At 42.9% G+C, this 56,472-nt stretch overlaps 1 protein-coding gene across 2 annotated transcripts; it reads left to right on the plus strand.

The window, feature by feature from the left end:
* Window positions 1-3,666: 3,666 nt before the first annotated feature.
* On the plus strand, window positions 3,667-26,992 carry LOC127412116 (SERTA domain-containing protein 4-like). 2 transcript variants are annotated; one of them, XM_051648203.1, is made up of 4 exons: window positions 3,667-4,162; window positions 21,760-21,930; window positions 22,144-22,271; window positions 23,755-26,992. In XM_051648203.1, exons 2-4 carry the CDS (start codon window positions 21,777-21,779, stop codon window positions 24,430-24,432), a joined length of 960 nt encoding a protein of 319 aa, XP_051504163.1. In that variant the 5' UTR covers window positions 3,667-4,162; window positions 21,760-21,776; the 3' UTR covers window positions 24,433-26,992. The 2 variants fall into 2 exon arrangements, with proteins under 2 accessions (XP_051504163.1, XP_051504164.1); XM_051648204.1 differs by having other exon boundaries at window positions 23,758-26,992.
* The last annotated feature ends 29,480 nt before the right edge of the window (window positions 26,993-56,472 follow it).

The raw sequence follows: 56,472 nt of genomic DNA on the forward strand, positions 1-56,472 counted from the left end.
GAAGTGGATGGGTGGATATAACCTTGATCTAAAGCTTCCTCGATGTATCCCTCCATAGCCTTCCATTCTGGGAGCAACAAGGGGTAGATCCTTCCTCTGGGCAGTGGCGCACCCTGTAGTAGCTCGATGGCACAGTCCCATGGTCGGTGCGGGGGGAGTTGGGAAGCTTTCTTGGGGCAGAAAATGTCAAGATACTGCTGGTAACAAATTGGTATGTTCTGGGGGCTGTCACTGGCTGGGCTTTCGATGATGGTGGTGAAGACATTTACGGGCTTGAAGGTAGACAAGGTCTCTCCTCTTCTCCCTTGATGGAGTACTGGGCGAAGACAGGTCTTGAAGCAGTTCTCCCCCATCGTAGGATTTCACCAGTCTTCCAGGAAAGGATGGGGGAGTGATCACACAGCCATGGATGGCCCAGAATGATATCCGCGGTTGAGCCCTCCAGAACCATAAACTCAATATCCTCAAAATGCAGGAAGCCAACCTGTAGGGTCACCGGGGTGGTATGATGACGGATGTATCCTTTGCCCAGTGGATTACCAGTCACGGAGTGAATGGGGAGGTCGGTGTCGTTAGGGATCTTTGGGAGCCAGAGCTTGTGGCAGAGGCTGCTTGTGATGAAGTTCCCCACAGTCCCGGAGTCAAGGAGCACGGTGACTGTCAAAGACATATAAGCAGAGGGCACATTTACTCTTGTGCATAGAGGAGCATTGCTAGAAAACACTGATTTGATAGAACTCACCACAGGGCGTGTGGGCTTCAAGGGGCAGGTAGCTACAAAGTGTCCATTATTGCCACAGTATAGACATAACTTGTTGGTAAACCGCCAGTTTCTTTCTACTGAGATGAGAGTTGAGTCTAGCCTTTTTATAATGATACACTGACAGAGAAACTTGAGATGAACCCAGATGTGGGAGTTTATTATACAGGACTCTGGAAAAGCAGGGAAGCAAGCGGGGTAAGTATTCAGGAGTTGTATGCAGTCTTAGGAAACAGTCTTTGACAGAACTGAGAACCAAGGCAGAAGGCACTAATCCATGAGTGGTAACTTCCAGATCAAAATAGGTCCAAACAGGAAACTTCAGCATTAAATAAGATCACAGGTGAGTTAGGTACGTAAACTGAAGGGCAGGATACTACATAGAACAACAAAGTATTTTCAAGGATCTCAAAGTCACGTTCCCTTAGTATTCAGAGTGGTTCGTGGTATACCATGTAGGTTCAAACAGGTAAGTTGATAGGCTGTAAGCTCGGAATACATAAAGTCATTTATCTTACACGTCAGGAGTGGATCGTGGATAAACAGGTGAGATTAGTCCAGGTGAGTTGAGACGCCGTAATAAACTGTGTCACTTGATGTGTATATTCAAAACAATATGTGAACAAACAGGAGAGGTAAAAACACAAGAGAATAGGTATGCCGTAAACATGGAAGACTCAATAAACTTATTTCTCCAGAACAGATCGCTGACAAAGTTTTAAGAGGGGAAGCAGTATTCTACTGCGGCTGGGCGAGAGGGAAGTCCAGAGAACCTTACAATAAGGCTAGACGCTGACAGAGTGTGCGAGTGAGGTTTAAGTGCAAGTCTTAACGAGGTGATAATAAGCTGCAGGTGTGTGTGATTAAAACTCGTGTGAGTGAGAGCGGGTGACTGACAGTGAGGGAGAGCCCGATGCGTTCGTTACAATAGCATTGGTTCCTGCTCCAGGTCGCAAGTACCTCAAGTAATTTTGGTAATGTATTGTAAGAGGATAAATTGCAGGAAGAAAAAGGAAAAACCTACTCCACCATGTGGCTGTTATGATACATGCAGTAAGCAAGCCAAAATCCAATATGACAGTGTAATTTCTCCAAGGCCGCTCTGCTGAATGCCAAACTATTGAAAATACTGTATAAGTGTCAAATCCTAATACACAAATGTTTTATTCCCTACCAAAGATGATATACTGTGGGCTTAGTTTTGAGATGGATAGAACTGGTCTTTCTGAGCTTCAACAGATCAGTTTGGCTTTGATTTGAGAGGCCAACTTGCACATCTGTTTTACCCCACACATACTGACCCATTTTACAAAAATGCATTTACTATCATACCAATCTAATACAGACATTCACACACATCTCTCATTTTGTATGCAATTTAAATGCTCATAAATACCAAAATGTCATTTTTTTTTTCATTCAACCCACCTTAGTATGTGTCTGTGTTTTCCTGTTTGTGACGACAAAAGTGTTTTGAAGGAAAAGGGTCTGTGCCAGAAGGTCCATTAAACTTTCAGTGTTATCCTGGGGGAAAGAGCTCTCTTCAGAGTGCATAAGCACGAGCAGCAGCACCATTTAGGTCAATATTTATTTTCCACTTCTTGTCCAGAGCAAATAAAAGAATGATGGAGAATTGAACCCTGGTACAATACATTAATAGAAAAAGAAACATGGTGTCAGATCAAGAGTTCTATTATTTCTCAACAAAATTTGTGTCTAAAAATATTCCTAATTAAAATACCCATTTTACTACTGAAATGACAGTAGGGATGCCACACTGACCCTTGATGTGCTTATTCGTAACCAATAGATTGTACTATTGTTGATGGTCATTCTAATTCACAGTTTCCCAAGGAAGCATATTTGAAGTCCAAAGTTGTAACACAGGATACAGCAGTAGCTAAATGTTACCAGTTTAAAATTATACAAAAAATAGGTTATACAACATGAACTGGAGTAGGCAAAATTTTTTATAAAAAGTACGGTTATAAGAATGTAATTAGTAGTGTAAAAGACCAGATAGGAAAAGTAAAACTTAGAAAAGATAATCAATTAGATATTATCTGGGGAAGGATTCAGACTAGAAACATCCATTTAATAATGATGTTTTGTAAAATGTGGATGGTGCTATTTCCATACTACATATAGCCCTATAGACTGCATGGTTCACATCAATTTTGTTTACATAATTTCTGTACAATCTTTATAGCTATGCCTTGTTAACAGTTTATAAAACTGTAATGATAACATAATAATAAGTGTATAACAATGTAATACGATGTTAATAGTATTAATTACTAACACTTTTTTTATTAATAGTTTCCATTTATTTAAGAGACACTCAGCCTCAATTCACCTGGAAAAGTACTTCAACACAGGGCTGCTTTTCACACAAGAAAATAAATTACAGACTTTGGCAGAGTAGTGGATGTCTGCTTCTAACTAGAAACAGGGTGTGTTTTTTGGAACCTGGAGTCAGAGAGGGAAAGTGAGCAAGAAAAAAGCCTTTGTGTGTGTTTTTTCACTGACTTGTGGGGGTCAAATAACTGAAAATGCCCTCACAGATACAGTAAAACCTCTTAAAACAGATTTGTAATAGTCCTCACTAAATAAATAAATAAAAATAAAATCACAAATGGGACATAATATAGGTCTAAAACATGCCAACATGTTCTAAACATGCCAACATGAGTCTGAGTGTGTTAGAGAACAGAGAGATGAGGGAGCAAGGGAAAATAATCCAAAATCAGCAGGGCTGGGCTTTCATTCTATACCTCATCTATAGGAAACACTAAAGAAAAGCGCTCAGGAGCGCGGCTGGAAAATACGAAGCCCCGCTCCCGAAATGAGAAATGTCTAACAGATGATTGGCCGCGTGCCCGCCCCGCTCCTCTTCTTCTGCTCGCTCCCGGGCATAAGTTAAACGCATCTCCTCTGACCAAAACCAGACACCCAAACCACAGGGGAAGCGCTGCTGCTAGGACGGGACGCGACGGATCCTGAGCTGAAAGGTGCTGCTGTTTATTCTGAGGAATGGGGCAAAGCTGGTCGTGTTCACAGACGTTAACGAGCCTAGTTCAAAGCGAACACTGCAACGTTGCACCGTCTGCCGTTGAGGTCACTGTGGCACAAAGCAAGGCGACCTGCGCGGTCACAGCGGAGATTCCGTGACATTACAGCGGCTTTGTTCGGGCGCTAATTGATGCGAAGGCACACTGCTTTGTCGTCGAATGTGATCATTTATCGGGAGGCTTGCGCTAATGGATCGTGGACAAGTAGAATGAACGCAGCTGAACAACAGCACCGCAACCCACCGGAGGAAAACTAGACTGTGTGCATAACGATATACCTGATTACCTATTTAGAACAAGACGTCAAGTCCAGACATCAACACAGTTAAAGGTAACGAATAGCAACATCTATTCAGATTCAGACAGAGTTATGAGACACCAGCCTCCGGAGGTAGACGGGACTTTAACGGTCCAGTGGGGCATGGCACAGTGCCAGTATAGATTAACTAACCTTTTATGATTTTTAAGTGTTAAAACTAATTTTGTTGCAACGCACTTAAGTACACACATTGACTATGAGACTGTATGTTGTAATAAACATCAAAGATAGATAGATAGATAGATAGATAGATAGATAGATAGATAGATAGATAATGTATGCATTCTGTGTGCGAGGTGAGATGTATGAAAAGAGGTGTTTATCCCCCCATGTTATTATCATGATATTATGGCTTGTAATAATAAAATAATAGTGTGTGTGTGTGTGTGTGTGTGAGAGAGAGAGAGAGAGAGAGAGAGAGAGAGAGAGAGAGATGTGCGTGCCAGAATTCTGTTACTGCTTAATTCCCATACAAGGAGATGGAGTGTACAGGATTAAAGCACCTTAACTTTATAGATGTCCTCATGAATGAGCAATTACTGTTTACAGAAAGAAAGAAAAAACTGTGCTTCAGTGTTTGTGTAGTGTAATGCACGAAAGAGCTGCATGCACAAGTATTGTGCATGTGAATGAGTGTTTGTTTATGTGAGGCTATTGTTATTGTTGTGTAAGAGAGAGGTGTTGTTATGCATAGCTGAGGTAAAGTGTGCGTTTGTGTGTGTGTGTGTGTGAGAGAGAGAGAGAGAGAGAGAGAGAGAGATTATTTCTTGGTTCATTATCAGTGAGGGTTTCACTGCGCTGGCTGTGGCATCTGTTCCTGGTGCCGGGGGGCAGAAGTGTTTGTGTGTGTGTGTGTGTGTGTGTGTGTGTGTGGGTATTCCCCTTGAGAACACTGTGCCAGTTTAAGAGTGTCTGGCATGCCGCCACACATTGATCCCTCAATCTACAGCAGGCACAAAGGAAAACCCACGCAATCATTTACTGCCTGTGGTTCACATCAGTCCGTTCTGGTGATTTGTGTCTGGGCACAGTGAGGATTTACTTCAAGAGACCGTGGAGTCTGTGGTTTGTTAAGGGAGTGCTCATAATCATCTAGTCTAAAAGTTAAAAACCTGGAATATAACCCATTCCAGCCTGCAGTCTGGTCAGTTTAACAAAACTGTGGTTTGGGACTTGACATGGCTTTCTGCATATCTTGTATAGATCATCTTCCTTGTATAGATCATCAAACCTTCAATAACATTCAGTATTAAAAGTCATAAAAAGTTTCTTAAAAGTGTCATTGCATGCAAATGGACATATGTAACAGGACTGGTCGGTATGGTGAATGAGGAAGCGTGGTTCAGGTAACTTTAAACTCTTTAATCACACAATAACACTCAAAGTCAGGGTCAATACTCTAATGAGTCACACACCTGTGTATCACTCTCTCTCTCTCTCTCTCTCTCTCTCTCTCTCTCTCTCTCTGGGCTCTGGCGTGGGCTCCTCTTATCACTCTTCACAAATTACCGCAACAAGAAACAGCTGTTAGACCTAATTGTCACCCAAGGATGAATCCTTACTGCTTCCCCTCTCCCTGGTCAGACACTAAACCATACCCTCGCCACACACCCCCACTACTTGACTCAGGCCAAGGAGCCATCCGGCCTGCCCACCACTCCTTCTCCACAGTGCTGTACTTAGTCTCTCTCAAAGAGAGATTCTGACTAATGTACAGCACTGGCCATTCCTCCCCCTCCCCCACCTGTGAGAGCACTGCCTCCAACCCCCTGTCTGAAGCGTCCATCTTTAAAATGAAAGGAAGAGAAAAGTCAGGTGTATGTAAAAGCAGCCTGCCACAAAGTACAGCTTTCACCTGCATAAATGCCTGTTAACACTGCTCCATCCATTGGACCGGATCTGGTGCTGCCTTTTTAGTAAGATCAGTCAGTGAGCCGGTGACAGCCGAATAATTAGATACAAACCTACAATAGTAGCCAGCCAGCCCCAGGAACTGTCTTACCTCCTTTTTTGGTCTTAGGTCTCGGGGAGGCTGCAATCGCTGCGGTTTTATCAATTTGGGGCCGCACCTGCCCATGGCCCAAGTGGAAGCCCAGATACCGTACCTCCACCTGCCCAATTGCGCACTTTTTCGGGTTTGCCGTGAGCCCTGCTCACCTCAGTGACCTCAGGACAGCCCTCAGATGTGGCATAAGCAACGTGCGGTCTTAGGATTCGGTCCATAAGCTGCTGGAACGTAGCCAGAGCCCCAAACAAACCGAATGGAAGCGTGACGAATTGCTAAACGGTGAGGAGAAGGCCATTTTATCACAGGATATTGGGGTTAAGGGGATTTGCCAATAGCCCTTTGTCAAATCCAGTGTCAAATAAAAACGAGCTGTACCTAACTGATCGAACAGTTCATCAATACGAGGCATTGGATATGCGTTTACATTCTGATAATCCACACAGAAATGGACCGACCTGTCACTCTTAGGAACCAGCACTACCGGACTGGACCAGTCACTGTGGAATTCTTCTTTAACTCCCATCTCAAGCATTGCATCCAATTCTTCTCGTACCACTTTTTTCTTGTGCTCGGGAAATCGGTAGGGATGAGTACATACCTCTACCCAGGACGTAGTCTCGATGTGGTGCTGTATGAGGTTTGTACGACCAGGTAGAGGCGAGAACACGTCTGCAAATTCTTTCTGCAATTTAGCAACATCTGTGAGTTGAGACGTGAGAGGTGGTCTCCACAAGTGAACGGGGTGAGATGATTAAGTTCACCTCTGGCCCGAGCTCCACCCTCTCCGGAACCACCATCACCAACATCACAGGGACCACCTCTCTCCATAATTTCAAGAGGTTGAGATGGTATTTTTCATGTGCATCACCTCTATCTGTTTGTTTTACCTCAAAATCGAGATCTCCCACTAGTCGTGTGACCTCAAAGGGCCCTTGCCACTTGGTGAGTAATTTGGAGCTTGAAGTTTGGAGTAATACAAACAATTTGCCTCCTGGTGCAAATTCCTGTAGCCGAGCTCCCCTATCACACAGCCGGCTTTCTTTGGCTTTCTTGAGCTTGGAGCAAATTCTCCTGTGTTAGTTGACCCAAAGTGTGGAGTTTTGCTCTAAGATCAAGAATGCAGTGAATTTCATTTTTACTGTTAGAAGGTCTCTCCTCCCAAGCTTCCCGCATGGCGTTGAGCACGCCACTGGCCGACACCCATATAGCAGCTCGAATGGGGAAAACACTGTGAAGACTTGGGGGACCTCTCAGACTGCAAATAACAGGGGTTCGAACCACTTATCCTAATTTCTAGCGTCCTCGTGCACAAACTTACAAATCATATTTTTCAGGGTTTTATTAAATCGTCCAACCAACCCATTTGTTTGTGGATGATAAACACTGGTGCGAATCAATTTAATACCCAATAATTCATACAGTTCACATAGTGTACGTTACATAAAAGTAGTGCCTCGATTGGGAGATTATTCTGAAGAGTGCCTCCGCAACACTATGTGCTGAAATGTTGCGCAGAGGCACTGCTTCCGGATATCGTGTTGCATAATCCACCAGAAAAAACACAAAGCAATGTCCACGTGGCGTCCGTTCTAATGGCCTGACGAGGTCCATGCCAATTCTCTCGAACATGTCCTTGATTAACGGCAGAGGGCGCAATGGCACTTTTGGGGTGGCCGGTGGATTCACCAACTGACATTCATGGCAGCTGCACACCACCTGTGAACATCCCTGTGAATGCCCAGCCAATAGGAATGGGACATTAGATGGTTTAGTGATTTTTCTTGCCCTAAGTGACCCACCATTGGATTATTATGAGCCATCTGAATAGCATTTCCCAACGGTTCTTCTGTATCAACAAATGGTTGTATCTTCTTTTGTTTGAGGGTCCTGTGTCACTTGATACAACCTATCTTTAATAATTGAAAAATACTGATGTGTGAGTGCAACATCTGGCCAGAGACACTGACCATCAATCACTTTCACTTGATCAAAGGCGTGCCTAAAGGTCTCGTCTCATGACTGCTCCAGAGGGAAATCCCCAGCAGGGAATCCTCTAAGGGCTGGGGAAGCCGAGACTTCCCCCTCCCTTACGTCATCCTGACATGGAGCTGATGTATTCAGCCCTGGCTCCGCCTCCCCAGCTAGCAAGTCACACACCACACACCAATACGCTTTGTCGCAGGACCCATCCACACACATGCCCCTCAATAAAGAAGTAAATGCCGGCCAATTAATTCCCAAAATTTGTGGATTGGTGAGGCGGGAATTAACTGCAGCCTTGATACTATGTTTTGTCCCCAAAACTGAATAGTGACTGTCACTATAGGGTAGCTTTGAATATTCCCATGCACACACCTCACCTTCACCCTCCACCCCATACCCAAAGCCTCGGCCCGTGGTGTGTCGGGGACCCGGACCAATACTCCCAGCTCCATCACTGGGCATTGGTCCAGAAAGTGCCCTAGCTCCTCGCAACTCCAGCAAGCCAGCCCAGACACTATGCCCGCACCCACGGCAGCGGATTCACCAACCTGTGGGGGGGGGGGGAGAAGAGTGAGAAGGGGGGGGGGGAGAAGAGTGAGAAGAGACAGGGGGAACCACCAGCTGAACAAACCCCCAGGACCGGGGAGCGGGTTTGGGAGAAAACGTGGGGCGGTGACCAGACACGGGGGGGTGGAGTAGAGAAAACGAGGGCTGTCCTCCTCTAGGTATGCCGCCATATGGTCCTCAGCCAGCTGGACGGCCTTGTCCAGTGACGCCGGGTGGTGGCACTGGACTCATTCTGCTGTTCCGGTCGGCAGATGAAGGACGAACTGCTCCAACACCACCAGATCAATGACTCCTTCGGCGTCACACTCCTCCACCAGCAACCACTTCCAGCAGGCGTCACGGAGCTGTTGGGTGAACGCAAACAGGCGGCTGCGCTCACTCAGCATCAGCGAACGGAAGTGCCGTCGTTGTTGCTCGGGGTTGCTGCTGACCTGTTGCATGATGGCTTTCTTTAAGTCCTCATATACCAGGAGGTTTGCAGCAGGCAGATGTTGGGCTGCGAGCTGGGCTTCCCCGGACAACAGCGGCAGGAGGCAGGCCGCCCACTGTGATTTCAGCCATTTCCACAGCTCCGCCATTCACTCGAACAACTTGAGGAATGTTCATCATGTGGGCCCATTTTCATCAGGGTGAGAGTGGGCATGGAAGGTGTTGAGTCCGGGGTCACGGCTAAGCCTGGCTCCTGGTGTATGAAGCTCTGGAGCACCTGCCGGTCCTCTGCTTGAGCCTGGTGAATCGCCTGGAAACACTGGTCTTGGTCTCGATGCAGCTCTAGCAGGGCCTGGTGTTACGCCTGGTGTATACTGGCGAGGGACTTAATGACTTCGGCCAGCGGTGAGGACTCCATGACATTGTATTATCTTCCTCAAGGTTCCCGGGTTTCGGCACCACTATAACAGGACTGGTCGGTATAGGGAATGAGAAAGTGTGGTTCTGGTAACTTTAAACTCTTTATTTACACAATAACACTCAAAGTCGGGGTCAATACTCGAATGCGTCACACTCCTGTGTATCTCTCTCTCTCTCTCTCTCTCTCTCTCTCTCTCTGGGCTCTGGTGTGGGCTCTTATCACTCTTTCCGGATTATTGCAACAAGAAACAGCTGTTAGACCTAACTGTCACCCAGGGATGAATCCTTACCGCTTGGACGGACACTCAACTACGCCCTCGCCACAACATAATATAAATTGTAAGTGGGAAGTTGACATGTATACTGCGTTGTGAAAAGCTATACTCTTACTATTTTAAACATAGTTTTGCTATATATATTTTTAATTATCATGCATGTGTCTTTTATGATCTAACATTAATTTAGAGAGTACATGGAATATTTGTACCTAAAAATGTATTTGTCACACCACAGGAACATTTCAAATGAACCAGTAAAGGCAAAAAATGCAACTTGGTCTCAGAATCACTTTACTATACCTACATTTTTGCAAAATTATATTTACATGGCTTGTTATCCGTAATGCTGCAACAATGGCTTTTTGTCCCTTTCACACAAATAGCTAGTAAAACAGCAGATTATCAGTTAATAAAAACGTATTTTCGCCCTGTTCCTAACACAATGCTATCTTATGACATCAAAACACTTTTACTGTAGTGCGTGACTTGTAAGTCAATTTTAATGTTTGCGTTACATAACCAACTACATTTACAAGTTTGTTCAGGGTCAATTAAATTGTGTTGCAGCTTAACTGACAGAGCATTGCACTTTTGATGCAATGGACTGGGGTACGAGTCCTGAAGAGCACACAAGTCGTCACATGAGCCGAAAGTGCAAAATGACATTTTTGCTTCAGCAATTGCATTTTTCATGTCACATCTGCTTTTTATCACACTATTGGTTAGGTTTAGGCTTAAGGTGTAGGTAGGGAGGTATGTTTTATTGATTTAAAACTTGATAGAGCATTAATCTTAAAAACCTCATCTGTTTGGAAGAAAATGTAAGTCTCTTTTAGCGCACACAGTGGACATTTCACCTCTGCTAAAGTAACATAATTTTCATGAGATCAGGCTGCAAAAATGTCATTAAAAATGGGAAGCATTTTTTTAAATGGTAACCCGTTACACGACTAAAGATGTACACTTCCATATAAATTTTATTTTTTTTCATTAAACACATTATGCATCAACTACTCAAATCCACAATATAGTATATGTTGTAAACTGTTCTGTCATTAAATTAGGTACAAGCACACTCTCCCCAATCTGTATATTATCTAACGCTTTTCGATTGGACGCACACACTCAGATAACAGTGTGGCTGTCTGAAAACCAGTGTTAAATCACAACGTTATTGCTAGCGAGCCCATAATAATGTGAATATCACACTCATATGAGCAATAGCACAGTGATTTCACTTCCCTTTTGAGTTTACACAGAGCACGTGCTGCACTCTTTCTGTCTCAAACACATACACACACTTTCACATGCAATGCCTCAGGCGCTGACTCCTAACAGTTGCGTCAACACGATCATGTTACAGCACAACCTCTCACACATACTGTATACTCACACTCAGTGAGGCTGGACTAAATGATGGAACAGAGTTGACCACACTTTTTTCTCTCTCCTCTCAGGTTGTTGATACACTTGGTTTGAATCAGAGTTCGATTCTACTCTCTGAAACCAAATCATTCAGAGACAAGCAGCTATGTACTATTATAGAAGAAGTGAATACGCAAATTATACATCATCAATAGCGGTGCACTTCTACAAGTTAGCAGATTGCTTTCAATCTGTACACCAGACCTGCTTTTCAACTGGACTTGAGTGCAATTCACTGGTGCACCCTTGAGTTCAAAAAACACTCATACATCAACCAAACAAACCGAACTCTGATGTCAAATGGACTCGGATATGCACAATAAGCAAATGTATTATTATTCTCTAACTTGCAGTGTAGACATGGTGTAACTCTTTTACCCCTCTTCCCTCTTTTCTTTTATTCCCTCTCTCTCTGTCTCTGATGTGGAAATAACCTAGACAAGCTGAGCAGCCACAGATCTTTTGGCAGGCGGGAAGGGTGTTCCTGTTTTTCTTTATTCTCTTACTTTCATTCTTTTTCTGTCGAGTGTGTATGTGCGAAAGAGAATGAAAGAGACAATGACCTAGATTACTGTCTGCAGGATATGCATAGATCCCCAATGCGACATTTTGATTCTTAAATAAACCTCCTCTGTCTCGCTGATAGATTCAGGTCACGGAAAGCTTTACCCCAAACTGTTGAATGGAAGTCCTGCACCCAGAGGACACGCATGGTTTAAATGCTTCCAGAAGCCAGACAGAACGCAGTTTCTGAGCAGATGGATTGTAGATCCTGCAGAGGTGTGTGGAACCTTTTTTACCTTATGGTACACTGGTGCTTCACTGCTGCAAGGTGTGTTTCGCACATGTTACTGTGTTAGTACTCTTTGTAGTCACTCTGGGTTCTCAATATGTGTTCATTAAAGTAGAATTGTCCCAACAAGGAAAATTCTGTCATAATTTTCTCACCCTCATGTTGTTCTAATCCCACATGATTTTCCATGTAACACAAAAGGTGAAATATACAGAATGTACTGGCTTCTTTTTTCCATATAGCTAATAGAAGTGAATGGCGATGGGTGCTGTCAGGCTCTGAAATGACAAAAAAGCACCATAACATTATCATTAAAGTGGTCAATACAACTTGTGTGCTATATTCCAAGTCTTCTGAAGCCATATGCTCTTTGTGGTGAACAGACTGAAATTTAAGTATTATTCACTGAAAATCTTGCCCTCTACAATAGCTCTTATCAAATCAGGCACCTTTGGACACAACACATCATGTTTGACATCAGTGACAAGTGATTGGTCACGAATAATGCGGGAGCTCCAAACTGCCAGCAAAGATATAGGGAGCCCCTAACCTAATCCTTACCCTAACCCTAATCGAAATCAAAAGGTGGCATATTTGACAGACTGATCTCACTCTTAATTTTGCAACAGTAGGTTGAAATTTCTTTAGCTGACATCGGTCTGTTCTTACTGAAATTAAAAGCACTACCCCCAGTTGCCAAAGCTGGAAGTGTTGTTGAACACATGGGCATGTGTGAGCTCCAGTGAAATGTCCACAGAGTGGCGCTAAAAAAAATAGTTGTAAAGAGAGTTTTTTTGTTGTAAATTATATACTACAATCAACAGGAATGCATATTTTATTAACCATACGTCTTAACCCAAACCCCAACCCTAAACCTAACCATCAGTTGAGTAAAAATGTAATATCAGAGGGAAAATGCAACCTCTGAATCAGGATAATCAATGATTATGTCAAAGCGATTACTTCCTGGTTTCTATGGGACCAGAACCCGTGTCTTTGGGGCTGCCGATAACGGCACAAAAAAAGGTAAACCCATTTGGATTTGTGTATAGATGTCTGACTGTAGATGGCACTTGTCAGTTACTCTGCAGAATGGGGGGGGGGTTAAGGTAATGGAACATTCGGTAGCAACATGTCGAGTTCATGTGTGATCATTTTGTATTTGAATGGATGTGGACACAAATGAGAAATGCAAGATATTCAGTGAATAACAAATTTCTGTCTGTTCATCACACAAAGGTATTGTATCTTCGGTTTTAAATGACTTTTTATAAAAGAAAGTCATATGGGTTTGGAACAACATTATGGTGAGTGAATATAGTTGTTTGGGTGAACTATTCTGTGAGATAAACTTGCTGTGTATTTATATTGGCTGATGATACTGTCAGTATTCTCACAAGAAAGTCATAAATTCAGACCAGGTTTTGTTGCCCCTCTGTAAACGTCTTACACAGTCTCACCTCTACATGACATGCCGATTAATTAATAACAATTAATTGCATATAATCAATATTTGCTGAGAAAGGACCCCAAATAACATTGATTAGACAAAAAGTGGCAAATCAGGAAAATCTGCACTTCCCTATCTGTCACTCACTCAAGGTTGTGTCGATGTAGTGACACTAGGGTTCACTCTTGGGAGTCCGAGACACCTCTGGTCTTTGATAAAAGGCCAATGAAAATTGGCGAGTGGTATTTGCATGCCACTCCCCCAGACATACGGGTATAAAAGGAGCTGGTATGCAACCACTCATTCAGATTATCTCTTCAGAGCCGAACGGTCATGCTCTTTGAGCTGAATTCTACTGTTCATTTACCTCTGCTGGATCTGACGGCGCATTTCAGCGGCTTCTCCCTCCTCTACATCTGTGGTTTGTCATCACGACCACCGTCCACAGGTTTTTCCTTGCAGGATTGGTGCTCCAGCGGTGGTCTTTCCGCCCCTGAGCGCCCAGCTGTGGCACACAGCTGCCCCCGATGTGGCAGTCTCCACGGGTTACGAGGACAGGCCTCTTCCTCCCCAGTCCCAGGCTGTTCCAGGGGTGGTCACAAGGAGCCAGGTAAGTGCTTCGATGTCCCTAGACTCAGCACGGCCACGACGTGATGTGGCACATCTGGCTACGCCTCGCCGCGAGGCCCCACCTGCCGGTACGTCCGACGACGTTGTCCCCTTGGTCCCCCTTGCGCGGAACTTGGATACGTGGCTTGCGCTTTTCAATCTGTCGCGATGGCTGATCCGGACCGTCCGACTCGGCTATGCGATTCAGTTCGTCAGGCGCCCGCCCAGGTTCAGCGGTATTCAAGAACGAAAAAGCTGCCACCTTGCACGCAGAGATCGCTACCCTCCTACGGAAGGGCACGATAGTACCTGTCCCTCCAGTCGAGATGAAGAAGGGGTTTTACAGCCCTTACTTCATCATACTGAAAAAAGGCGGTGTTGGATCTTGGATCTGCGAGTACTGAACTGGGCCTTACACAGACTCCCGTTCAAGATGCTGACGCAAAAATGCATTCTGGCGAGCATCCAGCATCAAGATTGGTTAGCGGCGGTAGACCTGAAGGACGCGTACTTCCACGTCTCGATCCTTCCTCGACACAAACCCTTCCTGCGGTTTGCATTCGAGGGTCAGGCGTATCAGTACAAAGTCCTCCCTTTTGGCCTGTCCCTGTCTCCTCGCGTCTTCACGAAGGTCGCAGAGGCTGCCCTTGCCCCGTTAAGGGGGGTGGGCATTCACATTCTCAACTATCTCGGCGACTGGCTAATCCTAGCTCATTCTCGAGACATGTTGTGCGCACACAGGGACTTGGTGCTCTCACACCTCAGCCGACTAGGGCTTCGGGTCAACTGGGAAAAGAGCAAGCTCCTCCCGGTTCAGAGCATCTCTTTTCTTGGTTTGGAGCTGGACTCAGTCTCTTTGACGGCGCACCTTACGAATGAGTGCGCCCAGTCGGTGCTGGCCTGTTTGAAGGCATTCAAACAGAAAACAGCGGTTCCACTGAAACTTTTTCAGAGGCTTTTTGGGCATATGGCATCCTCGGCAGTAGCCACCCCACTCGGGTTGATGAATATGAGACTGCTTCAGCACTGGCTTCAGACTCGAGTCCCGAGATGGGCATGGCACCACGGAACACATTGTGTGGTCATCACGCCGGTCTGTCACTGTCTTTTCAGCCCTTGGACCGACCTCTCGTTTCTTTGGGCAGGTGTTCCTCTAGAACTGGTCTCGAGGCGCGTCGTGGTCATGACAGACACCTCCAAAACGGGCTGGGGCACTGTTTGCAATGGCAATGCAGCCGCCAGCCTGTGGACGGGCCCGTGACTGCATTGGCACATCAACTGCCTCGAGTTGTTGGCACTTCTGCTCGCCCTGCAGAGGTTTCGGCCGTTGATCCAGGGCAAGCACGTGTTTGTTCAGACAGACAACATGGCAACGGTAGCATATGTCAAACGCCAAGGCGGACTGCACTCTCATTGTATGTCACAACTCGCCCACCTTCAAGTCACTGCGAGCCACTCACATCCCGGGCAACCTCAACACTACAGCGGATGTGCTGTCACGGCAGATTACCCTCAGGGGAGAGTGGAGACTCCACCCTCAGGTGGTCCAGCTGATTTGGAGTCGATTCGGACGGGCACAGGTGGACCTTTTCGCCTCCTGAGAATCCTCCCACTGCCCACTCTGGTACGCCCTCACCGAGGCTCCCCTTGGCATAGACCTGCGGTGGTAGACACGATCACTCAGGCTAGGGCCCCTCTACGAGGCGCCTGTATGCCTTTAAGTGCCGTCTGTTCGCTAAGTGGTGTTCTTCCCAACGGGAAGACCCCCAGAGATGCGCAGTCAGATCAGTGCTTTCCTTCCTGCAGGAGAGGTTGGAAGGGAGGCTGTCCCCTTCCACCTTGAAGGTGTATGTTGCCGCCATAGCAACACACCATGACGCAGACAAAGGTAAGTCCTTAGGGAAGCACGACCTGATCATCAGGTTCCTAAGAGGCACCAGGAGGCTGAATCCCTCCAGACCGTGCCTCGTTCCCTCATGGGACCTCTCTGTAGTTCTTAAGGGTCTACAGAGAGCCCCCTTTGAGCCTTTGCAGTCAGCCGAGCTTAAGGCACTCTCCTTCAAGACTGCCCTCCTGACTGCGCTCACTTCCATCAAAAGGGTAGGAGACCTGCAAGCGTTCTCTGTCAGCGAAACGTGCCTGGAGTTTGGAGTTTCGGAGAGACTCGCTGCCGGCCCAGTACACGTGCTAACTAAGAGTCCTGTTCTGGGGTAGGATGCTCCGCATGTGGTGGTTCCCTGTAAGGCTAACCCCATGTGATACATATCTTCCGCTAATTCGTTTCCCTGTTGGTAAACTGCATCTTCCTTGGGCAGAGTCCTTCTGCCCCAGTCTCCATGTTTGTAGTAACTCCTCCCCCGTTGGGTAGGATCTACCTTGAAGACTCTCCACATGGTTGGAAAGACCATGTGATGTATTCTTCCACTTAAATATCCCCCCCTCTCTTTGGGTGAGGTGTGGTCTCCGCTGTGTCTTCCCCTTGGGAGGGACACCCCCAGACTAGACCTGGCGGCCCAGTCGGATAATCCCCCTTCTTTTTAGGGAGTGGAAAAAGAGAAGGGGAAAAGAGGCCACGACTGGGTTAAGCCTGTCTCTATCTCTTGAGTAGTCGACTTGTCCCCAAAGGGCCGTTCGACACTCATAACTATGTTGGGGGAGGTTACGTGTCGACCTGGTGTGCTGGCTATGAGGCACACAGTAGTCTGCCCACCACACACCGCCAGTTCATGTAACACAGTTCAGCCAGTTGTGGCGTTTCGTATAGGGACCCCTAGTGTCACTACATCGACACAACGTCGAGTGAGTGACAGATAGGGAACGTCATGGTTACTTGTGTCCCTCCTGCCACAACACTGAACTACCCGCTGAAATGGCCGGACCTTATATCGGCTCCTCAGCATAAAACCTGAATGAGTGGTTGCATACCAGCTCCTTTTATACCCGTATGTCCGGGGGAGTGGCATGCAAATACCACTCGCCAATTTTCATTGGCCTTTTATCAAAGACCAGAGGTGTCTCGGGCTCCCAAGAGTGAACCCTAGTGTCACTACATCGACACAACATCTCGTTCCCTCCATCAGGGAACGGAGGTTACACAAGTAACCATGACGTTTTATTGTGGAATTTATGTACAGGTTAGGTGGCTTGATAAATTGTGTTTTTTTTTTTTGTTTTTTTTTTAACACATAATAATTTTTTATAATTAATCGCACTAAATTAACGTGTTAAACTGACAGCACTATATAAAAAACAATTAAAGTATATGGTATGTCTCCATTTAAAAAGCTAAATAACATGTATGGGTCTGCATGTGTATGTGTGTGTGTGTGTGTGTGTGTGTGTGTGTGTGAGAGAGAGAGAGAGAGAGAGAGAGAGAGAGATTTTTTTTTAACAGCTTTTATGATCCAGTGAAGAGCATCATGAGCATTGGATGTTTTGGTTTTAGTGAGTTAAGCCAAAAACTACATTACCTCAATGGAAACCTGCAATTGTGGTTTTTGCATTGGAAAAAACACAACTGCACAATTAAAACCTTATTCCTAACATGATTCCAGAGTTTGACTTATTTTTTCTCTCCCTTTCTCTGGTTTCTAAATCAACTCTGTTGTATAATTTGTAGTTTTAGCATCTAGTGAGCTTCACAGTCCTCACACACTACAACCTGTGATATTTGTGTGCACGTATGTGTGTATGACTGATGAGGTGCAAATTCAAGGGATCCACCACCTTTTTATGTTTTCTTCACATGAAAAGAGTGAAAGAGATGGAGAGGGAGTGCATAAAAGCACAAAATGAGCAAAGACACGAAGACAGACATACAGCTTATGTGTGTGTGTGTGTGTGTGTGTGTGTGTGTGTGTGTGTGTGTGTGTGTGTGTGTGTGTACACGCTCTCCTTCGTGTCAACTCTCTGTCTTCTAAAGAGTAAATTCAAAGCAGAGTTGTGGGCGGAATGAGAAACAGGTAACGACAGAATGAGAGAGAGGAGGAGAGCAGGATCCGCTCTGATTAAACATGTCTTGCTCACATGAGCTCAGTGTGATCCAAACCCTGCGGACACAGACTAAAAAGAGGACGGGTTATTACAGGAGAATTATGCTTACTGCAGGAGGAACATTATTTGCGTCTGTGTGTGTGCAAATGTGTGGCATTTTTACAGTTCTAGATAAATGTCTTTTTATTTATTTATTTGTAGTTCATAATAAATATTGTTTTATTGTCATGTGAGAATCGGGCTTGGTGATACAGAACAGCCTGGCATAGCTGAGCAGTTCAATGTGTGCCAGAAGGAAGCCACTACATTAGAGAAATAGTGTGTGTGTGTGTGTGTGTGTGTGTGTGTGTGTGTGTGTGTGTGAAATTTTCAGTGAAGATTAATGACATTTGTAGAGGCAGTCATCCTGAACTCTCCCTCTCTTGCTCCTGTCACTGTGTGTGTGGTAGAACAGAGAACAAAATTATTAAAGAGAGATCACAGTAACAGATACTCTCCCTTTCTGTGCAGCTTCTATTGAATCTCTTTCTCTGTCTAGTTACCTGAGTGTTTGAGTGTGTGTTTGTGTGGTTGAGCTATATTAGCTGTTTTAAAGGGCCTTGATGTGTTTTTTTAAATGTCTTGTTAGTGTAATATTCACAGCAAGAGGAAATAACAATAGAACTGTGCTATGGATATGTTGCTTTCTTGAAAGGGGTCATATCATGAGGAATCACATTTTCCTTGATAGTTTGAGATGAGATAAGAGAGACCATTGTACTATGAAAACATACTGTAACTTTTAGAACTTAGAACTGCCTCCCCAGTGAAAGTATATATTTTAAAACGAAGTTGCAAAAATGGCTTATTCCAACTTTCTGATGTGAAACAGATGAATACATTTGAACACATTGTAACACACATGACCACCTACATTTACACGTCATCAATGCCTATTCAGTGTTCGGAAACTTGTTGTCACATTGAGGTAATATGGAGGAAGTAGGATAAATAATATGTTTTTCCTAACACTAGAGGAACTAATGATAAGTGTAAATGTAAGTCAAACATTTTTCTTGATTGTGTGTAAAGCAACTAAAGCAACACAATTCTAGAACATTTTGATTTTATTGCATTCTATCCATTTAAATTGGAAAAATTGAGGTTTACTTAACAGTGTTGGGGGTAACATGATAAAAGTAACGTGTGATACGTAATCAGATTACTTCCGAGTAATGAGTAAAGTAACGCAATATTTTTTATTTTAGACCATAATATCAGAGTTACTTTTTAAATAAAGTAACATGTTGCTTTTGTACACCTCTACTGTCCCTGCATTGCGAGAAATCAGTAGTAAAAGTGTCCAAACTTCGGGGAGGAGACGTAGTGAATGATGGGCATTGTAGTTCTATAGAGTGTGAGGCCTTGCAGGTAAAAGAGTCAATCACCTTTTAGATACAGACATCACCTGTCAATCAACTCACTAATGTGCATGCGCATTTCATGTTTTAGCGTAATATGAGGTCAACATTCGATTGAGTGAAACACGAATGATTAATGGGTTAATATACACTGCATTAAAAAATCAGTAAATGCATTTAGGCAGGGGGATTATAAGACTAGTCTTCCAATGGCCACGACATGATACACAGGGTGAAAAACTCACTCAATTCACTGACTTATGCAGCCGAGCTGCTCCGTGTTAGAGCTCCCTGTAACTGGGAGAATGGGATGAGAAAAGACTCTGGATCAGTGGCTCCAAGCAACGTTCTACATCGATTGTGTATGCAGAGAAAATGACTTAGTTTCTAAAAATATTCTAAATTTTTGTTTTATAATAAACAAGCAGTTTGATTAATGTAACAAACCGTTTTTATGACATTTTGGTCGATTTCATTCAAGTTGTATCAACATGCGCCTTTGAAGTTGTGGCGTCTGCATGCATTGTGGATCAACTCAAAACAAGTGTGTACTGAGATGACTTAAGTGAAAAATATTCATTTATTCATGATACTTATTCCTTGAACATGTTAGGCTAGCATTCCCTACTGAATTTTATCCTGACTTTTGAAAAACATCTTAAGTTGACTCTGACATTGTCGATGGGCAGCACATGATGACATGAATCATATAAATGTTGGACTTTGCTGCTTTATGTAAGACAGTGGTTATTCTTCATTATTCATATTGGTTGCCATGTTGATGGAAAAACATATCATGCATATTCATGTTATTGATTCTTTATTATAAATACGTGAAGACCTACTTTCTAAATATCTGTTTGTTTACTATGTTGTTTTGACATGAGTGTTGTACAATAGCTAGCATGACCTGTAATGTCTCTTGTATGCAATGCATGGCTTATTTGTATGGAATACATAGCACTGCAGAAGAGAAAGTGGCTGTGAGAAAAAAGTAATGCAAAAATAACGCAAAAGTAATGTAACGTTTTACTTTCCATAAAAAATAACTTTATAATTAAGTTACTTTTTTTTAAGGAGTAACGCAATGGTATAAAGAGTTAATTTTAAAAGTAACTTTACCCAACACTGTTACTTAATACATTTGAGTTGGGATTACATTAATTCTTTTGTGGTGATAATTGATAAAACTGGGCAGGGGATTTCCATTTTCCAGGATGTTTTGCATGGGCTGGATAGGGAGAACAAGTGTTGAAATTAAATATATAAAGTCTATTATGCTGAAATTTTGGGGGTTACAATTGTGGTGAAGAATGGTCCTTGTGCTTTGATTGAGGATGGACATTCACTTTCAAGTGATGCTTTATTTGAGTGCTGCTTAGCTCTGTAAGCAGTTGCAATTAAATTGACAGAGCAGCAGTTTCACTGTCCTTACACTTGCTCACCTGGCATATACTAATGATTACTAAAATAAATTAAGTTGGGCTAACATAAGAAAATTAACTGAATAAAACCTTAGTAAATTGAGTTTGATGATCTTAATGAAGTTGAGTTAAAACTTCTATAGTACATTGATTTGACCTAATCCAACTAAATAACGTTGGAAAGACATTAAATTGCTAGTAAAATCTTTTTCAAATTAAATTAAGTAAGGGTAATGACTTCATTTTTTGAGTGCAAGTATTCTAACTGTAGAAATGAGCAGACAAAATTTTTTTTTGACAAGATGCCTGCTCATTTCTGTCTGATCTAAACAGATTGAGTGGCAAATTTCAGAGCAGAATGTTTTGTTGATCCTGTCACAAGATAATGCAGGCTTTGCAAATAGGTTGAAGAATGAGGCAGTTAAAAACTATATTGGATCTGACAACAAAGCCACAGTAAAGCACAGTTACACATTTTCATAGAATGCTTATAGGCAAAAAGCAGACCGATTAATTATAAGGGTCAGAAAGAGGGTGGAAAGTAAAAATTAATGATTTTCTTTTTTTTTTTTATTATATATATATATATATATATATATATATATATATATATATATATATATATATATATATATAACATTATAAGTTATTAAATAAATTTAAGATATGACCCCTTTAACAAATACACACAGGCTCATTCAAGTCCATAGAATTCATGCTCAACTTTTTTTGTCTGTTGAAAACCTATTATGATCATGATGATTATGATTATGATGTCCTAATGTACAGTACATTGTTTTTGAAATTATGTTTGTCTATTTGTTCTTTAGAACTGTGAGGTGAAACCATGGCTTTAGTCCTCTCTATGAACCCCTTTTGTGAACCTGAGGCCGAAGCCCCGCCACCAATCTACCAGCCAATCTGGGAGTCTGAGCATTGCAGCAAAAGATGTGTCTCAACATCCTCATCACCAGGGGGCGACACCCAAAGGCTTATAGAAGGTTTGATACTATAATTGCATCCGTAAAGAAATATTAAAAAATATTATTATGTCTTGATCAGTACCAAAGTTGAGTACATATTTTTTTAAACCTGTTTTCCAGGTTTGGAACTTAAACAACTACAAATCCCCCTAGTACTTCATTCCAGTCTTTGTTCTAGAAAATGTAGCATATTAATGAATCTCTATTTTAATCTTCCCATTTTATCTCCAGAGCCCCATTACAGACGAGCCTCTGATCATATGGTGGATCGTGTGGCTGTATCACGGATCTCTTATTTTAAGAGGAAATTTGTTGAGGATGAAGAACCTGTACTGAGATTCAGGAGTTACTGTCACACTGTGAGTCTATTAGCTCTGCATAATACTGCAGATTTTGACACAACACTTCATAACCAAGCATAAGACTGCAAATGTTGCTCATCTCTTTATAAACCTGCAAAACACTTCATAATCCTGCTTAATAATTCATAAATACAGTGATTGCAAGGCTGTGATATTAATACTCATTGATATTCCTCAAACATTCTGGTTAGGGTTTGATCTGAACGCCTAACCCTAAAGCCTAAAGTATACTTTGGTTTTGACATGAACGCAGTCGAGTTGAATGCGAGCCTGTCAAAGTATACTTCATTTGACTGTGCGCATACACAGGCGGTTAGCCCATGCATGACTTCAGACTCAAGTTATACAAATGCAGGTATCTCCAGACCTTCTCACACATTCATTCTTGACATGCACATCCACTGTTGTTGTTTCTACATTCGTCTCCTGTTGTTTAACATCAACTGCATCTTCTTCTAGCACCTCTTCGTGACAGTAATGGCTCAAATGTGAGTGTTGCCACCTTGTGGACCCACTAATTAGTGCAAATAATTCCAGGCCATTCTGTGCGTTTAAAGATGCGCGCTTAGAAAAATCGGGCTGAGCGTGTTCAGTGCTCGAGCACTTTCCTGATGACAAAAATTTGCATCATGCGTCCTTTACTGACTGAAGTATATTTTGGGCTTTAGTATAAAATTTTCGCAAACAATTCAGCCTTATCTGCTTAACGCACAGACACCAGTCAGACTTTGCTTTGTAGATAATTTGTAGATAGATTTACAGTAGCAGCTTTAGGTGTGCCATCTATTTCTGTTTTTTGTAAACGTTGTACTTTTCAAGACTTTCAAGATCAAAGTTGGAAAATGTCCTATTGACTTACATTGATAGAATGTCTTTAAAATCTGACCAATAGCGAATACATTGTCATAATATTTGCATACATGCTACTACTCATGGCATAAAACTCACACATAACACAGTTTAACGCTAGCTTTTCATATCAATGCTATGAAAAAAATTAGATATCACCTTATAGATATATATACATTTTATCTCAAAGTCCTAAATTCATATCATACTGTATCATCAATACAGTACAAGCAAATTGTTTTTTTTTGTTTTGTTTTTGTTTTTTTGTTTTTTTGTTTTTTGCTCTGGATGATATGGCCGTCTTGGACTTTTCAGTTACCGATGCCATTGTAGAAATGTGCTTTTCACAATTAGCCAGGATTAATTTATTATGCAAGTGGAACTATACAATAACAGGGTGGTTATTGAGATAAAGTAAATAGTAGGTAGTTGATCATGTGATCTCAGTATGGAGGCCACTATAAGGTGACCTACTCTATGTGAAATACAACTTTTATTAGGCTATTGATATGCCTGGAGTTTTCATCTCATGTGAGTGTTTATAATTTTTAATGGCGAAAAAAGAACTAAGTGCACATTTTACAACTGCCCTTACCACACTAATGAATGTGCATGCTTTCCTCCGATCCAGCAGGTGTCACCCGTGCTGGAAGAGCGTGCTCACATTCTCCGTCTCTCTCTTGAGAAGCTGCGTTTCATGGATGACCCTGAGTCCTTCTTACGGCGCTCCGTGCTCATCAACAACCTCCTCCGGCGTCTCAGAAACGAAATCCTGCTTCAGAGAGACTGGTGCTTCACGTCGGGCCCCACGGCCACACCCTGCCCTCGCCAAACCTCAGCCACAAACACACCTCTCCCCCCTCCTGCACTGCAGCCCTGCATGACGCCGCCAAGGCCATACCGCAAACGTCTGCGTCTGCTGAGGAGGGAGGGGCCGGAGTGTGTCCCTGCATGCTGCTGTTTATACGCAGCTGGTCACTACCTCCAGCTTCCCCTGTCAATGTATGAACAGGATGTATACTCCAACTCCCACCCATCTTCATCATCTTCATCAACATCATCGGTTAGATTTCCACAGCTGGTGGATGAGGAGGAGGAGGACAGTGATGAGGAAGAGGAGTTGGACTCTGTTTGTCCTATGCTGGCTCGGCATCAAACTGAAACCAGAGAGCAGAACAGAACATGGGAGAGTCTAAGGGTGCAGAGTCACAGGGATGAGAAGACCTTGGAGAAAGAGAGAGAGGGGGGCAAAGAGAGAAACAGAGAGAAGGTTAGAGGAGGGGAGGTTACAGTAGGTGTTTCACAGTGATGGCTTTCAGATGCTACTGGGACTGGACACCAGGGGGCCCTAGCGAGGGCTCACATGTGGGGGAAACACTTGCTGTGGAAACAAGGTTAGAAACTGGTTTCCAACAGCCTTTTAGATCTGTTAGAAACACTAGTATATAACAGGAATCCCAGCTGAAAAGATCAGCATGGCTGGTCACCAGCATATTGTGTTTTGGATGTTAGAATGCTAGTTTCCCCACCAGGCTTCTTAACTAGCTTAACCAACTAATTGGTAAACTAACTTCACCAGAAACAACAGCTTTTCCACCATCAGGCCAAACTGTTCTGAGCATGGTGAGTAACCGTTTCAGTAGCATTTCTACTTGAGCAGGGCTCGGTATAGTTTGATTACAAACCGTACCCGGCCTGGAAATCTCAGCATGTTTAACAAACCATACTCAGGTTAGAGAACCGTTCTGGGGTGCTTTTCCATACAATGACGTTACTCACTGCTTAACCACCATAGTACCATTCATCTTTGGAAAAATTAACTAGCTAGTCACGACTGTTTCTCAAAACCGTAGTTACTATGCCGCACATCCATCGTTCGAACCACGTTGGTTCAACAATATAGAGTTGTCGTTAATGACGTTACACAGGGGGTGGAGTAATAATTACTGCAAATATTAAATTATAATAGCTTATTTACGCATACACCAGAAAGCCATTTAATGCGAGTAAGCTGCTGAAGACACAAAAGCGGCATGCACTTTGTAATGCCACAGATACATTGCTCTGCAATAGCTTGGTTTCCCTCTACATCAGACTTTGGGGTTCCCCTGACACACTTGAGCAAATATGCACATGCTCACTCTTCAAAAACATTTTAACACCACTTATGCATTAACATAACAAATAAAAGCCGTATTCTCCGACAGAAACTGTGTGATAAAGTGCTTTCTTTTAACAGACTTTAATCCCTTAAACGGCTGCATTTGTGTTTACATGACGTTTCAGAACGCCACTTTCTGCAAAACCCCAGAATAAATCCTTTTTTTAAACGCATGAAAACATGGTCAAAATCTTGACAGAATGAAAGGTAAATATGGAATTTAAGATAAAGAAGCCTCATTGAAGTGAAATTATGTCCACACAGCAAACTTACAGGGAACTATGCTTCTTACAACAGGTAAAAAGCTGCAGTTCAAACCACACAAATTTTTTATGTTGTTTGTGAATGTTCATTGGAAATATGGTTTCGGGAAACTCCAACTGTTTAAACTGTGCTGGTATGATGAAACTTAAGACCATAGTTGGCTAACGATGCTTTTGGGAAGCGCACCCCTGGTGAAAGGCCTGTAGTGACGTGGCGATTCACAATTGGTCACTTGCTCAGTCAGTCCATTGTAATCCTGATTTCACAGCACTACAGTGGAAAAAGAAACCATATCCATGCCAACGAGCCCAGAACAGAATGGAACGGCTCAGTTCTGCAACAAAACCCGTTTGGCCTGATGGTGGAAATGCAGTTATTGTGTTGGCCAACCAACTTCACCAGCTAAGTTTTGCAGGTGAAAAGCATGGCTGGGCTGGTCCAACAACTAGATCAGCTCTAGATGACCACTAACCATCATACCAACAAGCGTGCACCAGCTTGGAATTTCATGCTGGCCTAAGCTGGTCTTTTCAGATAGGGTTGTGAGAAACTACCAATATTTTTTTTGTATTATTATTATTATTATTTCTACCTACTTTTGTACTTCTCAGATTGCTCAATACAACACAAAACGAGGGACAGCAAATTCACAGATAGTTCGTCTCTTGTGAAAATTACCGTACTGTGCCTTAAATGTTAACTTGTTTAATCTGTTTGCTGTGTTTGTGGATATTTGTGACTGAACCAGTTAAATCCACAAAGATGTTTTTTGTAAAAAAAAAAAAATAAAAAAAACATAAATAAAATAAAATAAAAGGAAGGGAGCAAAAGAAAGAGATAAATATTTAGAAATTTAGAAAAGCTTAAAAAATGTTTGAATATCGTAGGCACATGAGAAATGCATGACATGGGTTGCTGACGATCATCTTGTTTACATGCAGTGGATTTTTACAAAGAATGCATGAGGCCCTGAAAGTGGCCATAATGTTTAAAATATTCCTAATCCTTTTAGCACCCTGAACGTTTGAGTATTTTGACATTCAAGAGACAAAGCCTCCTAATCGACTCCACACCAGCTGACAGTATCACAGACAAATACCTCAAAATAAAGACATTTAAGTCTATTGTCTTGAGGTCCCCACTGATTCAAGTCATTATTTGCATGGTACAAATGAGAGCAGAGCATTCTCATTTTGTGTTTTCACACATTTTTCTTTTTTTCTTTTTTTTTTTCTAGGATGTTTATGCAGTTTCTTTACAGTTTTTTTGTATTTCTTAAAATAGATAACGGCAGACCCTTAGACATGAGTACAACGTATACAAGCAACAGTGTTGAAAAGGAATAAGGCTGGGACAGTTTGCTTGAAATCTTAAACATTGTTCAGTTCGGATGTGTGTGTTACATTTGTGAAATATGTTCAGAATAAAGGAATTATCATTCCCAGCTCACATTGTTCCCTTTATCTCCTTGTGATGTGATTATATCTGGCACACAGCTTATTTCTTTGCCCCCCTTCTCTCTCACTCATTCTCTCTCTTATTTCTCTCGCTGTCACCTTTTTGCTTCCTTCCTCTCTACTCCATTATCACTATGGAAACGATGTTTACTGGAAAAGCAGTCTGGGATCCCCTGAGGTGAAAAAGAGGTTCATGGCAAACACGCACATACACCCTGTGGTTATTATGAACACACAAATGCACATGTCTTCGCACCATGAGATGAGATGAGAGAGATGCTTTCAGATTGAGCACACTGTTTCAATATAAGTAGTAAACATTTGGAGATGGAATTCTAGATCTTGATGTTGTTGTTGTTTATTATAATCTTCATTAAAGTTGTTGCGGAGTAGTTAACTAAAAGTAGTGAAGCTACTAACACAGTTGTATGACAGTAGCTCAGATATTTTCACAATAGTGTAGCTTTTTCAGGATGTTGCATTTTCTAATGAGTAGCGCTGTAGCGCTAAATTTTTCACATTGTATTTCCAACTCAGCTGTGGAGAAGAGGGATTAATCAAACACGCTCATCTAAACGTGTGTCATCTCTCTCTTAAGTGAATCGGTTCTCCTGGACAGTTCATGTCTACGTTACATTTTCCTTGTGCATTCAGGTTAAGATTGTTGTCTTTGGTGGTCAGATTAGTTAATTGCTGCTGTTCATTCAAGTGGTTCTGAACTGAGGGAAGAGTGACGTGTGAGGTCTATGATTATGAAACTAGTTGCTGGCTATCTTTTTCTTTTTGTTGTATGTCAGCACTATGGTTCATTGTATGATTTAGGATATAAACATGCTTGGCTCAGTATACACAGATCAGCCACAACATTAAAACCACTTGCCTAATATTGTGTATGTCCCCCTCGTGCCACCAAAACAGCACCAACCCGCATCTCAGAATAGCATTCTGAGATGCTATTCTTCTCACTACAATTGTACAGAGTAGTTATCTGGTTTGAGTATTTCTGTAACTACTGATCTTGTGGGATTTTCACGCACAACAGTCTCTAGAATTTATTCAGAATGGTGCCAAAAACAAAAAACATCCTACCAACCAGCAAAACATGCTACCAACAGTAGCAGTTCTGTGGACGGAAATATCTTGTTTACATTTATGCATTTGGCAGATGCTTTTATCCAAAGCGACTTACAGTGCACTTATTACAGGGACAATTCCCTCGGAGCAACCTGGAGTTAAGTGTCTTGCTCAAGGACACAATAGTGGTGGCTGTGGGGATTGAACCAGCAACCTTTACCGGATTACCAGTTATGTGCTTTAGCCCACTACACCACCACCAATCTTGTTGTTGAGAGAGGTCAACAGAGAGTGGCCAGACTGGTTCAAACTAACAAAGTCTACTGTAACTCAGATAACCACTCTGTACAACTGTGGTGAGAACAATATCATCTCAGAATGCTATTCTGAGATGCAGGTTGGTGCTGTTTTGGCGGCACGCGGAGTACCTACACAATATTAAGCAGATGGTTTTAATGTTGTGGCTGATTGGTGTATGACAATAATAAAAATGTGTGTAATATGAGCAATATTACTGTCCTGAATTTAAAACAATTTGGTCATGAAGTTCACCACTGTGACATAATTGTTTCCATTGACTGGTGGGTTCTAAGGCAACAATTTACGTCTATAACATTTCTGCGACATTACACTCACCCATATAATGTGTTTTGGGCACAGTGTTTAATAATGTGTGTTAAAAATCTTTGATGTTTGCCCAGTCTCAAAGCCCATGGCACGTGCCTAATATATATACAGTTGTGCTCAAAAGTTTGCATACCCTTGGAGAATTGGTAATATTTGTACCATTTTTAAAGAAAACATCATGGTTACTTGTGTAACCTCCATTCCCTGATGGAGGGAACAAGACGTTGTGTCGATGTAGTGACACAAGGGGTTACTCTTGGGAGCCAGAGACACCTCTGGTCTTTGATAAAAGGCCAATGAAAATTGGTGAGTGGTATTTGCATGCCACTCCCCCGGACATACGGGTATAGAAGGAGCTGGTATGCAACCATTCATTCAGGTTTTATGCTGAGGAGTCGAGACAAGGTCCAGCCATTTCAGTGGGTAGTTCAGCATTGTGGCAGGAGGGACACAACGTCTCGTTCCCTCCATCAGGGAATGGAGGTTACCCAAGTAACCATGACGTTCTCTATCTGTCACTCACTCGACGTTGTGTCGATGTAGTGACACTAGGGGTCCCTATACGAAACATCACAACTGGCTGAACTGTGTTACGTGAACTGGCGGTGTGTGGGGGGCAGACCACTGTGTGCCTCATAGCCAGCACACCAGGTCGACACATAACCTCCCACAACATAGTTATGAGTGTCAAACGACCCTTTGGGGACAAGTCGACTACCCAAAAGATAGAGACAGGCTAACCCAGTCGTGGCCTCTTTTCCCCTTCTTTTTTCCACTCCCTAAAAAAGAAGGAGGATTATCTGACTGGGCCACCAGGTCTAGTCAGGGAGTGTCCCTCCCAAGAGGAAGACACCATGGAGACCACACCTCACCCAAAGAGAGGGGGGGATATTTAAGTGGAAAAATACATCACATGGTCTTTCCGACCATGTGGAGAGTCTTCAAGGTAGATCCTACCCAACGGGGGAGGAGTTACTACAAACATGGAGACTGGGGCAGAGGGACTCTGCCCAAGGAAGATGCAGTTTGCCAACAGGGAAACGAATTAGTGGAAGATATATATCGCATGGGGTTAGCATTACAGGGAACCACCACATGCGGAGCACCTACCCCAGAACAGGACTCTTAGTTAGCACGTGTACTGGGTGTACACCACACAGTCTTCAAGGAGAGTGCCTTAAGCTCGGCTGACTGCAAAGGCTCAAAGGGGGCTCTCTGTAGATCCTGAAGAACTACAGAGAGGTCCCATGAGGGAACGAGGTGCGGTCTGGGGGGATTCAGCCTCCTGGCACCTCTTAGGAACCTGATGATCAGGTCGTGCTTCCCTAAGGACTTACCGTCGACTGCGTCGTGGTGTGCTGCTATGGCGGCAACGTACACCTTCAAGGTGGAAGGGGACAGCCTCCCTTCCAACCTCTCCTGCGTGAAGGGAAGCACTGATCCGACTGCACATCTCTGGGGGTCTTCCCATTGGGAAGAACACCACTTAGCGAACAGACGCCACTTAAAGGCATACAGGCGCATCATAGAGGGGGCCCTAGCCTGAGTGATCATGTCTTCCACCGCTTAGGTCTTCCACGTCCCGTCCAGGGGCCAGACATGGAGATACCAGTGGTCTGGTCTCAGGTGCCAGATGGTGCCCTGTCCCTGAGAAAGAAGGTCCTTCCTCAGGGTAATTCGCCGGGGGGGGCTGTCGCGAGGAGCGTGAGGTCCGAGAACCACATCTGGGTGGGCCAGTAGGGTGCTACCAGGATGACCTGCTCCTCGTCCTCCCTGACCTTGCACAGGGTCTGTGCAAGTAGGCTCACTGGGGGAAACGCATATTTGCGCATGCCAGGGGGCCAGCTGTGTGCCAGCGTGTTTATGCCGAGGGGGACCTCGGTCAGGGCGTACCAGAGCGGGCAGTGGGGAGGATTCTTGGGAGGCGAACAGGTGCACCTGTGCCTGTCCGAATCGGCTTCAAATCAGCTGGACCACCTGAGGGTGGAGTCTCCACTCTCCCCTGAAGGTAACCTGTCATGACAGCATGTCCGCTGTAGTGTTGAGGTTGCCCGGGATGTGAGTGGCTCACAGTGACTTGAAGTGCTGCTGACTCCAGAGGAGGAGACGGCGGGCGAGTTGTGACATACAACGAGAGCGCAGACCGCCTTGGCGGTTGACATATGCTACCGTTGCCATGTTGTCTGTCCAAACTAACACGTGCTTGCCCTGGATCAACGGCAGAAACCTCCGCAGGGTGAGCAGAATTGTCAGCAACTCAAGGCAGTTGATGTGCCAATGCAATTGCGGGCCCGTCCACAAGCCGGCGGCTGCGTGCCCATTGCAAACAGCGCCCCAGCCTGTTTTGGAGGCGTCCGTCATGACCACGACACGCCTGGAGACCAGTTCTAGGGGAATACCTGCCCGTAGAAATGAGAGGTCGGTCCAAGGGATGAAAAGACGGTGACAGACTGGCGTGATGACCACGCGATGTGTCCCGCAGTGCCATGCCCATCTCGGGACTCGAGTCTGAAGCCAGTGCTGAAGCGGTTTCATATGCATCAACCCGAGCGCCGTGGCCACCGCTGAGGATGCCGTATGCCCCAGGAGCCTCTGAAAAAGTTTCAGTGTAACCGCTGTTTTCTGTCTGAACGCCTTCAAACAGGCCAACACCGACTGGGTGTCAAAGAGACTGAGTCCAACTCCAAACTGAGAAAAGAGACACTCTGAACTGGGAGGAGCTTGCTCTTTTACCAGTTGACCCGAAGCCCTAGTCGGCTGAGGTGTGAGAGCACCAAGTCCCTGTGTGCGCATAACATGTCCCAAGAGTGAGCTAAGATTAGCCAGTCATCGAGATAGTTGAGAATGTGAATGCCCACCTCCCTTAGCGGGGCAAAGGCTTCCTCTGTGACCTTCGTGAAGATGCGAGGAGACAGGGACAGTCTGAAAGGGAGGACCTTGTACTGATATGCCTGACCCTCGAATGCAAACCACAGGAAGGGTCTGTGTCGAGGAAGGATCGAGATGTGGAAGTACGCATCCTTCAGGTCTACCGCCGTGAACCAATCTTGATGCCGGATGCCAGAATGCATTTTTGCGTCAGCATCTTGAATGGGAGTCTATGTAAAGCCCGATTCAGTACTCGCAGGTCCAAGATTGGCCACAACCCCTTCTTCATCTCGGCCGGAGGGACAGGTTCTATCACACCCTTCTGTAGGAAGGTAGCGATCTCCACGCGCAAGGTAGCAGCGTTTTCGTCCTTCACCAAGGTGAAGTGGATGCCGCTGAACCTGGGCGGACACCTGGCGAACTGAATCGCGTATCCGAGTCGGACGGTCCGGACCAGCCACCGCGAAGGATTGGAAAGCGCAAGCCACGCGTCCAAGTTCCGTGCAAGGTGGACCAAAGGGACAACGTCACTGGACGTACTGGCAGGTGGGGCCTCGCGGTGGGGTGGAGCTCGAGGTGCCACACCATGTCGTGGCCGTGCTGAGTCTAGGGACATCGAAGCACTTACCTGGCTCCTTGTGACCACTCCTGGAACAGCCTGGGACGGGGGAGGAAGAGGCCTGTCCTCGTGACCCATGGAGATTGTCACATCGGGGGCGGATTTGTGCCACAGCTGGATGCTCAGGGACGGGAGACCGCCGCTGGAGCGCCAAACCTGCCAAATAGAGTGGTGGACGGTGGTCGTGATGACGGCTGTGCACACCGGATACGTGACCCAGGGAACAAGGAAACCACTCTTGCTGAACTCTTGAGTACTGCAGCCACTTGGGCATGCAGTGCAATTAAATGCAAAGGTAACAAAAAGATGGAGAGGTCTGCTTACCAGCTCCAGAGCAGCGGGTTTCATCGTCCCTGGGTCGCCCGTCTCAAGGGCGCTTTGAAGACATTCACGGGTTCTTGGCGGCCATGAGACGGCTGGCGTCTGCTTCCTGCAGTGGGCTCCACTCCGGGGCCGGGCCGAAGGGGCGGGCTGTGGTGGAGCCGGTGCAGTCACCGCAGGGGGACACCCTTGGCGACAAGCAGACGGGGTGCGGGATCTTGAGCCGTGCCGGGGCAGGATATGCCGGATAGCCTCCGACTGTTGCTCCACCATCGAGAACTGCTGGGCAAAGTCCTTGACGGTGTCACCCAATAGGCCAGCCTGGAGATGGGGGCAGCAAGGAACCGTGTCCTGTCGGCCTCACCCATTTTGACCAGGTTGAGCCAAAGGTGGTGCTCCTGGACCACTAATGTGGACATTGTCCGCCTGAGAGACCGCGCCGTGACCTCCGTCACTTGGAGAGCGAGGTCGGTCGCTGAGCGCAGTTCCTACATCAATCCCGGGGTGGAACTACCCTTGTGCAGTTCCTTTAGCGCCTTGGCAAACTTGCAGAAGAGCCATGGCATGCAGGGCGGAGGCAGCTTGTCCAGCGGCACCGTAGGCCTTGGCCGTCAGAGACGATGTAAACCTATAGGCCTTGGACGGGCTTTGGGCACCCGCGCCAGGTGGCAGCGCTCTGCGGGCATAGGTGCACTGCGAGCGCCTTTATCCACTGGGGGATTGCCGAATAGCCCTTGGCCGCCCCACCATCGAGGGTAGTGAGGGTGGGGAAGCTGAAAAGATCGGGACCGAGCAGTAAAAAAGTGCCTCCCACGACCCTGTCAGCTCTTCATGCACTTCCGGGAAGAAAGGAACTGGGACGGGGCATGGCTTTGAGCGGCACCGGGAGCCCAGGAACCAATCATCGAGCCGCGAGGGTTCAGGGAAGAGCAGAGGGTTCCACTCTAGCCGATGCTCGCGGCTGCCCGGGAAAGCATGTCGTCATCTCCTCGTCAGCCTGTGACTGGGCAATCGTCCCCGAAGGGAGGAGCCCAGCTGAGGCTTCCACATCTGACTGGATGAGCCCGCTCTTCGATGCTGCGCTCGAGAGCTCATCACTTTCGCGGGCTCCGAATAAGAGGATGAACTCGCCGTGAGACGAGCCAGCGGACTCATCCGGAAGCCCGATCGGGGGAGACGAATGTGCTGGGGAATGGGAGGTCCGCGGGGGGATACCCAGTGGAGGCGGTCCCATTGGGGTCCCCAAATAGCCCCCAGTGCTAGCCGCGCTGGCCTCATTCCCGTGGGTAATAGGACCGAGGCGGGGAGCCTCTGGGGTGGCTAGCTTTCTTACGAAAGCGAGCTGCAACCGCATCGTTGCCATGGACATGTCCTAGCAATGAGTACATGACCATCCACGAACGCTGTCTCCGTGTGAGCAGTGCCCAGACACAAAAGACAGTGATCGTGACCGTCAGAAGGCGAGAGATAACGAGTGCAACCAGGAATAACACACAATCGGAAAGGCATCTTTAAAAAGACGTGTCTTTAAAAAGACGTTCGGTGTGTGCTGCTCTTTTAGAGAAATATACTCTCATTTCTGCCGAAGCGCCCAGGGGCATTCTTTGCAGTGCACCAGTGCAGTGGAGGAAGAAGCCCCTGAAATGCACCATTAGATCCAGCAGAGGTGAATGAACAGTCGTGGGAATTCAGCTCAGAGAGCATGACCATTCGGCTCCGAAGAGAAAATCTGAATGAGTGGTTGCATACCAGCTCCTTTTATACCCATAAAAGTGGTATTTTATACCGTAAAAGTGGTATTTGCATGCCCACTCTGGGGGAGTGGCATGCAAATACCACTCGCCAGTATTCATTGGCCTTTTATCAAAGACCAGAGGTGTCTCAGGCTCCCAAGAGTGACCCCTAGTGTCACTACATCGACACAACATCGAGTGAGTGACAGATAAGGAACCATGGTTTTACTAGAATAATACTGTAGTAAACATGACTGTAGTAACCATGGTTAATTTTGTGGTTACTATTGTTTTACTGCAAATATCATGGTTAAACTATGGTTACTGTAGTAAAACCATGGATAATTTTCATAAGGGAATGTAACCCTAATTATTTTTTTAATTAAAGGACTTCTGATTGTGGAATACTACCACCACTAAAATAATATAATCCAACTGTAATATACATTAAAATATTTTCTTCTTTAAAAGGCTTCAATGTAGTTAGCGACTTTTTGTTATTTACGGGTTGGACGGGTTGGGCATGTCACTTTTTGTCTTTGCCAATTTTGTCCACACCACTTTTTGAAATAACTACCATCAGGTAAGTGTCTAATGCAGAAGAAACATCTACTGGAGTTTGCTATTTTTAATGTTATAATAAATGTTTGTTGAAGAAGAAGAAGTTTTATTTATATAGCGCCTTTCCCAAAGCTCAGTGTCTCTTTACAATAAGTACATTTCAGAAATACATTTCATAACATGATAAACAATACAAGATATATATACAAAAAAAAAAGTTACAGAAAGTGTACTGCAAATAGATATGTTTTCATCTGTTGTCAGTGGTACTGAGTGACAGTGGGCGGTTATGTTCTCTGGTGCACAGAGATGCCTGCTCCACTTTCTCTGTGGTTCCGCAGTTCGCACTCCTTTTCAGTTAAATCACAAAGCAAAATGCTAACATGAAATACATCCACTGACATACAAATGCAATCTTTTGATCATCAAATGCAAACATTTATTAAATGTAAAAAAAAAAAAAAACAGCAACAAAAAAAACAATTATAATAGGGTTTATATAACCCAGAACTCTTTGAACTAGAGGCGAAACCTTTACCATGACACCAATCAGTCATTCTAGCTAAAGCTTACTGATCCATGTTTTTATCCACTGACTAACAAAATGCCAGTACAGAGAGTGTTAGATGTGCGAATAAAGTTATTATATTAATTATGTGAAATATTTACTGAAGGGCTTGAATTGACTATTTATTAAACAATAAATGAGCTAAATGCTTTTTTAAAAAAGTAGCTTGACTGTAGTTTAAATTCTTTAAAAGTGCACTCAGTAACTTTTTTGTTTGTCATCTTGGAATTACAATTCACTGACACCTAGCGGCTTCAATTTCAATTCAATTTCAACTTTATTGTCTTTCTAGGGAAAATTAGTTTTGCTGCAAAAAGTGACAAAAGACAATAAGACAATACATTAATACAATAGACAACACATACAAGATCTCATAAAAGGAGATACCCGTCTATAAAGTGCATAAAGCATAAATAAATAATTTAAGTAGAGTTCAACAGCCCAATGGCCACTTGCACAAGAGGCCTTAATTCTCTTGGTCCTGCCCCCCAGCACTCTGAACCAAGGCTTCTCAGTCTGTTTTTGTTGGATAAGGTGAGGTTTCCATACCATGCAACCATACAAAAAGTTAAAACAGATTCAATATAACTCTTATAAACTAGGGTCATCATTTTCAAACACATCATTACTTTAATCCATGAGTGAAAATGTCAAACAACAGGACGGTTACAGAGATTAAGCAAGTAGTATTCAGCTGGTCATGTGATTCTAACATGGCAGCTCCCCTGAGGGGACCCTCTCTATGTAGAATTAAACAGTTTGTATAAGGTTACTGATATGACTGGAGTCTTAATCTCATGTGCGTGGTTATGATTTTATACATATATATTAAAATTACAATAAATTTTTTAGGAGTAAATCTTTTTAATGAAGAAAAAATATTGAGTGCACTTTTAAGTTATGAGTAGCTTGTAGCTTGGGAAGTACAGTAACACTGTAGATGATCTCAAAGACAACAAACTGGACTAAAAGCCAGAAAATTCCAAGTTTGATTTCATGGGGTCTTTAAATAATTTTATTTGTCATCCTGAATGTGGTGAGTAAATATTCTGGTAACACTTAAGGTTTCGTTAACAGTCATTAATGCATCAGGTATCATGAACTAACAATTAACAATATAATTTTTACAGCATTTGTTAATCTTTGTTAATGCTAGTTAATAAAAATACAGTTATTCATTGTTAGTTCATAGCGCATTAACTAATGTTAACCTATACAACTTTGGATTTTAAAAATGTACTACTATATGTTGAGATTAACATTAACCAAGATTAGTAAATGCTGTAAAAGTATTGTTCATTGTTAGATCATGTTAACTAATGTTATAACAAATGGAACCTCACTGTAAAGTGTTAACAAGATTGTTTTTTTTCCACTTATGTTTTTGAGAGAAAGCTTGAAAATATGCAGAAAATTCATTTATTACCACAACATATCATAGCTGATATGCAATATTTTCAGTCATCTAAAACACAGTAACAAACTTACAAGTGCATATAGGTATTGAGCAATATTTAATTTCACACATAGCCGCTTTTCCAGCATCGGGCCAGATCGAGCCAGGGCTATCAACTGTTCAGCCAGGGCCAATAGCCTCGGACCTTGAGCCACAACACCAAAATCGATCTGCATTCCCACCATCGGGCCAATAGCCCCACAGCGTTGCCCTAAATCCTGCCCTTAATACGCACTCCTGGTGCCAACTTCACACACCCTGCCCATTTTACAAGCGAAAGGGAAACCTAAGCTGAGGGATCAGACTCTGGAGACTAGCTAGCACTCAAATAGAACATGGATTTGTACTCTGCCCGCAATTTTTTTTTAATGTTTCCTGAACCTGTATCGTTGTGTTCTGGATACACAACTTGGCAAGTTCAGTGACAATATACTTAATCACATCTTCATTCAACAGATGCCGTCGATCTGACGTTACATATTTTCATCAGTCCAAATGTTCAAAAGAGCCCTGATTTCATCTGCTGACCAGTACTGATGATTCTCCATTCTCTGTTGATCTGTAAGCTGGTAGCTAGGTACTCCACCTTTGACATTAACCCCACCTCAATCCCCAATTGGCCATCTTTGGCCCAAGTGTAATCGGTGGGCCAAAGGCCAATGGCCACTGGCCCCAAGGAATCCTCAAGGAGGTACGGTGAAGCCCCGGAAGTAACAGTGGGAACACAAAACCCCTCATTTGGCCCGATAGTGGAAACGCAGCTAATGTAATGCTCTTAGAGGGTGTATTCACAAATATATTATTATTATTATTATTATTATTATTATTATTATTATTATTATTATTATTATTATTGTTGTTGTTGTTGTTATATTGTTTTTTACAGGCAGGTGTCCTCTATCAGTCTTCCTTCTCTTTCACATTGCCTTACTGCACAAAACTGACTCGTTCTACACATGACCCATCATTGCTGTTGATCTGGACTTGACCAATAGAATACAGCCCATAGATGTACTGTGTCACCAATAGAGAGGAATGTTTATAAACAGACTTTAAAAAGGGTGCACTGAAACAAGGTTATTATCGTAAACTAAATGTAAAACGACCTAGTTGAAACCTTTCTACAATAACGGCAATTCTAAAATTGGCTATGGTGTTTAAGCCCTGCCCTTCAGTTATCAAGGACACAGCAACGCCAAAGCTGAGTCTGCCTCCTCCTGGGGCAGTGCTTGCAGGTTCACCACCTGATCCCTGAAAGGGGTCATGGGAACCTTGGGCACATAACCCGGTCGGGGTCTCAGGATCATGTGAGAGTAATCCGTACTGAACTCCAGGCAGGATTCGCTGACAGAGAACGCTTGCAGGTCCCCTACCCTCTTGATGGAAGTGAGCGCAGTCAGGAGGGCAGTCTTGAAAGAGAGTGCCTTAAGCTCAGCTGACTCCAAGGGCTCAAAAGGGAGCTCCCCGTAGACCCTGAAGGACTACAGAGAGGTCCCACGGGGGAACGAGGCACGGTCTAGAGGGGTTCAACCTCCTAGCGCCTCTCAGGAACCTGATGATCAAGTCGTGCTTCCCCAAGTACTTACCATCTACTGCATCATGATGAGCTGAAATAGCGGCTACATACAGGGTTGGGGGTAGGAGTCCTGTAATTCGTAAGTTGTTTCATGCCACTCCACACTGATGCAGGGTCATTAGCTGAAAACTTGTTTTTCAGCTTCTCAGAGTATCTTCTTTTAGCCACTCTGATTCCCTTATTCAGTGTGTTCCTGGCCTGATTGTACAAGACTTTATTCCCACCCCTGTAAGCATCCTCTTTGGCCTGACGAAGCTGCCCGAGTTCTGCTGTAAACCATGGTTTGTCATTGTTAAATGTTAAATATGTCCTAGTAGGGATGCACATATCCTCACAGAAACTGATATATAATGTAACAGTATCTGTGAGCTCATCTGGATTGGTGTCTGCAGCCTCAAAAACACTCCAATTAGTGCAGTCAAAGCAGGCTTGTAGTTCCAGCTCTGACTCTTAACAGTCTTTACCACAGGCTTAGCAGATTTTAATTTCTGTCTGTAGTTTGGAAGAAGATGAACCAGACAGTGATCAGTGAGTCCCAAAGCTGCTCTAGGGACAGAGCGATATGCATTCTTAATTGTTGTGTAGCAATGATTCACTATATTTCTGTCTCTGGTGGGGCATGTGATGTGCTGTCTGTATTTGGGCAGTTCACGTGTGAGGTTCCCTATCTGTCACTCACTTGACGTTGTGTCGATGTAGTGACACTAGGGGTCACTCTTGGGAGCCCGAGACACCTCTGGTCTTTGATAAATATGTGCATACCACTCCCTCGGACATATGGGAATAAAAGGAGCTGGAATGCAACCACTCATTCAGATTTTCTCTTCGGAGCCGAACGGTCGATGCTCACCGAGCTGAATTCCCACGGCTGTTCATCTGATGGCGCATTTCAGCGGCTTCTCCCCCCTCTGCACTAGTGCACTGCAGAGAACACCCCTGGGCACTTCGGCAGAAATAAAAGAGTATATTCTAAAAAAAAAAAGAGTATATTGCTCTAAAAGAGCGGCACACACAGAACATCTTTTTAAAGACGTGTCTTTTTAAAGATGCCTTTCCGTTTGTGTGTTATTCCTGGTTGCGCTCGTTATCTCTCGCCTTCTGACGCCACGATCACTGTCTTTCGTGTCTGGGCACTGCTCACACGGAGACAGCGTTCGTGGAAGGGTCATGTACTCATTGCGAGAACATGTCCATGGCAACGATGCGGTCACGTCTTGTCTTCGCAAGAAAGCAAGCCACCCCAGAGGCTCCCCGCCTTGGCATCAGAGAGCGGGCTCTTCTAGTCGGTCACGGAAGCCTTAGCTGGGCTCTTCCCTTTGGGTGTGGTCGCCCAGTCACAGGCTGACGCGGAGATGACGGACATGCTTTCCCAGGCAGCCACGAGCATCGGGCTAGAGTGGAACCCTCCGCACTCCCCTGAACCCTCACGGTTCGATGATTGGTTCCTGGGCTCGCAGCGCCACTCACAGCCACCATTCCTTTCTTCCCGGAAGTGCATGAGAAGCTGAAAAGGTCCGGGTCCCAATATTTCAGCTCCCCCGCCCTCACTACCCTCGATGGTGGGACGAATTGGGGACATCAATGGGACCACCTCCGCCGGGTATCCCCCCACGCAATTGGTACATATACGTGTCCTTCAGATCTATTGATGCAAACCAGTCCTGAGGACGGATGTGCGATAAGATCTGTTTCTGAGTTAACATTTTGAATGGGCGCACCGCGAGCGATTCAAGCCTCTCGGAACTAAAATTGGCCGAAGCCAGAGAACCATTCATCAAGGCAAGATTTTTTAGGTTCCTCTGGAGGAGACCACTCAAGACCGAGCTCTTCAACTGCTCTTGAAATGACGCGAAGCATCTCCTTGTCAGTGGTGTGTACATGCTCCTCGCCCTCGCTGCGGGGAAGGTGGTAACGTCCTTCAATGACCACTTGCCAGATGCAGTGAGAGACATATCATCAGCAGCGTCACAACCGCCAAATGTGATGAGGTTGTGTGCGCCTGCTGAGGACCAAAGCTCGCCACGCACTTACTGTATCAGCATAGATGCAGTATATGGAGATTGAGGGGCTTGCGGGGCGTGTGCTGGCATGAGGTCCACCTCAAATTCATCCTTCTTGACCTCGCAGCCCCGCCGTGCCTCCTTGTGTGATCCCTCGTGAGTCACAGAAGAGGCGGGTGGGAGGGCGCAGGAGGCTGAATCATCCCTCAGAATTAGGGCGATTAGCGAGCAAAGTGTCTTGAGATTTATGCCCTCACAGTGAGGGCAGTCTGTCTCTCTGAGAGCTGTGTCTGTATGTGTGCGGCCCAGACAGTAAATGCAGCTCTCATGCTGATCTGACAGCGGGATGTGTCCCTCGCATAAGGAACACTTACGGAACGACATCTTTAAAAAGACGCAAACACGTAAGCGGCTGTTTTAGTTTTATATATACATATATATATATATATATATATATATATATATATATACACACACACGATATCACAATAGTTTATAAGCAGGGTTGGGGAATAACGGAATACATGTAACTGGATTACGTATTTAAAATACAAAATATTAGTAACTGTATTCCACTACAGTTACAATTTAAATCATTAGTAATTAGAATACAGTTACATTCAAAAAGTATTTTGATTACCGAAGAGATTACTTTGCATTTTATTGTCATTTGTTTCATTTAATATTTAGTCCTTTCAGATGGAAAAGTGTATACATATAAATGATGCAATCCAAAGTGCATTTGAACAGCGGTGAAACACTTTCTTATGATGTGTTACATTCATATGAGCTGACAGAGAAGTAAGTTTGAAGTAAGTTTGGAGCAGAAGAAATAGAAATAAACCTTGTGTAAATTGTCAGCTTTACGCTAAGCTAAAATGCAATTTCTAGCCATTTTACATGCACGTTACCAAGCACGGTCATATTTTTTATCAAGAAAATTCACGTTGGATCATAATTTCTTTTTTCTAATAAGACCTTTTGATATGAGGTCAAAAATCATTTTCTTGATAATTTTTGTATTGTTTTCCTGTAAAAATATTTTTAAAAAATCCTTAAAACAAGATAAATTTGATTTATCTTGTTATAGTAACACTGCATAAGATATTTAGGTTTTTCAGAGAATGTATTTTTAACGTGTATTTTGTCTTACAGTACCGGCAGAGTTTTTATAGTCAAAAGAAGTGAAAAAATCTACCAGTGCTGAAGAAGTAATCCAAAGTATTTCGAATACGTTACTGACCTTGAGTAATCTAACGGAATACGTTACAAATTACATTTTACAGCATGTATTCTGTAATCTGTAGTGAAATACATTTCATATGTAACCCTCCCAACCCTGCATATAAGGATACAGAACTCCTGCCGAAGCGCTGTAGGGAATCAGGATACGGCCCGTTCACCAGTAAAGCCTCAAGCGGCGAGGCGGAGTAAATGTTTGCCGAAACACTGCAGGGGAGCAGAGAGTCTTCTCGTTGCCGTGAAGATCTCGCCCGCTGACTCGTGTATGTCAACCATGAAGTATTAGAAGGCTTCTAGACAAAGGATGAATTGCTGTCTTCTAGGAAGAAAATTCTGAGGAATGGTGTTTGTGTGCCCGCCTTTATACCGGACAGGTAAGCACCATAGCCAATTTTAGAATTGCTGTTATTGAAGAAAGGTTTCAACTAGGTTGGAGAGAAGGACACTCCCCATAGAGTCAGCTTCCTGATGCAATGTCAAGTGTACTGAGTCGTAAGGGAACTAGGGTGACCAGAAGTCAGAAAAACCTGACCAAAACCACTGTGGTTTACTTAGATAAGTATCTTATTTGTCCCTGACCAGATAAGCATTATTTTTCAGGTCTTAAAACCAACTCTCAATAAAAGTATTTCACTCGTTAATCTCTCTGCTTCTCTCCTCCGCTCTCTGCCTCTCGTCTTTCCTTCTGCTGCTGCTACATCACCCATGTGCAGTGAGTGAGTCTCTTAAAGGGACGCTTATAATTTCTTATAGGCATACTTCTAATTGTCCCATTAAATTATTGTCAAACTGTTTTAACTAACTTTAATTAAGTGTATACATTTGAACTTATTCAGGCAATATGGAATTTGTACATTTTACAAATATCTAAAATGTGGTTAAAATCGTATAAAACAATATATATTAAAATAACATTTCTCATACTAAAAGAAGTTATATTGAATTATTATAATATATATATATATATATATATATATATATATATATATATATACAGCTCGGGAAAAAATTACGAGACCACTGCAAAATTATCAGTTTATCTGGATTTACTATTTATAGGTATGTGTGTGAGTAAAATGAACATTTTAGTTTTATTCTATAAAGTACTGACAACATTTCTCCCAAATTCCAAATAAAAATATTGTCATTTAGAGCATTTATTTGCAGAAAATGACAACTGGTCAAAATAACAAAAAAGATGCAGTGTTTTCAGACCTCGCATAAAGCAAGGAAAACAGTACTAATGTTTTAACTTCAGAAATCAATATTTGGTGGAATAACCCTGATTAGGAATCAAAGAAGAGCTGCTTCCATCCCTGTCATTTCTTAAAGGAATTATGAATTAGTATAGTATTCCTCTGCTGTTGTCTAAAAAGAAATGAATAAATGTTCAAATTAATCAATTAAATATATGTGTGGGTATGGCTCCCTAGTCTAAATATAAGGGCACATTTTCTAATCCAAAATGTAGATTTAGTATTTATTGTAATTTTACTGTAATCTAATCTGTCAGTTGATTTTATAATGCTGTGCTCTCTCACTATTGTAAATTGCTCCTATTGTCTTGCCTTTGAATGTTGTCTAAAAGCAAAAATAAATTCCGTGTTTAAGATAGTGTTTTGTGGCTTGTCACTAAATGAATTCTCATTTGTATTTTCAGTGTAATACCTAACATTAAACATTTCTGCACTTCTTTGCAGAGAAATACAGATGGTATCTGTGAGTATTTCTCTTATTTCTCTTTCTGTTTCATTCTCTTTTACTCTCTCTCCCCTCCTTCAGTGTAATGACTTTTGTTTTTTTTCCTTGCAAATCCAGATTATTCCATACTCAAGAGTGCTCATTGTATCATCCCAGTACCTTGTAAACAAGACTGTTTACAGGCCATAAAACCATAAACATGTAAAAACTGTCAAACTGCTAAAACATTTCAAATTTATGCAACTGCCTTATTTATGCATTGTTTACATCATTATTTTAATTTGATCTAAATTCTCGATATTACTGTAGTGTAAATTTGGTCTCTCTCCATGCCTTTGTATATTTGTTTCTATGCTAATACAAATAAAGAATATGGGCAGCCTGTGGTTGTGCCGTCAGATGCAGACAGGGCGGGCCCCTGGGTTTATGGGGCACTAGGCAAAATCATGAAAATGGGCCCAACGGTGTAAAAATTATCATAACTTTAAAACATCCATAGAACCACGTAAAACATGATGAGAAGATTGTTTTTCCTCTAACATGAAGATGTTAGGTTAAAATGTACATGCATGCATGAGGGAATATGTGTATTTAAGGTGCTGTGACAAGTCACCATTTTATCGCCTTATTTTGATCACCTTTGAACTTTATTCTAGAAATGGTGGTGGAAAATGTATGTATAAATAAAATTAGATATTTTAAACAGGGCCTATAAACACAACACCTCGAAATATATATTTCTAAACAAATGTAAAGAATAAACACATGCCTCCTGAGAGCAGAGATCTTTGCAGATAGGATGGTTTGGTTATTTTCCAGATTATTATTATTATTATTATTATTGCGTCTTTCGGCAGTGTCTGAATTTCTTCCCCAGCAGATTATTTTTGAGAAAACGTGAAAAGCCCTAAAGATTTGACAAGCAATGTTTCTGCTATTCTTTACACTAAGTAAGCCTCAAAGACTGAAATAGCCACAAAGCAATATTTTTCGTAACTTATTTCCTACGTTTCTGTAAGGCGTGCGGGTTATTCAGCAAGGTGTGCAATCTGTGTCTAATAACACTGTTATAAGAAGACACGCTCCAGTTCCCGGTAATGATTTACTTTGGTGTTTGCTTAATAAACACACTAAGAAAAAACTCACATGTAGTATCGTTTATTCTTAATCAAGTGTCCATCACATGTGTTGAATGTCATTTTTTTTTTTTTTTTTTTTGGTCTTCTTCTTGTCTGTCTGTGATCAGTTCTAGAAAACTCTTACTACTAGCACACACTACTGCCATCTAGTGGTTGTAATATAAATGACTACTGCTCACCAAATCCCCTTTTCTCTGAAATATAAAATGTACATTTTTATTTATTTATTTATTTATTTTACATAACAGTGATAACTTTCAGAACATTTGTATTAAATCTTGTAATGAATAAACATACCAATAATCACAACCAAATATATTATTAATACTTCTTAACTGCCACCATTAGTAGAAGTATTTATAAATCTAGCCTATCAGGCTTCTTTATGGTACGTTAAAGATCTTCTTAACACAGGTTGGTCATTTGTCACTACAGGATGATTATTGTTGTGCTGAGAAGATGAAGTCTGTGTGCTCATTGTCGTTGTTTCTTGAGATGAGACTTGTACTTCTTCCTCACTCTCCTGATCCTTCAATATCTGGTTTGTTTCTGATGTATTAAGAAGACTTTTGCGATTCCTTCTTAAAACTTGCCCATTCTCTGTCTTAACTCTGTATGATCTAGGGCACACTTCTTCTAGAACAACATCTTTTCTGTCCCATTTGCTTGAATCTCCAAATCTCACTGAGTAATTTTTTGACAAAGGAATCAGATTTCTTGCTTGTTTGTCATAGTTTGCCTTCTGTCTTTTTTGTAGAGCTTTTTGTTTCTGTTTCATTGCCTTGTGTTGTGATTTGTCTTGTGTCTTTGCTGTATGGAAGTGTAGTTCTTATCTTCCTTCCCATCAGAAGTTCACCAGGAGATGCACCTTGTTCTAGAGGAGATGCTCTATAACTCAGGAGAGCTCGATATGGATCTGCATTGCTCTCTGATGCCTTCTTGAGCATTTGTTTCACAATGTGAACTCCTTTTTCTGCTTTCCCATTGGGGAAAAATTGAATCTCTGGATCTCCTTTTGCACTTCTCCATGCCAAGATGTCCTTTATGTATCCTTTTGAGCATTTCTTTTTATTAGCATTTACGGAATTACAATTCTGTTCTGTCTCAGGATAAGACCATTTGCTATACTGAGCTCAGCTCTGACATTGTAGAATTGCTTACATTAGTCTTTAGCCCAGCCATTGTTCAGGTTTGAGATCACATTCTGCAGCACTGGATCTTTTGACGTTTCATCAATAATCTGTTTGGATTTTCGATCAGACATTGGAAGTTCTTCTACAACCAGACTTATATACATTTCCACATCAATTTCTGTAGAGCTCACATTGTTTGACTCACACATCGATGGTCACGAGATCTGTTAGAATGATGTATTTCCCTGGAGTATACACTAAATCGAAGTCATAGCTCTGTGATCTCATCGTCAAACGTTGAATGCGTGGTGACATCTCATTCAAATTTTTCTGAATGAGGACAATTAAGTTTAAGGTCAGTTTCTGTTGTGAATGATGGTAGGCCATACACATAATCATGGAATCTTTCAAATCCAAACACAAGTCCAAGACAATCCTTTTCAATCTGAGCATATCTGCATTCAGACTGAGTCATTGTCGTTGATGCATAGGCTACTGGTTTTCAGTTTCCAGCATCTGCTTGGAGTATGACAGACTAAACCATCTTTTGATGCATTTGTGGAGATTTAAATTTTCTTGGATGCATCGAAGTAGGTAAGAACAGGTTCTGTAGTCAAAGTTGACTTGAGCTGTTTCCACTCTTGTTCATGCTTGTCCATTTATATTCAGTTTTGTGATTCAGCAGTTCTCTGAGGTTTGCTGTCTTTGCAGAGAGATTTGGTATACATTTCCCAATGAAATTCACCATTCCCATGATCCTCATGACACCTCTCTTGTCTACAGGACTCGGCATGTGCAAGATTGCCTGGATTTTGCCTCTGTCAGTTTTAACATGTCAGGACAGCTTGTCACCTAAAAAAGTAACCTCGTGACACCAAACTGACATTTTACTTTGTTTAGTTTCAGTCCATACTTTCTAATTCTCTGAAAAAATTTCAAAAGTCTCTCATTATGCTCTTGCATGGATGATCCCTATACAATTATGTCATCCACATAGACACGAACTACAACCAGTCCTTCGATAATGTTCTCCATGGCACAATGAAAGATTTCAGAAGCTGAAACCATGCCAAAGGGGAGTCTCAGGAACACATACCATCCAAATGGTGTATTAAATGTACAGTATTTGATACTGTCTTCATGCAGTTTCAACTGCCAAAACCCCTGAGAAGCATCAAGTTTACTGAAGTACTGTGTGCCAGCCATCTCACTTGTTACCTCTTCAAGCTTTGGAATCTTATAATGTTCTCTCTTTATGTTCGCATTTAAATCTCGAGGATCCATGCATACTCGCAGATCTCCGTTTTTCTTTTTAACACAGACCATGGAGTTTACCCAATCTGCCGGTTCCTCCACTTTCTCGATTACACCTAGAGTTGTCATGTTATCCAGCTCCATTTTCGATTTGACTCTCAGCAGTGCAGAGATTCATCTTGGTGCGTGAATTACTGGCTGTGCATCATCTTTTAGTTGAATCTTGTAGGAAAATGAAAGAGTTCCAAATTCTTTGAGCACATCATTAAATTTGAGCACAATGTCATTTGCAGTTTCTTGCTGTGCATTTTCCACATTATGACTGTTAATGCAGTAGACTCTCTTAACCAGTCCTAACTCTTCACAGGCTTTATCACCAAGGAGAGAGTGATGATCATTTGGGAATACAACAAAGAGCAGGTGATACATTTTATTTTTGACAGATACTTTGAGTCTGCATACACCTTGACTTTCTATGTTTTGTCCATTGTATGCTTTTAGTGACACAGGATTCTAAAGAATACAGGGTTTGGGACTCATTGCTTTTATATCACTGGTGCTGATCAGGTTGGCTTTGGCTCCAGTATCAAGTTTGAATGAGACAATGGTTCCATTCATTTGTAAGGGTATAATCCACTTGTCTTTAGACACACTGTTCACATTGGAATAACTGAACATTTCTGCCTATTTATTTTGTTCTGTCTTTTCTGCATCATCACTGATCATGCCCACAAAGGAAGTTTCAGACAAATCTGTCTCTTCAACAGTATGCACATTTGTTGTTGATTTAAATTTATTCTTGGTTAAGCATTGCTTGGCGAAATGATTCATGCCATTACATTTTTCACATTTCTTTTCATATGCAGGACATTGCTTTGGTTGATGCTCTGTGCCACATCTTTTACAATTGAATGAATTATTTTCTGGCCTCAGTTCTCTTTGACTTCTCTTGTTCGCTTTCTAAGTGATAGCACCAACTAAAGGACTGTTTGTCAAATCAGTGCCCTCTTTTTCATTAAAAATTTTAGAGTGCAGCAGTGCAAGTTCACTCGCATGACATATTCTGACAGTATCATTCAGAGTTAACTCCTTTCTCTGAGTGATCTTTCCCTTACTCTCTTCTCATGGATTCCAAAAACAATTTGATCTCTGATCATTAACTCAGTTAAGATTCCAAAGTTGCATGTTCTTGCTTTTAATTTCAAGTCAATTAGGAAAGAGTCAAAACTTTCTCCCTGTTGTTATATGCGTGAACGTAACACGTACCTTTCCTAGGTCTTGTTTTTCTTCTGTGAGCTGTGCTCATCGAATTTCTTTACAACTTCATCAAACTTATCTCTGTCTTCTGCTTCCTCGAAAGTGAAAGTATTACCTCTATCGCCTGTGGTCCAGCAAACGTCAGCAGTAGCGCTATTTTCCATGCATTGTTATCCATGTTAACTGGCTTGTTATCCATTCCAACCGCTTGCATAGATCGCATGAATTTCTGTTTGAATGCCCACCAGTTGTAGTCAACATTCCCGGTCAATTTCAAGGTCTCAGGTAGTTTAACTGTATCCATTTTATGGCGTCAGAGCATCTTCTTCTTGTTTGTCTGTGATCAGGTCTAGGAAACTCTTACTGCTAACACACTACTTCTATCTAGTGGTTGTAATAGAAATGACTACTGATCGCTACATTTGCTTTATGAATAAATTATGCAGATTAGTGTGTACTGCTTAGCTTTAATGCTTGCCGATTTTAACACTGCTGTTATTTTATTTGTTGTAACTTTCCATTATTTGTCATTTTGTGATTATTCAGAGCTCATTTCATACTTAATATGTTGTTTTTAGTTTTTCACCATCATTGTGATTTGTATTTTAAATGATCAAGTCTACGCCGTGTTAACTGATTATTTTGAGTGTGCATGCGGTAGGAGCGTTGAAACTGCTCGAAATTTTACAATAAAAGTTATCATTGTTTCATAGTCTTATGACTGTTTTCAAATGTCATTTTTGCATCCCCGAAGGGCATTTTGGGAAGGGGGCACCACTTGAACGGTCATTCCAAGCAAAAGTAAGAAAGTAAATTTTTCCACAAAGGGCCATTTCACAAGACTTTTAATGAAGGCTACATTCAAATTGTAATGACATGCTCCCTTCAGAGTGCCCACATCAAGACCTCTGTCGTTTGTAGTAAGGCATATGGATAATCACTTTTGATTGGAATTCGCCCATCACCAATTCAGTAGTTCGCAAGTTAATGTATCCTGCTTTGAGGATAGTGTAAACGTGTGTGGCTCACTGTCCTGGGCTAAGGGCTCGAGGCTCGAGTCTTGACCTGAGCTCGAATACCCCCAAAAGATGCAAGCAAATGAGACAGCGAGCTATTGTCTTTGGATGAGATTAAATATATTGCGAAGTCTCTTGTGCCCACAAAAGGAATGTGAAAAGCAGGGGGGGCGGGGGTCACTTGCTTATCTTGTGAGAGATGGGCAGATGTGCCAAAGAAGATAGAATCAAGCGGGGCTGCTAGCTGAGGCAGCCTCATGCTAGGGTCTGCGTTGTGAGATAGGAAACTGGGAGGTCTAGAATGGGAGGAGATTGGAGAGTGAATGCTGGTTGAAGCACTGAAGGGACAGTGGTGGTATCAGTGTGGTAGGGCAGGGTCACCCCGGATGAAGGTGTGAATCCTAGCCTCCCAGATTGACCTTAAGTCTCCCTCCAGATTGTTCGATGGGTGGGCCCGTGCGACAAATGGTGCAAGCCCCATAGGAGACTCGGCAGCCACTTGAGCAGGCAAGCCCAGCCAGCTGTCAAACGGGAAGGGCCCTCACTATGTTCAACGGGGGAGTCGTCCCGGGCCTAATTGGCCTAATTGTGTTGGAGGGGTCTGCAACGCCCTACCACGGGGGCCACCCCTGCGGTTTGGCAGGATTGCCCCGAACAGAGTTGTGAATTCTAGCCAATCGGAGCCGACCTGACCTCCAAACGCAATGGGGGCCCTCACTGCATCCAAAACAGGGGAGTCTTCGCTGCGCTTCGAAAGGAGAGCCCATGATACAAATAAACTTGAGTTAGCTCACACGCGTTAGAACAGGAGAACCCCCTGCTGCGATTTGGAAGGGAAAGCCCTTGAGTGTTTTAGGCGGGCCCGTCCAGCAATTTGAGATGGGGGGCTCTCGGACTGGCCGGAGAGGTCCCCACAGCACCTAAACAGGTGGGCCGGCCTGGTGGTTTGACAAGGATAAGGCAAGTGTCCCCCTGACCCTGAACATGAATGTATCGTGGTTAGCTAATGTGGGATTGTCGTGCGTTTTTTATGTGAAGACGGTTGGTACGGATGTAGCTAAAGTAAGCATCAGATGGCCAATGAATTTGATGCTCTGGCATGCCAATTTGTGCTGCAGTGGTTGCAGCGCCGATGCAGAAGGAATGGCTTGAATATAGTTTTTCTTAGATGCCGGATTTAAGCAGAATGGATTTGAGGTGTTTTTGGAACCAGAATCGGGCAACTGCTTGGTTTTTGTCATCTAGGAAGAGTGGATCAAGAGGATTTTTGGATCGGGAACCTATGTAATGGAGGTAAAGTGCTAGTGATTGAAAGGGCTGGATGGGAGTGGGCAGGTTGAAAATGAAAATTGGATGCCCTCTTTTGGTCTGGTCTGTTTTACTTTGTTTGATAACATATCTGAATTTCTTGTGGTCTATAATGTGGAGGTCTGAAATGGTGGGATGGATATTTGGGTCAAATTTTGCCATTGTAGTAAATTCTGAGCATTGAAGAAAGCCGAAGAAGGCAAGGTTGAACATTGCATCTAGTATTTTTGAGGTATTTGGAGAAATGTAGCCCAGGCGAGAGGAATGGCAGTCTGAAAGTTGAATGTGGGAGGGCAAGCTGGAAAATCTGGCTGAAAAAGGATTCTGGAACGGATTTGCTTGCTGAGACAGCCTCGCACAAGGAACGGTTCCAGGGTAGGGGAGAATAGGATGGTAGGAAGGAGGGGGGTAAAGTGAGGAGGGGAATGGATCTGGGGTGGAGTTCGCCGGCGGAGGCAGCCTCATGCGGGAATCCGCTCCAGTGGTCCATGGATAGGAAGAAGTAGGTGGGAGGATGATTGCATGAGGAATGGATTGTGTTGGAAAAACAGAGGCATTTGGAATGGTTGTCGATGGAGAACGAGGGAAATGGCCCATGTGAACGGTGTAAATTTCAGAGGATGGATGGTGGGCTTGCTTCATGTAGGGAGATGGGATTGTTTAGAGATCTGTTATTGAGTGGAGATTTGTGGGGTAGCTTGGAGAGGAAGAGAAGAAGGCAGAGGGAGTTCAGCGGGGGAGGGGATGGTGACGCGTGCTCTGCAACTGGAAGTTCTGCACAAGCACCGAACTTCTGAGTTTACCTCAGGGTTAATATGGCTGTGATAGAATTCTGTGAATTTCTGTTCTGTTTTTGGTTGAGGACTGCCGATATAGACCGTTTAGTGGGTGGAAGTGAAGTTGGAGGGGCAGGTGAATCACAGTGTTTAGAGGCAACGAGCAGATCATAGAGCTGAACTTTCTTTGCACGCCGAGGTTATGTGATGTTTGCGACTGCGAGAGCATGTCTTAATCCGTTGACAGTCCATTTGGCTATATTGGGGATGGGATGGCGATCGGTCATGGAAGAGTCAGGGAAGAAGAAGTAATCCAGCGGCGATGCCTAGGAGAAGAGGTATCCAAGCATGAAGCTTGGCAGTCTCAAATTGCTGCTGGAAGTTGCGGAACGCCGTTGGGAGAGACGAGAGAGATGATGCTGGGTTCGATAAGCTGTTGTGGGGAGTCCGGAGCGATTGACAATTCTTCGTCAGAAGGAAACAGTTCAAGTTCTAAAGACATCTTCGAGTATGGGTGGGGTTTAATGCTGGAAGACTTGACGCCACATGGAGGTAAGCAGCTACTTATATACGCTTACTCTGGCAATGTGATTGGTCGGATTAAATGAACTTGCTCCTCTCGAACCTAGTTTATAAAACTCCATTGGACGGGCCGGCCCTGGGGTGGAGACAAGGGGTGTTTCTCAATTCTAAGAATGCAGTTAATGGACTTGTGTTCTCATGAAGACCAGTCTTGCCAAGCTACCTTGGAAGAATGAACTCGGAAGGACAGGAGGATGTAGAGCGCATCTATTGTGAGCTTTGAGATGTGCTGCGATCTTCCTGTTGCGCAATTAACCGTCACAGCACATTTGAACCCAGTGAGAGAACTACTGGCATTATCACACCAGTGACAGCATTAATATCATCATACAAGTGAGGTTTTGCAGGATTAGTGAAACGTTAAAAGAATAAAGTCTGTAAACACTTGTTTTCTCCATGTTTATTACTCTATTAAAATGATGTCCAAAAAAACAATAAATGCTAATGGAGTATAACGACTCTCACGAGCAGTCAGACTTTCGCAAGCTCACTGCGGGAAACTCTTGTGAAAAACAAAATGATAAATGTATTTCTTCTGCCACCATAGTACCGAGTTCTTGTCCACAAGTCACCATCCGATATATCCTCGATTTCAAGGACACATTCGTGTAATTTCCTGCATTCTCTGTCCTTGCGTTCTTGAGTATTGGAATCGAACATCGGCAGTGGAAGATGATGTAGAACGAATCCACGAGAACGTAAGAACACAAAAGTATGCACATTGAGAAACAGTAAACCTCAAGGAAGAGCTTCATGAAAGTGAAGCTAAACCTGTTGTGTTCCTCCATGTTGAGCAGAGTGAGAAACTGATAATAGCCTCACAGCTGAAACATTATTGGAACACTGAACCTCTCCTCTCTAGATATGGACAAAGCAGTGTTGGTACGTGCTGTTTTAAATCATTTTTACCTTAAAGAGTAGGTTTATCTTTCATATAGAGGAGACTGGGGCTACTTGTCACATGGGGAAGATGTCACAAGGGCTAGATCTCAGTAACTTTAAGGTTTTGAGTGAAAAATCAATTTACACAAATGTGTGTTTTCTCTAGCTGTATGTTGGTTTAAAACAGCTAGTTCAAAACCCACCAAAATTTAATTTTTGTGAATTCTACTCAAACTAAAATTTATATCTCATAATGTTTTTGTAATTACTGTTGATTAAACAAGTGAACACAATGAAACCACAATGGCATACATTCAGGCAAGGGTCAATTGTAGGCAAGGGTATATTTCATAAATATAAGGTCGAGGCAAGTTGTCACATTTTTATTGGGTCAGGTTGTTACAAGTGTTTAAATGTCATACATTTATCACATTTATTAATTAAAATATTATTTGGCAAATAAAAGTAATAATCATTTATATATTTTCATTCAAAAGCTAAAGATATCATTACAATTAATGTACAATTAATATACAGTCAATTAAAGACTGGCAGCTAGTTCGGAATAACCAGGATGGGAGTGATATGCACAGACTAATCAATCAATCAATCAAACAATCAAATAATCAGAACAGATCAGAGTAACGCCTGGGCAAGTCTGTACCACAGTTCAGTAATTTAATATTTGAGGATTGTCACATTTTGAAAGCTAGTAGCCCTTCCTCGTAGTTAAAACCTTGTAACACAAGTTTGTTTGTTTGTTTTTCTTTAAATGAGATATGTGTCCTCTAACGACCTGGACAGCCTCCTGTCAGTGAAAGCTAAAATTGGTAAAGAAGGGTTGCCAGAAGACCAACCTTGAAATCGCCATCCAAGCCATGGTCTTCCTTCCTGCAGCCAGGTGGCATAAGGCCTGTCTAACAGTGGAAGGGGATTGTTACCTGGTGCGTATCAGACCTGCGATAATACCTGTCTTGTATTACACTGTCTATCTGGGCTTGAACGGGCCACAGCTCCACCAGAGAGTCCAGCTCACAAATGAGTCTCGACTCACAACCTCCAGCCTGGAAGAGAGCCACTTCGCTGGGCATCATTATCATGATGAGCTGGAGAGCTGCTTGGAGCAGGCCAGAAAAGCCCTGAGCTGTGAGGCTGACAAAAACCCATCACATCTATATCACTTCAAGCTGAAGATCAGCTGTGGAGAGCTCGACCTCATGTACAGTACAAATCAACCCTTGCACACCCTCCACATACAGCCACGCTGCAGAATCTACATGGACAACACACTGTCTCTGGAGAAAATCCTTGAGACAAAAACACACCTGCAGAAGAGTGGAAAGGTGGGGAGAGGCTTATTAACCTGTTACAATCATCTGCTGCTGAAATCTAAGGAGTATTGGCATTGACACGCTTCAGGGGTGATGGGGGGATGGTAGAGTTTGTCATTGGCAGACTAAACAACCATACAACCCAACATTTTATCTACACTGATGCCCAGAACAAAGTTCAGTGCAAGCTGGTCCAGGATATGCAGCTGTGGGAGTTAAGGGGCAGTCACACTACACTTCATTTCGAGCTCCATTCACTCCCTTTCAAACGCATCCGAACGTGGAACACCATTTTCGGCAAGCTCACGTGAAGAGATACGGATGCGTATAAAAGTTCATGTTTCATGAATTCTGACCTGCAAATCTGTATGACGAGACACAATTGATCAATAGCCATATCTTGGTCGATTGCATTGTCTGACAAAATTTGCATGCTCAAAGATTAGCGTGACTGCCCCTTAAATCAAAGAAGAGTTTCCATTAAGTTTCCATTATTCCATTATTCCATGAACATTTGTTGTCCTCTGTTGTTGTCTAATTAGGCTGTCGAAAATTGGTGTGGGTGTGGCCATTTCCTAATATGTCAAATGCAAGGACATTTGTTTTATCCAAAATGTTTAGATTTAACGTTTACAATACTTTTACTGGAAAAAGCTACTAAAAGCTACTTTTGCTGTAGCATTTATCATGCTGTGCTCTCTCACTGTTGTAAATTGCTCCTATTATTTTAAATGTTGTCTAAAATCAAAAAAGAAAATCCTTTGTTTAAGCTGTAGTGTGTTGTTGCATGTTATTAGATGAATACCCATTTATATTTTTACTGTAATACCTGACAGATATTTTAAACATTAAACATTTCTGCTCTTCTTTGCAAAGAAATACAGGGTGTATGTATTGTCAGAGTGTTTTGCTCTCTCTCATTCATGTAATGACTCATTTGCTTCCTAGAAAAAGAAACTGAGTCCTTTCTAGGAAGAGCTTCCTGAAAATGAAACTTAACTTGAAATATTTGTGTTCAGGCTGGGTTAGGATTGCCTCAGAGCTGAAACTGGACTCGTGGAGGAAATACTTCGTGAAAACTTTAAAGGTAGGGGAAAAAAATCATAATATTTTTTTATTATTTATTTATTTTAATCTCAGCAGACTAGTCTTATCTTTCATTTGACCACTGAAAAAAGATCTACAGTAGGAAAGTCTGCAACAAGGAAAAAGTCTGTCTTTTTCCAGATTTTATAAACACACTGAATACAAAGGCAAAATGGTAAATTTGTGTCTATTCAGTAAAACAGTGTTTATTATTTTAAAGCACTGTGTCTCTAGGATGTTTTAATAGTGCCTTCACATGCTATCAGAATTATCCTACTTCCCACTTCTGAAACTGTGATTACGAGTGTCACATTCAAGTGCTTTGCTGTCAGAAATAATATGAAACATGGAGGATGCCAGATTAATTCTAGGGGACTCTTATTCATCAATTGGCTTTCTGAAGAATGAAGGTTTGGTTAAATACATGCTATTTTCCCTGTGTAAAATGTACAATACTGTATATAATATATCAATGTTACAGATATACCTAAATGTATATGACCAAAATGGCAAGCGATAGCAAGGCAGATGCATTAAGAAAAATGAACAAACCCTAAACCCTTACGTCTCCAACTTCCAACTTGGGGATCAAAATTATCTCTGAGTTCACCAGTCATAATTATAACTTCAGGGGGCATACATGCGTAACTTCCGAGTAGGAAACGTGTATTTACGATTATTCAGATAGCATGTTAAGGAAGCATAAATCTGATAACCCTGAAAATGAAGTGAAAATTCTGTAAATTATGCATAATGTCTGTTAGTCAAACTGTAGCTAAACCCACACAAAACAACTGCTTATTAATTTGTTAATTATTTACTTTAGTATGTTCAATTTTTCTTTTAATACATGTTATATGCCTTTTACGTTGTTCATATTGTTTATTGCTGAGTATTTAGATTTTCTTTAAGTGATCAAATAACTCAATCAATTTCATAATCTTTAGTATGAAATGCATCAGTAATAATAATAATAACATCCTGGTTACTTACGTAACCTCCGTTCCCTGATGGAGGGAATGAGACGTTGTGTCGATGTAGTGACACTAGGGTCGCCCTTGGGAGCCCCGAACACTTCTGATCTTTGAAAAAAGGCCAATGGGAATTGGCGAGTGGAATTTGCATGCCACTTCCCCGGACATACGGGTATAAAAGGAGCTGGCTCACAACCATTCATTCAGGTTTTGTGCTGAGGAGCCGAGACAAGGTCCTGGCCATTTCAGTGGGTAGTTCAGTGTTGTGGCAAGAGGGACACAACGTCTCGTTCCTTCCATCAGGGAACAGAGGTTACAAAAGTAACCAGGACTTTCCCTATCTGTCACTCACTCGACGTTGTGTCGATGTAGTGACACTAGGG

This window comes from Myxocyprinus asiaticus, chromosome 21 (genome assembly GCF_019703515.2).
Source record: "Myxocyprinus asiaticus isolate MX2 ecotype Aquarium Trade chromosome 21, UBuf_Myxa_2, whole genome shotgun sequence".
In the NCBI taxonomy this organism is placed as follows: domain Eukaryota; kingdom Metazoa; phylum Chordata; class Actinopteri; order Cypriniformes; family Catostomidae; genus Myxocyprinus; species Myxocyprinus asiaticus.

Bases quoted from the DNA above. Each gene is read 5' to 3' on its own strand.
- LOC127412116 (XM_051648203.1), top strand. From the start codon at position 21,777: ATGGCTTTAGTCCTCTCTATGAACCCCTTTTGTGAACCTGAGGCCGAA. The intron at 21,931-22,143 runs GTTTGATACTAT...TTTTATCTCCAG, and splicing joins CACCCAAAGGCTTATAGAAG to AGCCCCATTACAGACGAGCC. The intron at 22,272-23,754 runs GTGAGTCTATTA...CCTCCGATCCAG, and splicing joins TCAGGAGTTACTGTCACACT to CAGGTGTCACCCGTGCTGGA.